This window comes from Bacillus rossius, chromosome 17 (assembly GCF_032445375.1).
Source record: "Bacillus rossius redtenbacheri isolate Brsri chromosome 17, Brsri_v3, whole genome shotgun sequence".
Taxonomy (NCBI): Eukaryota; Metazoa; Arthropoda; class Insecta; order Phasmatodea; family Bacillidae; genus Bacillus; species Bacillus rossius.
Window position 1 is genome coordinate 1,480,119 of NC_086344.1, and position 66,205 is coordinate 1,546,323.

The 66,205-nt window shown below is 35.6% G+C and overlaps 1 protein-coding gene and 1 long non-coding RNA gene across 2 annotated transcripts in view; both read left to right on the plus strand.

The window, feature by feature from the left end:
- Positions 1-173, plus strand: part of LOC134540751 (uncharacterized) — a 5,734-nt gene extending 5,561 nt beyond the window's left edge. Inside the window, exon 2 of the long non-coding RNA XR_010076498.1 lies at positions 1-173. This exon is cut by the window's left edge and continues 75 nt beyond it. This is a non-coding gene — a long non-coding RNA (uncharacterized LOC134540751).
- Positions 174-21,696: 21,523 nt separating this feature from the next.
- On the plus strand, positions 21,697-47,410 carry LOC134540750 (uncharacterized). Its single transcript, XM_063383650.1, has 10 exons — positions 21,697-21,766; positions 30,680-30,781; positions 36,762-37,017; positions 40,211-40,233; positions 40,526-40,561; positions 41,605-41,719; positions 42,840-42,925; positions 43,218-43,245; positions 45,311-45,476; positions 47,233-47,410. Exons 1-10 carry the CDS (start codon positions 21,728-21,730, stop codon positions 47,273-47,275), a joined length of 894 nt encoding a protein of 297 aa, XP_063239720.1. The 5' UTR covers positions 21,697-21,727; the 3' UTR covers positions 47,276-47,410.
- The last annotated feature ends 18,795 nt before the right edge of the window (positions 47,411-66,205 follow it).

A 66,205-nucleotide genomic window follows, 5' to 3' on the forward strand; every position in this document is an offset into this window, starting at 1 on the left:
TGCCTCCGAGTGCGGCCCGTGGGATAGAAACCACATGACAACCAACGCGCTCGATCCAAAATTCCTCATCAGTCCTGCGGGCATCACAACCACTGCTGTTTTTCCCAATATCTTCCTTCTAACATTTCGTATTTTTAAAACTGATTTTAAATAATATTTTTTACCAAATCATATTCGATTGTTTAAAAAAAGATTTTTTTTTTCATATTTAAAGTTTGTACTAACTTTAAGCCAAAATTTTTATGTCAGTCCTGGCATGAATTGAACGCGTGGAATCATGTGGTGTACAATTTTCGATAAACCATACGCATGTGCTAATCGTAATAAGACTATTTACTTTTATAAGTTTATATAATTAGTTAAATCAATAAAAATAAGGGTTTTCAAATAAAATTGAGAATATTTTTTTTTTGTTTTGTGAATACCTATTTTTTAATTTTTTTATGAAGAATAAATAAATAATAATCAGTTTCAAGACTAAGGTTACATAACAACTGTTAATCAAAAACTCTAAACCTATAAACATTTCATGCTTATTATTCATGTCAGTATTGACTTAAAATTTGCCTTTAAGTTCACCAAAACCATTAAATAACGCATAGTTTAGTAGTAAAAAAATGTATAAACAATTTACTTTGGCGTAACTATGAATTTATTAAAAATCATGTTCAAAAACACGAAACATAAAAATAAATTAATTTAGGATACTACTCCCTTAATTTGCAATGATTGTAACAGAGAAAATAACTATATTGCGTGAATTTCTACGACTCGTTCACATAACACACGCAGCGCTAGCTCAATAGCTTTTAAACTGCAGCCAAGTTAATGACGCGCGTGTATGTATGTATGTATGTATGTATGTAGGACGAATGTGTCAGCGCACCTGTCAGTCCCATCAGATATGCCACTCGCCGAAAGGATATGCGGCCAGAGACGACCGCCATTGTCTGGGCGACGGTAATTGCTGAAGGATAAGCTGAAGCGATAACGGCTTCAGCAAGATGTGCGCCAATTAAACCGGTTACGGAAACGGACAGTTCCACGAACCTTTCAGTTCGCGCCGCACACTCCGCCGACTTCAGGAAAAGCGCATGTCCAGTTTGCCCGATGCAGGAGTGGTCCTAGATTTTGCTAGGCCATGGGTGATTTATATTATTTTGGAGGCATTCCTCCCGGAAAATTTTTCGCAAAATTTACTCTTTCAAAAACTTTCAACCAAAACTACAACTTACATTTCGATGACGATCTTGCTAATTAATTTTATGATGTCTAGATATTCTTTCCTGGTGAATTATCTTCGGGTCTTGTTTTACTAACAAGAAAGTTCAAAATTTCCTGCATAATAACATCATTTAACGTGGCAATAATACATTTGAAAGCTTTCTTTAATACTAAATCATGAAATAAAATCAGCATGGTCAACCAAGATATTTAAAAAAAAGACTTTATAAGACAATTCTCTCTGTGAAGTCACAAAAACGTAACCAAGGAAATATTGAATGAATGTGTGTGTGTGTGAATAACATCACAACACTTTAAATTATATTTCAATTTTTTTTCTATTTAAAACCACTTGTAATATTTATTTGGTTATTCAATTTATATTTAATATATTATTAAAGTAGTATATAATAAACGGAGCTGGCTCAGGAGTAGGAGTGAGTTGCTGGTGCCGATGTACGCCATCTTGGATTGAGACTCAAGGTGGCCATCTTGGGTAACCATGACCTTGACCTTAGTCACATCTGGAATTCCGCCATCTTTAAATCGTGTGCCCTAATCCCAGAACATTGCACTTTTCGTTACATTCATTTACTGATTTATAATGTCACGTCCACCATTTTGGATCTGATGTCAAAACTACTTCTTTAAGATTCTGAAGACGCAGTCGCCACCTTGTTGTCGTCTGCTGGAGGCCACCATCTTGTATGACATCATGACCACCATTTTTCTGTTCTGCTGGAGGCCACAACCTTGGATACCGACATCTTTGTTTCTGCTATTGGTTCTTTGAGAGCGCCAGCATCGATCTGTCACAAGCAAGAAATGTCAGTGATCCATTACCTGCAAATGTTTTTGAGGTCCTTATCGACATTAAATTGAATCTTTAAATACTAAATAAATTGGAACCGAAGTGATTCTAATCATGACACCTAGGACCTCTAAGTTTAAAAACATACTCATTTGACCACATGGCCATCAAAACATTTACCAGACCGAGAATTAAATGAGGTAAACAAAAAAATAACACACATAGAGGGTGTTATCACGATCTTTATTTTCAATACACTATACCAGGTGCGCTAGTTAATTCACAACACCTTCTAGAGGGCATTGCCGCCATCTTTCTTTCAGTAATCGATACAAGGAGCACTAGTTTCAAATTAAACACACACCATCAGCTAATATGTGTTGCAGGCATTTTGATTAAATTTTTATCTGCTAGATAGCAGTAGTATTTATAACCTTGATATCCGCCATATTGATGGATGTATTGGCTGCCATATTAAAATTCTGTATTTATATTAAGCTATAAATTCGGGGAAAATTAAAAAAATCATACAATTATTATTTATTGATAACTTAGAGAAGTTTTGGATAACCCTGAGCCAGGTATGAACAAATCGAAGTAGAGACATGCGAAATATGTTGGTAGCACTGGCGCATTTAAATCCTGCATATACTTAAAAGAATAATATAAATATTTCAAGTTAAGTTATCAACAAGTAAAAACATAAATTGAAAAAAAATATAAAGAAATATACAATGAATATTCATAAAGTAAGGCCCTTTTGTTCGTAAAAATATAAACTCTTGAATAAAAGTTTTAACTGGCAGGTATATACTTAATTTTTCAACTTAATGTCCATTCAGTTCCAAGAACTTTTCGTAACGCTAGGCCAGTTTCTTTAACGCCTCTGCGTAGAATTTCGCAGCCTGAGAATTAAACCAGCTGACAATGGCAGTCTTGAGTTGTCTCGTCTTGAGCGTGACGAAGGACAGTTATTAGTCACCCGCAAAGCGGCCGCGGCGACATCTTCGAGGACGGTCCAGCAAACAGCAGCCAGTCTCTCAGTCTGCCGAGGAGTTGAGGCGAGTAACGCGCCGGTAAGCGCGGCTACCCGCAGTGCAGGTGAGTGAAGCGGAAAGCCCAGCACTCAGGGGCATTTATCGTAGCTTCCCAGACCCCGTTACGAACAAGCCGATGGCATTTTCTGCGAGTTATACGCCCGGCCAACGTGGCTACACGCCATGGACCCCTGGTGAAAAGGAGAACGATGTCAGACGTTTGACGACCCACGTTGTGATTCAAATTTGTCCGCAAAATAAATCTTCACCGGCCCCTGTGTAATGCCCCTGTGTGTGGGCTTCCCGCTTCACTAGTCGCAACTGTGGGTAGCCGCACTTCCTGGCGGTTTTATTTTCCCGGGCGGCGAACCAGTGCAGCGTTACGAAATGTGTTTGGCACTGAATGGCAATTATGTGAAAACTTTAAGTATATGTAGTAAACTGAAACTGTAAATAAAAAATTGGTTGCCTGTAAAGTCGGTTTACGGAGATAGTTTAACGTGACGTCACAACAAAACATTGATAAAATGATTGCATACATTTATGAATAAAATTGAACCATTTTTATTTTAATAATAAAAGAAAAAAATACTTGAAATTAAAACTAGTAAATAGATTTTTAAAATGCAAGAATAATTAACCTTTATTGTCGAAATTATTGTTGTAATAAGCAATTAAAACCACATTAACTTTTCACTTCACTGTATAAACAGTCGACGAAAGAGTTCACGTGAGGTTGACTTGTAATTAATTTTAAAATCTGGCCTTTAGCTATAAAGTTTAAATATAATTTTGAACAAGGTTTCATATAAATAAACTGTATTCAAACATCTATCAATTATATGAATCAACCATAATTTTTTAGTCCATTGTAACATAACCTATTTTTACTGCACTCACTGACAGATGCTACTTTTTTTAATAATAAAAGAATAATTACTTGAAATTATACCAGTAATCAGATTCATTTTCTTACGTACAATTGACGTAGAAATTATTTCATATTATACATTTATAAAAAAAGTTTTAAGTTTTCTCTTCTGTTGGTGCTGTGCAAACGTACAATGAGCGTAACGGGACACAGCGTAACGGAACAATGTGCGTAATAAGACACTGTTTCGTGCGTGCAGCCGGCGTTCATCGATTTATTAGACGTTGTCACGTCAAAAACATTTTTGCACAAGCTTTTATTTTTGACGTGACAACGTCTAATAAATCGATGAACGCCTGCTGCACGCACGAAAAAGGATGACTTTTTGTCCCGTTACGCACATTGTCCCGTTACGCTCATTGTACGCTTAAGCCGCATCTCTCTTCCACTCGATTGGAACAACCATCGATTTGACTTTTTCGAGGAACATTAAACTTGACACACTCCCATTCGTTTCCTACTTTTCCTATCATCGACCTATCCTTAACAGAAAACACAGATTGGAAGAAGTTAAAAAGCAAACATGTATAAAAGTTGTAGTTAAAATAATCTCTTCGTTAAAGTAATAAACATATTTGAATTAATGAGTGCAAATAAAAGTAAATTTATGAATTAAATTGTAGATTTCATTTCACTCCTTCTTTGTATAAAAGTTAGAGTCAAAATAATCTGTTCGTTAAAGTAATAAACATATTTGAATTAATGAGTGAAAATAAAAGTAAATATATCAATTTAATTGTAGATTTCATTTCACTCCTATGTATCCATACAAAATAGTGATAATTCAATAAAAATTATACAAATTTATTCATAAAAGTATGCAATCATTTCATTAATGTTTTGTTATGACGTCACGTTAAAATATCGTCTGTAAACCGACTTTACAGACAACCAATTTTTTTTAATGCAAACGTTTTTACTCTATTCAAATCCCTCGTACGATGAAAATAAATTTTAACAAGTATCAATATGATAAAAAAAAAGTTTTCATTTATGCGTTTTCTGACGAAATTATCGCCAAAGTAAACAACACCAAATGAACTGCAAGAGATTTTTGTATGCGAAGCTTATCTTCACAATCAAATGTTTGTTGTAAGTGACATGATTTCCGAACTCCCCTCCCCCAAAATCATATTCATTTGTTATTTACAAAATGGAGAAAGCTTGAAGGTCATTTAAATTACATTAATTGTTCAAATTCCCCTTCTATTTAATAAAAATCAAAAAGTTTAATAGTAGAAAAGAAAGTGTTCATTCCATGGAATTAATTATGTGATTCTGGAAACTAAAATTTGTTTCGCTCATACACATTACAGAGAAATTATATTCCAAAAAATATTTTAAACCAAAAAAAGTTTATTTTTAGAAGTTCATGTTTGTAGTATTAGCTTTTAACAATTCATGTCTTGTAAATTTTAATTTAAGGAAAATAATTGTAAATATTTATTCGTCTGTTTTTATCGTGAGGAATCACCCGCCATGGGTGGTGTAAGCCAGTATATTTTATTATTACCTCTATATATATCAAACATGTTTGAGAAACCTAGCTTACTCCTTTGTTTCAGGAATGTCCTGATGCCTACTGGGAACAAAGCAAGTTGTTATATGGAGTTAGAATAATTGAAAACTTTGTCTGTTAACGAACACAGAATTAAAGCTGTAGACGATAAAACTAAATCTGCCAAAAATTTAGGTCAATTAAATACGCGCTGAATAAAATATTAATTTATCAAGAACACTTATATGAATAATATTTGATAATTTTTGATCTGGGTTGAACAAAAACGCATTTAAACTTTTCTTAAGTTAAACTTGTAATTATAAAATACATTTCAACGTAAATTAAAATGTGTTTCTGTAAAAAGGGTAAGTAACCATAAATTAATTATATTAATATTTCCTATCAATAAAACTTTCTTCATATCGCGAGTCATTTGTTCACAAGCTATAATAAAATTATAGACTATAAACATGAAGTTTTAATTCTTTCGATAATTAATTGATGAACATATAATTTTAATTCTTTCGATAATTAATTGATGAACATATAATTTGGTTTTTTATGAACCATTCGAGGTATGATTAAATCATCGGTGACCATTTTTATTACGAATAAATTATTAATTTTACATAATTTTGAACTAATCTCCATCAAAGTAATTTTACTTGGCTAGCGATGCGCTTAAATCCCTATGTTAATTCCATGATTGGAAGCATTTCTGAAAAGATTTTCGGCAGATCCTTCAGCTGTTCCAACTCGTCCTACTCAGTGTAAGGATACGTCAAATCGTTTCCCTTTTATCCCCTTCCATTTTTCTGGTCTCCGTTTTGCAAACAAATATTAATGATAAAGAATTTTTTTTAACCCATTATTAGTAGAGACCGGAAAAATTCGCCGATTCTTTCAGAAATAGACTAAAATTCAAATAAATATACCTTTTAGATGATTTTGCTATTGGCTTACTGTTCATCTGGACATATCTCAACCAATTATAAACCCTCAACCAAAGAAGGATCGAAACACAGACAAACCAGCTGAGACGACTTACAAGTCAGCAGCCAATGAACTTGCGTTATTTGCCAGACCGTACAGGGGAATGTGCAGTCTATCCTGAAGGCCATTGAAGCCGCGAATTTTTCCGGTCCTTAATTATTATAGATACGGAAATGTCACAAGTTGGACTGTGTTCGTGATCGGCCCGCAGTTATCTGGACACGCCCCTCTCCGCCTGTGAACCAACGATGTCCAGCCGCCGCTGATTCATCACATTGCCATCCGGGGCAGTAAGCGTGGGCGAGGCCAGAAACCGAAGTTTCTACAACTCGCTAAGTGCATTGTAAATCAGGTGCACCCAACACTGGTGAAGAATCATTTGAATCGACGGCGGGGGTGCGTGTCTTGTGGGATATGTTTGGCACAAGGGCCTGTGTTGTGTGCGCTGGTAGGTTGTGTAATGCTTAAAGACCTGCAAAATTCGCGGTTTCGATGGCCTTCAGGATAGACTGCACATACCCCTGTACACTCGAGCAAATAACGCAAGTTCATTGGCTGCCGACTTGTAAGTCGTCTCAGCTGGTTCTTCTGTGATTCGATCCTTCTTTGGTTGAGGGTTTATAACTGATTGAGATTCGTCCAGATGAACAGTAAGCCAATAGAAAAATTATCTAAGAGGTATATGTGTTTGAATTCCAGCCTATCACCGAATTAATCCGCGAATTTTGCAGGTCTCTAGTAATGCTATAAAAGTTACGTGTACCTAATTGGGCGGGGGAGTGAAGCTTCCCACCAGTTAGATCGGCTAACTGGCGTGATGTAGTGGATGTCCAGCTAGGAGAGAAATAAGCGAATCAGCTAGTGCCTATTAACAAGGATAAAAATGTTCTCGCTAAGAAATCAACCATTGGGAAAGCAAAACATATGTTGAGCACTAATTATTACGACTTTGATTCATACTCTGAGGCCAGATGAATTTCCTGGTCTCTTTCCTTCATGCGCGACAGACACGGTAAACACGACCTCACTCTTTCTGCTCTGGAAGTCAAATGACAAGTCACAACGTGTTCAAACTTGACACTGACTATCTCAACGGTTCAGGCCATGGGGATTATTACTTAAAAAATATATAGCCGTGTCCTTGGCGAATAATTCACCGACGTTTCGGTCGACATTGCAGTCGCCATCATCAGGGAGCAGTTACCTACTGAGGTTCTTACGCCGATCAGAATTTTTCTGCTATAAAAATTCTATCACTCTATTTTTTATAACACCTCGTAGATGGCAGACGATCGATTATATTCAAACAGGATAATTTGTACCGTAAATTTCTAGTTATTTTCCTGAAATGTTTCTATTTTATACTTTTCATTCAAATGACTAGTTTTTTTTTCTCTTAGGAATTATATCACCAAATATAAATGCTACGTATATCAAGAATTAATTTGTTGAATTATTTTACACATTAACGAAAGCTTCTTATATTTCTTAATAACTTTATAGCCATTAAAAAGTACGTATGTTAGCTTCGTAAGATTACGGTAACAGTTATTTTTGTTTAATATTTTACAAACTAATTACCCGTGGCTTTGCTCACGCAATATCTGGGTACTGCTGATATCTTCCCATTTAAAGAACAGTATGCGATTTTTTCAAAACATTTTCACCAACGACATACGCGCAACAAATTTTAAGGCGCATAAAAGATTTAGTTCATAACAAAACCTTTTAATATGATAATTATAAAAATGGTCATGAGTAGACCTTTTAATTGTAGTTAAGATTAAGTATATTTTTTTATAATCTCTGTTCTGGTGTGTTCGAGTTTTTTTTATTTTGATAATGAAGAAAATTTAAAAAGAAAATTATTCTTCCACATATTTATTTTTATTCAAGTTTATGCCATCGTTTACAATTACAATTTAATTTATTTAGGTAAAAACTATGTTTAGAATAGTATCAACAAAACAACAAGTTTGCAAATACCATAATTATTTTAAGATAAGTATATAATACAACTGAGTCTTTATATGATATAATTAATGTGAAGTGAAAATGTAATGAGTAGGAACACATATCACTAATTATAATAAATATATTCGTTTTTCTTAACCAAGAAGTCTAAACATATCGGAAGACGCAAAGTAATTTCTTTAAGTGTTTAATATCCAAAATACAAAGCGGTATCAATTAATCCATGTAACCTAACCGAGGAAATTCAATAATTGTTTTTATTTGTAAATTCGCTTAATACCTTCACTGACATAAACTTACAAAAATACTTCTGCCAATGAGGTAGAAAAAATTAACAGCGGTATCTATTGGTTCTTTGGTGCACTAATACATGCCGAGACGATCGTATCGCTTAGGATAACACCCGAAAAATGATGTGAGCGTCTTTTCAAATTCAACTAATGAAACTTTTCTACGAACTTCTATGATGAAAAGACTCATAAATAGAGACCGGAGAAATTCGCGGATTCATTTCGTGATAGGCTGAAATTCAAACATGTGTACAATTCTGCTGGTTCTGCTATTGGCTCGCAGTTTAACTGGAGCTCTCTGGGCCAATGAGAGACTATCGACCAAAGAAGCGTCGAATCACAAGCTACCCAGTGGAGACGCCTCACAATTTAGTACCCAATGAACACGCGTGTTTACTTGAGAAATGCAGAGGATAATGGAGGCTATCCTAAAGGTCATTGAATCAGCGAATTTTTCCGTTCCCTGCTCATAAAGTTTTAAATTAAGATATATATTTTTCCTTTAACCGATTTTGAGAAAATAAAGCTTGTATATTGCCTTTTTTATTCCTAACATAACTACAACTGTGTGCGGGAGGAGTCTGGGTAGGGAAGACTAAGTGCGTTTCAGGCCGAAATGTGCTAGGAGGGGATTGGCCAGCCATGGCTGCGATTGGTGCCATGACTGGCGATTGGCGTTTACTGATTATTCCAGACTAAAACTATGTAAGTTGAGCACAAGTAAAACCTGCATAGACACAGGGAAAACCCTGGGCTCTTTCATGCGCAATGCAAAAATATCGTGCATTAATATGGAGCAGGTTGGTTACGGGAAACAGAAGGATGGATCTGGAAGAAGAGTTGGACAGAGTAGAAAAGAGTCTACCATGCGGGGGGGGGGGGGGGGCTTGGACATTGCTGTCCGCATTGGTTTGGGTGGCGCTGGTTCTTTCGGGGGCGACTTTTCGTCGTTTCCCGCCAGGCTGCCAGCCAGCCCAATTGTTTATTGCCAAGCTACGCTCAAGTTACAAGTAAAAACCCCATGAAAATTAGTCCAGTAGTTTTGAAGATAAGGGTGTTCAAACAGACGAAAAGACAAATTACAAAGTTTGAAAATAATATTCTTATTGTATTATTTTACACTCCCTACATCACATGCAATCAGTTTTTGCCAAATATTTCCAATGTGCAGACTAGACGGTTATGCAATATTATTGAAGTACAGAAGTTGTTCTTGTTACAAATATTTCGTCGTTGTCAGCTGGTCGTGATTTTTTTTGTTGAAATATTTTATGAACAAATTCATTTTATGGAATTCTGTGCTGTCCAGCCGTGTAACAGCTGACAAAAGTATAAACCAGCTGTGGCTTATTGCTAACATAAAACATCAAAACAACATCCCAATTGCATGAAACATTTAAAGAACGTATTTAAAAAAAAATTTAATGCTAGGTTTTAGAGTCCAAACTTATAATCAGCCAAAAGAAAGTTATATTTTTAGATACCACGTCCTAAATAAATTTAAAAAAAAACATTAAAAAATATTAACACTTTTCTTACGTGAGTACTATTTTTTTAAAGAGTGATTAAAACTTAAAAAGCCGTAATTAAAAACATAATTGTGAGTCTTACAGTTCTCGCCAGTAATGAGCAAATTCACGTGTTCTCATGATGTTAATGTTGCATATAAACTTATGATTGAAATTCGGACACGAAATTTTAAGCAGAATGCTTTAGAATAATGCCGAGCATGATAAATATACACATAAATAAAATATTATTTTTTCAACATACCAAAATTTCTAGAATCGAATCACCCTCTTTATTTTTGTGTCCGCTGCTCGGATTCTGTCCTGAATCGTAAGCGTTGCTTGCTACAATCACCCGCAGATGGCAGCATGAAACAACCGGAAATATTAAACTTTTAGAAACGACTCCCATAAAAGCGGATAAGAAATTTAAAAAAAAAATAAAAAAATTGTTCTGGACCTGATTTTCTACAAAAAAAATTCTTTCAAATATGGGTTATCTTGTTTAAAATCGTTTAACAGTTAATACTACAAGATTCCACACAAATTAGCAGTTTCGCCGAAAGCTGAGAGGTTTTCACATCAAACACTGAGTTTGGAATCCAACTCAAGTAAATTTCCGTTTATCTTTGCCTTTAGAGTGTATTTTTATATTGTACACGATAAATGGTAATATGTAGGCTCTGCAAATACGTAAAAAAAAAAAAAGATAACCACTCTTTATATTTGCTGAATCTTCACTTGCGATTATTCCACAAATAAAATAATTACTATCTTACGATACATGCGATAGAGCTCAAGTTCTTTTTTTTTGTGTTTAGTCTTGAGGCTTTGAGAAGCGGCGTTCTAGAAATTACGAGCCTCCGCCATGTCACAACGCAAACAAACAGGCATATCTCCAGAAAAAAAAATTGTGTGCGTGAAGTTCAGGCGCGACATAAGAGAAACTTCTTGCTCGTTAGGCATGGATAGAGGTAAATTAATAGTATTTTTTTTTCAAACATGAGAAAATAATTGAGGATCTTAAGGATGCGGTATGATCTCAAATGAAGGTAAAAATTGGTTGTCTGTAAAGTCGGTTTACGGACGAAAGTTTAACGTGACAACGTCATAACAAAACATTGATGGAATGATTGCATACTTTTATGAATAAAATTCAATCATTTTTCTTGAATTATCACTATTTTGTATGGATACAAAGAAGGAGTGAAATGAAATCTACAAATTAATTGATAAATTTACTCATATTTGCACTCATTAATTCAAATATGTTTATTACTTTAACGAAGAGATTATTTTAACTATAACTTTTATACATGTTTGCTATTTAACTTCTTCCAATCTGTGTTATTCTTTCAAGGATAGGACGATGATAGGAAAAGTAGGAAACTAATGGGAGTGTTTTAAGTTTAATGTTCCTCGAAAAAGTAAAATCGATAGTTGTTCCAATCGAGTGGAAGAGAGATAGATGCGGCGCAAACGTACAATGAGCGCAACGGGACACAGCGCAACGGGACAATGTGCGTAACGGGACACTTTTTCGTGCGTGCAGCCGGCGTTCATTGAATTATTAGACGTTGTCATGTCAAAAAAACCGAGTAGTAGATAAACAGAAGCAGCTTTAAGAGAATTCCGTAGCATCTCTGCTGCGTCATTTCTACCTCTCCCCTGCCGTCTCCTCTTCCGGCCGTTACAACTATAATATAGCATGCCATTCTATATGCACCTATACCCCCTTGCAGTCTTCCCATTCGACCGCTAGCGCATGCGTTGGAGTGGCGTCGCCGCTGACGCACTCTCCTCTACCGGTTCCCCCACCACGTACCTAACTATTCCCCTCGGGCGATCGGACATTTCGTAACACTCGAAAACTGTAGCACCCCTCAGCAAAGGAGTTTCACCACAAAAACTTGAGTTCCTTGTATTTTCCTACGCGGAGCGAAGTGACGCAGTGATAAAGCACTGCACTCGCATTCCAGAAGACTCGGGCTAGAACCACGGTCTGGGCATACTTATTTTGGTTTACTCAAGGGTTCCCGAATTACCTCCAGAATAATGCTACACTATGATTTTGAGGCGTAGCTCGAGGTACTCCGAGCACGAGTCAGGGCACGCAGTCGCCTATGATGTCTAAAAAGCGTGGAAGCTATGAAACCAAATCCGGACAGGATGATGCCAGAAATAAAATAATATATTACTGCCCTGAGCAGATTTGCGGAATGACATGGACTTGAAGTTAGTTGACAAAAACACAACTTTTCGGTTATTTACGGGCTGCAGCCTTCGCCAAAAACAGTGCAAAAAATATAATACTAATACAAAGAATATTTAAACAACTAATTTGCCACCAAACAAAAATTTTACAAAAGATGGGAATAAAATGTAAGAAAGCTATATTTAAATAAAAATATAAACAGAGTCCTAAATTTGTTATCCCGGACCAACTAAACCGTCCAGTCTATCTTTTTTTTGGGTTTCCTCCTTGATATTAAGAAAATTGCCGTGCACTAGGTCTGTTTGTCCAGTTTCAACGAGCATAATTAGTCAAATTGGGCTAAGCTCAGCGAGGCAGGTCTCAGCACCCACTGCCTTCGCACCATACTCTAGAATGATGACGTAGTTTAAGGTTTGAAGTCAACAAGCGTGCAGAACAATTACTGCCACAACTCTCCGAGTTTGTAGCTTCAACCGTTTATATTTTATTCTAATGAGTTTGCTTTACACGAAACTTCGTGAAAAACCCCACAGCATTTCACCGCGCCGCTAGTCCAATAACTAGAGACCGGAAAAATTCGCGGATTCATTTCGCGATATGCTAGAATATGCAAATAATTGTATTTTTATGCAATTTCTGCCATTGGTTAGCTGTTAACCTGGAGGACTGTGGGCCAATTATAGACCCTCAGTCAAAGCAGTATCGAATCACGAGTCTCCCAGTTGAGAAGCCTCACGAGTCAGCAGCCAATGAACAGGCGACGTTTGCCCGAGTGTGCACAGGATCGTGGAGTCTAGCCTGGAGGTCATTGAACCCGCGAATTTTTCCAGTCCCTACCAATAACACTCAACCCGGCGCTTGGTTGAGAATCAGGGTAGAAAAACACTTACTTGACAGAACGCAGCGTTGTATAGCAGACCCGGCATTGCTTCTATTCGTGACGTTAACAGAAGAACCAGGGTCCCCGCAGTCGAAGTCCAAACACCAGTCTTCCCACAGCAGGCAGGTGTGGCTTGCTCAGAGCTTCCACACGAGTCCCGGCGCTGGCTCGTACACGTCAGTCCGTGACGTCAGCAGACCAGCGCGCCGTGCGGTGATCGCGAGTTGAAACAAAAACAGCGAAGCGCTAGCGTTCGTTATGCTGCGGCGCATTGCAGGGCGTTTGAAAGCCCTGTTCTTTAGAACCGATGACCAAGAGAAATTTATCTAGAACTAGCTGCCCGACCCGGCTTCGCACGGTTGTATTAATGGGGGGGAAAATGAGACCAAATCTCTTATTTACAGTTATAATAAATGAAATAAAATTAAAATAAATTAATTTTGACAAAAACTTAATACAATGCTTTGTAATGTACCGAAGAAAAAACGAATAGCACCGATGGTTTCCCGACTCTCGAGCACGCAACGTTGTCATGGAGACGAAGAACCCACTGTTTCCTGGGCTTAAACACCAATCAGCATTGATAATCAGTTTATTATTAATTATAAATTATTAAGACTATTAATCGAAATAAAAACTACCCTATCTCTCAAGTTGAAAAAAATTACACATAAATGCCAATTTTCATCGAAATCGGTTGACTTGGTGAAGAGTTCACTGGAAACAAACATCAGGACACTGGATTTATATATATTAAGATGTAACACTTGACCTAGAGCAAAAACAATTAACAACATTTGTGTAATTTAATTTTTTTTATATAAAAAAACTAAAGCGAACGGAGGCGTGCAAAACGCCTCAATTTTTTGAAGTGAAAATTCTTTGCTGATGGCGCTACAACTATCGAGCATTACGAAAATTGATGCTGTAATTTACAGGAAATTAAAACGTGTTAAATCCCAACTTTTGTGTCATATTTTAGCTATCATGAGCCAATCGTCACACTGAAAGAAAGGTTTTGTTGGTGTGAACAAAATTTCCTAAGCACAACCAAATCATTTGTTTGAATATGAGCAGTTAAATAATTTTTTTGTGATCATAAAATTTGTTGAGCAGATTTGTTTGGTCCAAACGTTTCATGGTTGGTAGGCTCAACCAAATCTCTGCCCTCATGCTACCAAATATTTTGTCGGTTGAATCGAATGTTTGGTTGGTACAACCAAATTTCTTGTTATCATTATCAAATATTTTGTTGGTTTAAACAGGCATATTGTCATTTCAATCAAATGTTTGATTGGTATAACCATATTGCTTTATTGTTACCAAATATTTTGTTCGTTCAATCAAATATACTGTCAGTTCAACTAAAATTTTGTTTAGTACAACCATAGCGCTGTTTCTTTACCAAATATTTGTTTGGTTCAATTATATATTGACAGTTCAACTAAATGTTTGAATGAAACATGAACTTAAAAAAAAATTATGTGCGAATATTCGTAAGAAAAATACTATATTATTTCGAAATACGTATTTCACGTATGAAAAAAACAACATAGCCATGTGTTGTTCAGTATTACAACATCTTTCATGTAGTATTACAAACAATTTTTAACAAATGGTTTCCGAAGGATTCTTTGTGAAAGTACAGAAAATTTATTTTTGTTAAGGGCGTTTCTTTACTTGCGTTGTTGCGTGATACCGTCTTCTAGGAATCAACGAGGAATAAATCTCAGATGAATCAAAAGGGGTTTTTGATTTACTTATTTCCCTTGATAAATTATTAATAGTTCTTTTTTAAATATACATGTGCATGGAAATTTAAGCTTGAAAAGCAATTGCATGACAATTTAGTTGTTATCTTGAGAAAGTAACCAATGTCAGCAGTCCATGGGATAGTTAAACATTTATCTCTTCAAGAACAGGACAGCCTGAGACATGCTTGTTCAAGCCGGAAATGAGACGGCGGATGCGTATTTTTTTGAGTAGGAGTCACGCTTGAAGTTGGGTCGTCGTGGAGGCAGTTAGAGGTAGGTAAAGGTTTTTCTTTGTCACGGGCAGCCTTATTTTCACAGACGAGAGAGCCAGAACCCGATCGTTTATCTTTGTTTTGTTTTTTTTGGTTCATTGTAAATAAATATGGCGGTGTTGATAAAAGAATACTAATGGTCGATTAGGTTAGGTTAGCTACATTACTAATACTTTAAAACATTGTGGACGGTTGATTTGGTTAGGATAGCTACATTAAAGATACGGAAAAAAACATGAACTTCGGGTTTTGGCTCTCTCTTCTGTGAAAAGAAGGCTGCCAATATTCTTTGTTCGTGGAGATCATAGAGACATCACGAATGTATTATTCCTCAGCTGATGCACCCACTATTTTCTTAGGCAACCTACAGACAGAACACTGTTTTTTTTTTTGTCAATGGAACGTAAATATTCATGTAAATTTACCGATATTTTTAAATTTGTACACTTACATGAAACCAACTGTATCACTACAAAAAATGCGTTCGTCGTAATACATTATCAATCAGCTTACAGATGAAGTAATGACATATCAACTGTGGTTTGACTGCATAAATATGGGAAACCTTTTCTGTTCGAGGACAAAATGAAGAAGTGCGCATTCAAGACAGTGAATACTCCCACTTACAATTCCGACGACGTGATGCAGACTGTTGAACATTGTATCAAGAAACTCTGTAGAGAAGAGGAAAATGATCTGGCTGGTCTCTGTCTTGGGTAAACCTATTGTAGCTAAGAATTAGTCAGTTCAAGCCGATGTAGAACTAAATGTTTACTAGATTGGTAACTTTAGCAAGTTTTCCTGTGGTAGTGTAATATTTATGTAATAAATAATTTGTTCGTAATTTTGTTGTTCTGTTATTTGAACATGTAATTTTTTTGTTCATTTTAATTAATTGAAAGATTTTGCAGTGACCCACGATTGAAACTAGGAAAGTAATCGATTTATTCTAAAAATAAATTAGTAAGTAATTGTTTGATTATTTTTGGAATTTTTCAAGAATTTATAACTTAACAAATACAGATTTATAAAATGACGCCCAAGATGTCCGACAAATGTGGACACCCTGGCAACAAATGATTACTGCCTTCAAGTGGGTAAAAATTAAACTAACGTGGCTGTAGCGCCCTCTAGCATACGAAAACAAGATGGCGGATGTGACGTCCTACTAGTTGACGATATATATATGTATATATATAATATACCTTACCATTAGTGTCAGTCAGTGGCAGTTAGTCAGTCAGTTAGTAGCATTAGAGTTAGTCTGCCAGCGGCTTGCGTGGAGGAAGGATAGATAGGTAGCCATTTGTATTTTGCCCTCACAGGGTTCGAAACGAGGACTCCGAGCTCCATGATGTAAGTGCGTTTTTAAATTACATTTTATTTCAATTTGAAAAGTTAAATTTTTACAGAAATTAAAAAAAAAAAAAAAAACATTTTTTTGATAATAATTATGGATTTTCAAGATGGCAGCCGTGAAGCCTTAATCCAATACAGCGGAATGTTTTTATTTAAAATTAAATTAAACTTTTATTTAAATTTAAAATATTTCCCGATACTCTTGCATAAAAAAGGTTTTTCATAATGATGCCAATAACGAAAATTGCAACTTCCTAGAATCCAAGACGGCGGGCGTAACGAAACGTACAATAAGGAAGTCATAAACAACCAAGATGGCAAACGTAAAGAAAAGTGCCATTTTCTGGAATTCAGGATGTTGATCGTAATAAAATGTGCAACGGTGATGTCTTAGTTAAAGATTGTAGAATTTTTATTTAAATTTGGCTAACAAAATTTTTGATGATAATTACTAATATTCCAGATGGCAGCCGTAACAAAAATTGCAACGGTGATATCGTAATTCAAAACTGTGGTTGTGATGTAAGGAATTTTTATTGAATTTTTAAAAATGTTATTTAAGACGGGAAATTTTCCCTCAAAACGGGATGATAAGGACATTTCTAGGAATTTTGAGTAATTTTTGAGGCATTTTGAATTCAATATGGCCGCCGTAATGTCATAATCCAAAATGGCGGATATAGGCTCCGCCTCCACAGCCAGAAGCCAGGGCCAGTCGGTACAAAACTATAATACTAACGGGCTTTTCCCCTCTCGAAATAGGGAAATTATTGTTTTTATGATTTTTGCAAATTTTTTAATGAATTTTTTTTCTTAATACTGGAAATTTATTTCGAATTTTTGCGAATTTGTGTCAAATTTCGGAATTATATTGAGTAATCCTGGGCATAATTTTGGCAAAGTTTGAAGGTCCAATATGGCTGCAGTGACGTCACAATACAAGATGGCGGCCGGCAATCACAATACACACTTCAGTTCCTGGAAACGTACATACATTACTATACTACTAAAGTTGTTTCTGTGAAAACAATGGAAGTATCCTTAACATGAAAAATGATAAAAAAATTCATGACGAATTCAGGTAGATCCTCCGTACTTTATAAAAATGATAGATTCTTAAAAAGGAAGCTTGAAGACGATGACGAAGGTTTGTCGTCAACGATTTCGCATTCTCAGTAATCTGGGTGAAGACGTTGACTTATACCATGGTGGCGACAGTGACTCTGCAGCTGGTGACACTAGCAAAGACTGTGATGAAGCATGTAAAGCTGGAAAGATCGAAAGCTGTAATGAAGCCCCGAAACCGAAACGATGGAAATGGCGTGATAAAATAAATTATTCTGATCCAGCTTACGATGAATACTGGGACGATAGTGATCATAAAAAATATTCACCTGGGGAGATCCTAACACATATTGCTTGATCTCCTGAGGCTGTTGGTGGCATTGGTTCGTAGAGGAAACTACTCGTACATTGACGACGTTTCCTCTAAACTTAAAGAACTGAGTGAGGCTGGCTACATAATCACTTGTTTAACTTGCATGTGTATCATATTGAAAAATAAATAAATTATTTAGATTTCAAAAAATTAACGTTTAATTTCTTGTAATCTGATTTATAACTAAGACTGAGTACAAGTAAAAAAGGTTTTTTTTATTATGCTTCCAAATGTGCCCCTTTTTTTTACTTTGCTTCCTTTTCGTTTGTCGTGCTTCCATTTTCATTGATTGTTCTGACTCTTTATCAAATGTGCTTCCGATTGTGCTTCCTTTTCGTTAATTGTGCTTACTTTCTGCCGATTGTATTTCCTTTTCGTTGATTGTGCTTCCAATTGTGCTTCCTTTTCGATGATTGTGCTTCCAATATTGTTTCCTTTTCAATTATTGTGCTTCCTTTTCTTTGATTGTGCTTCTAATTATACTTACTTTTTGTCATTGGTACCAATAGTCATTGGCTCCATCAGTCATTTACTCCAACAGACTTTCGGCTACAAAATTCATTGGCTCCTACAGTCATTGGCTCCAACGACCTTTTGCTTCATCAGCTCCAATGATATTTGACCAGAATGCTACAAGTCTAAAAGGATCTAGCTTGTTACGAGTTATACATGGCTGCGAGACTGCATGGCTAAAAGACCGCACGGCTACGAAACTACATGTCTATGAAGCTACTAGGATACAAGTCTTCTCGGTTACAAATGCTCCAACAGCTCCAAATGCTCCAACTGCTCCAAAATGCTCCAAATGTTCCAAAAGCCAAATGCTCCAACAGCTCCAAAAGGCTCCAAAAGGCTCCAATTGCTCCAACAGACTTTTGTTTCAACAGCGCCAATGATATTTGGCTAGAATGCTACAAGTCTAAGAGACTATGAGGCCACAAGGCTACGAGTCTTAAAGTTTACGAAACTGCGAGGATACAGGTCTACAAGACTATATGAGTACTTGACCACGAGGCTACAAGTCTACATGGCTCCAATTGCGACATCTGTCTTCGGCTGAATTTTCTCTTTGGCTCCATCTGTTGGAATGTATTTCATGCATCGAGAAAAAAAAATAGACTTCCACGTTAGGCAGAGCGACAACATATTTAATTCGTCGGACAGGAATCTTGCCCAGAGTTATTTTTCTTAGAGTGAATATTAATAAACCCCACGTAAAGTAACGGGAATAGAAATTAAAATTTTATTTTAAGCTTTAGTTATACATATCACTGGCCGAGAATGAAAGCAAGGTCAGAAAATCCATCGATTCAATAAGTAAAAAATTGGTTGTCTGTAAAGTTGGTTTACGGACGATAGTTTAACGTGACAACGTCATAACAAAACATTTATGAAATTATTGCATACTTTTATGAATAAAATTGATTCATTTTTATTGAATTATCACTATTTTGTATTGATACAAAGAACGAGTGAAAAGAAATATACAATTTAATTGATAAATTTACTTTTATTTGCACTCATTAATTCAAATATGTTTATTACTTTAACGAAGCGATTATTTTAACTATAATTTAATATAATATATTTTGCTATTTAACTTCTTCCAATCTGTGTTATTCTGTTAAGGATAGGACGATGATAGGAAAAGTAGGAAACGAATGGGAGTGTTTCAAGGATGATGTGAAGGAAAATGGCTTGCCCAACACCAATATGCAATCAAAAATAATATATTTGCGCCACGGACTCTGCAGCAATGCTAGGGGGAACGGGTTAGCAAAGAGCAATGAAAATGTTACATTGAAATGCATAAAAACAGAATTATGCCACGGACTCGGTCGCAATGCTAGGAGGTTCAGGTTAGCAAAGAGCAATAAAAAATGAGCGTAACGGGACACAGCGAAACGGGACAATGTGCGTAACGGGACATTTTTTCGTGCGTGCAGCCGGCGTTCATCGATTTATTAGACGTCACGTCAAAATTAGTACATTTTTTTTTTTTTTTTGAATTTCTAGGTTAATTATTCCTATATGGCTCTTAATATGTCATCATCGGCTTACTGGAGCCTGGTAGGTAAAAACTTTTATCTGCTTTTCAGATTTTGAACATGATTTATAATTTTACTTTACCTAGAACAAATATTTTTGTATTGATCAAGGATCGAACCAATGTATGCGATCAAATCAATCATCATTTTAACAATGGGTTTTTTGATTAATTTTAGAATTTCATTTCATTTTATTTTGTCCAGTAAGTACAGTAAAGTACTTATATATTTTTTTCACATCACCGTATTGGACATGTGTATACAATTATTTTACAATTTATTTTCAAGAAGGAGGTCAAGTTGGCCATCAAGACTGCGGGTGCGCTGGCAATAAATAATTACTACACTCTAGCGGATAAAAATTAAATTAATATGGTGGCAGTGCCCTCTAGCAGAGACGGAAAACAACATTATGGGATCCAAAGTGGCGGCCTCCAGCAAACAAAAACAAGATGGCCGCCATGACGTCATACTGGCTGATGTAACATCGGACTTGGCATTAGTGGTGGGAGGTCAATCTTCAAGTGGCTTGAGTGGAGGAAAGATCCTTCCCCATTTTTAATTGATTGACCTCGCCAGGCTTAAATAGTAGACAATGGCATAGGTATATTTTTAAAGTTTTGTATTGAATAATTTTTTTATGAATTTAAATTTTTTTCCTAATCTAGCATAAAATATATGGTTTTATCAGGTGGCGAACGTGACTTCATCCAATATGGCAGCCTAGGTAAAGTTCGAGGTCTTATCTTCTCTTCAGAGGCCTTTGGAGGCTTGACGACGGAGAATTTAAGCTTCAACGGGAAATTTCCGATTTTTTTTTAAGAAAAAAATTCTCTTGACCTTTCGAATTCCAAATTTATCATTTTTTTATGAGTTTTCTCCTCTGGAAAATGGAATTTTTAAAGTTTTATATTTAACTTAGAAATTTTATCAGATTTCTTACCTGAAAAACGGGGAATTTTGCCTTAATTTTGTCAAATTTTGACAAATTTTGAGTAATATTTTTGCAAATTTTGAAGGTAATGTTCAAGGCCAACCAAGATGGCTGCCGCGACGTAACAATCCAATATGGCGTCGACAATCCACAATACACACCAGGAACCAGGCTCCGGACATACATTTATATACTACTCACCACCCTCTAATCATCAATGAATGTATCACACTACCTAAACTCCGACCAGGGCCATGACAAGGAAAGATATGTCCGAGGGACATCAAACAGCTCTTTGAAAAGTAACATCACGTGCCGCGCGTCGGCAACGGAAGTGAGTCAGGAACAATAAACAGCTGAAATCCCAGGAAATAATCATGTCCCACGCCTTTTGTCGCACGTGTTCACGAGGAGAGCGTGATTAATGACCAAGGGTGGGGGGAGGGGGGGGGGGCGTTCCTGCAAACGCGACAACGCCCGCTCCCAGCGGCTACGGCGCGAACCAACCAAACAGTATAAATACGGCGCGACCGCCAGGAGTTTTGTTATCGCACGAACATGAAGACCGCGGCGATAACGTGTTGCGCCGCTGCCCTGGTGAGTAGACGGAAACCATACGTTACATTTCAACTTGTGTCTGAACATTTACTGAATGCCTTGTCACACTGTCAAAAATTTTTGGTCACCAAATAAATTAGAACAAAAGTTTGACCGGTTATATATGTGCAAAAATATAATTTTTTTCCCCTTCATTATTTATAGTTAAACAGATAACCTAGATCATGTTATAAATCCTGTCACATCAACATTACCTATTACTAGGGACCGGAAAAATTCGCGTATTCAATGACCTACATGATAGACTCCAAGATCCTCTATGCACTCGGGCAAATTACATCTGCTCATTGGCTACTGGCTCGTGACAACTACTAACTAGAATACTTTTGATTCGATACTTCTTTCGTTGAGGATTATTCATTGGCTCTGATTCCTTCAGACAACCTGTGGTCCAATCACTGAAGCAGCAAAAGATTATACACATTTGGATTCTAGCCTATCACGAAACGAAAACCCAAATTTCTCCGGTCACTACCTATTACCATTCAGAGCTAGCTCAAAGATTTACTTTTAAGTTTTATTTTAAATTAAAGTAATTTATCAAGATGCTCAATGAGAAATTTAATATTCTTGTGATTTTTTTAAAACTTTTTAACGAAATTTTAAAACAAATTTAAATTTAAATCTTATCATTGATCGCTCCACATTAAAACAAATTGTATTCAATCTATAAAACTAAGACTTTTTTTCTTTACGTATTACGAATTTTACACACGAGGGTCGTGTTATAATTGTTTGAGATTTATTTTACATTTTATAACCTCCCAGGTAATTTTTACCCATTCAAAGATTCTTCGAAACGTAAATGGAAGCCATTATTGTTTTCACTGGGCACGATTTTCATTGTCTTGTTCTGTCAAAAATCCCTCATCCTTTAAAACCAGTCTTTTATACAACAATCCTCATGAAAACTCAAGTCATGAAACTTGTCAAAAAAACATGACTTCGATTATGACATTTTCGGTGTCGTTACAAATATATAATATTGTATGGCATATCTCATTGGGAAGATTTTGGAACTGGAAGATTAACAGCGTGAGAGTCACTTCTGTGAACTACTTCAGTCTCAAGTCTGGTCAAACTGATATTATGATTTCCGTGTCTCAGTTCAGAAAAAAAAGGGCTCTTTATCCCTCTGCTATCTTTCTCTGGCACACTCTGGTTAACTCTTGAATGAACTGACACTTTCATCTTTGCATACATTCTCAGAAAAATCTGTGTAAAAAAAACTAAGTATGTTACTGCTTTGGTCTTAAACTTAGTGGCCTTTTGTAAAGACATCTCTTAGGTGTAGTAAGTTTATTCGAAATTCGTATTTAATTGGGAAAACGTTCCTACAAAATTTTATTGCAAGCAATACGGACTTAAAATATATAACTTAAATCCATAGTTTGTGTTTGCGTATTTCACTTTTAAATAGCAACATATAATCTATTGATGTGTCACATCTTAGCCTCTCGGTTCACGGCATTTCGCGAATGAAACGGAAGTCGCATGGAACGGAAATGTGTAACCACGATGCTGCCATCTGTGGCAGATGACGCGAACAAAAGCTCACAAAGACAAAGGGAATCTTTATAATATTAACGGGTTGATGAATTTGAACAAGACGGGCAGTATTTTAATAAAATTACTTTTCGAAAAGCCGGGGTTTAGAATTTTTTTTCCCAAATATTTCGCGCTTTTACAGGAGCCGTTTCATTATGTAGTTTAAAATTTCGGTTGGCCAATGGAATGATTCGATAGTCAAAGCAGCTGCTCCGCCAGCGAATTCTAGCGGCTGGTGTGGAAACTACGTGTGATTCGTGTCCATAAATTCAGTTTAAAACCCAATTTGTTTTTATTCATTACGTTTGGCGTTTTTTTTTTTTACTTAATTCTGATCACTATTCATAAGGTTCCGGAGAATTTGTTTTATGGAAGAGTTTCACGCATGTTCTTAAGTGATATATATACTCTTTGTTCTATTGAAAGTGAAAATTATAGAGATTTGACAACGTTATTCCTTTTTCCGTGTCTATGGAATTCTGAAGGACCGGGTGTTTATATTGCCCAGTAGGTGATCCATGCCACTTACTGAAAAAATGTTTTTTTTTTTTGTTTTAATTAAGAATAAATACTTTGATTTTGACCGAATTGAGAGCTCTAAACTGTTTGGTAACTGTAGACGCCACACATCATTTCTTTGAATACTAAAAATAATGCTTTCAGAACACATAAAAATTTACACCATTACAAAACCATTGTTTTCTATTTGATATGTGTAAACATCTCAGTTCTCGGTATGCAGCATTTAGCTAGAGCAATCTCGAGAAAATGGAACGGAAGCTGATTAAATGAATTGTGTTACCAAGATGACGGGCCCAGGGGCAGCAACATAAACACGTGTATAGTCACTTTTGTAAACATTAGGCTACAAACCATACGTTTAGGTGTGCCAAATTAAACTTTATGATAGTGAAAATACCATGGAATATATTTGGTAAACTAAACCATTCATAGTAAAAAGTGAATAAACGTTTTAGAATACTTAAGAAAACAGGCTTTACGATGATGGTAATACATATTCTCTTCTAATCTCCCAAGGGTCTTAGCAGCACAGTGGTAGATTCCACGTTTGTTGACCTCAAGGTACGTGGTTGAAATCTTGTCATCGAAAAAAAAAATTATTTGTTTATTTTTGAATAATATATTATTATAGTTTTTATAATAATAATAATGTTAAATTAATGGAATAAGTTTGAGGTTTGTTTGTAGGAAGTAATTATGAACTGATTTTTTTTACATTTTTAATAACACTATAACATATATATAAATTTTAATCAGCTCTATAAATTAATGGATATTAGTAGAAAGTATTTAAAGCCTGATTTCAGTCGTTTAACCAAACACGTTTTTAAAAACATTTAATTAGTGTTATAATATGTGCTTTAAAAGGTTACAGTTTAATACGCAAGTGATGACACAGAAGCTTAACTTTTGACGTGCGCGGAAAATTTATAATGTTAAATTTTTAGTTCTTTTTGAACAAAATGGACATAATTTTAATAACATTTCTTGTCGAAAATCAGTTCAAAATTCGAAGTTTAGGATTTTTCAAAATTACTTTTAGCCTTTATTGAGTCCGTTTCCCAAAATTCAAAATTTCCGTTTCTTTCGTGCTGCAATCTGTGCATAAAAGTGGCAAGCAACGCTTCCGACTTAGGCAGCGATTTTAAACAGCGGGCGCCAAAAGTAAGTGTGTGATTCGCGTAAAGATATTTTTTTATGTACTGGAAAGATAATATTTTATTGATCAGTATATTTATCATGCACGGAATTATTTTAAAGAATTGTACTTTAAATTTCGTGTCAGAATTTATTATTATAAATTTATATGCAAGATTTTCGACATGAGAACTTATGAATTTGTTCGTTACCGAGGTTAGATATTTTACACATCACTGACGATTACTAAAAGACTCGCTCAGATTTTTTTAATTTTGCTTATTTTTCTACTGCTGTTATTTTTTTTCCTTTCCATATTATATGGTTGAATGTTGAAGGGGAAAATGTAACACAAAATTTTTTTATCCAGCTTTAGTGGTTCAGAATAGTTCTAATTGATACTAAAAAATTTTTTTCACCCTACCAGAATGTGTTTTGCTGATTAACAGCATGTGCGCATATAAGAATATGCGAAACAGTTAAAGAGACATCAGCTATGTATTTTCCCTAATGTACAACCGACAATAACTAGTTACAAATTCCTAAACTATCATTTTTATGTAGTATGTCAGTTGACATCGACCAAACTGACAGTATGTTGCAAGATCTTTCCATTATCTGTCACGACGTTATCTACCACTACGTCACCGTAAATGAGACTTCCAAAGTAAACATATGGTTTCACTGCCTTTATTATCAGACGTGAGTCACAATGTAAACTCAGGAGGATTGCCTTGTAAATCATTGATTCACATTTAAAGTTCTGGTCCACTATTCAGTACTACTATCTATTAGTAAGTCATCATTTCAGTTTTTAAGTTTTTTCAGGTATAAAATAAATAACAAAATATTTAAAAATAAACCTCGGGGTAAACAAGAATATTGATATTGTAAAGATAATTTAGTCTGCAGTTTATCAGTTATTTCGCAATAATATACGGGTATTTAGTATTATTTACAAATAGTAGAAGAAACATTTTTTTATTAAAATAAAATAATCATATTTTTATTACTCTTAATTTCAAGATAAAACTATTTTTAATAATCCTAATATATTAACACAGTAACTCGGGTACAGAACATTTTTTTTTCCTTTAATTTATATGAAAAAGTAATAAATAAATGTTCCTTCATGTTGCAGGCTGCAGTATGAGAATGGGGATAATCCAATATCTTAGATTTCATTGTCATTTATCTTTGACCTAAACCTCGAACGCGTTTTAGCCGTCGAACGATAACACGATATAATGTTGATTTCTTAACTGAAATATGATATCTTGATAAATCTTGAAGCTTTGTCGGTGTGTTCTCAAAAAAAATTACAACTTTAGCCAAAAAATTAAGAAAAATTTGGGTCAACGAGAGACGTAGGTTCTGCGGATGGTGACTGGGCAAGGTGTGAGGTATCGGTGTACATCATTGTGAATTTGTGACGTCATGGCGGTCATCTTGTATAACCTTGACCTTTGACCTTGACCCTGGCCGCTACCTTAGATCCGCCATCTTGAAATCGAGCGCCCCGATCACTAATGTTGCACTTTTCGTGATGAAGGACATCTTGGATATGTATGACGTCATCGTTGCAATTTTATTTACGGCCGCCATATTTGATTATAGAACGTTGCAATTTTCGTTACGGCCACCATCTTAGATCCTAATAGCATGTCCGCAATCTTTGTTCTGATGTCACAGACACTTTTTCCGATTCTGACATCAATTCCGTCATTTTTTTTTCGTCTGTTGGAGGTTGCCAACTTGGATGATGACAAGGCCAGCATAATGTTTTTTTAATGTTCTGTTGGTGGTCGCCATCTTGGAAACCGACATATTTGTTTCCACTGTTTACTCCTATAGAGCGCCATCTTTGCTCTGTCTCATCACATAAGGTCAATGTTCTATTACCTACCAGAGATGTTATGTTCCTTATCGACATATTACATTTAATTTTTCATGCAAAATACAGTGGATTAAATTGAAATTCAAGATGGAGGCCGTAAAGAAAATTGCAACGATGACATCATTCACATCCAAAATGGCGTCAATAATGAACAGTTTCTACATTAGTGAGTGGGGCGTTCGATTTCAAGATGACGGATTTAAGTCAGCGGCCAGGGTATAGGTCAGAGGTCAAGGTCAAGATCATTCGAGATGACCACCATGACATAAAAATTCAAGATGGCGACACCGATACCTCATACCTCTCCCAGACACCAGCCGTAGAACCTATGTTCATATACCACTATAATGATATAATTTTACAGTTAATGCTTCCATATAATTTGTGATATTATAAAGTTATTTTGGAAAAGTAAATATGTAAGGTGTCATCTGCGTAAATGTAAAACTTAGTTATTAATTAATGTAACGTAAATGAAAAACTGAAAATTATATCCACTGTTACTTTACCTGTTATATAAATTTGACGTTAATAATGTTTTCCCTTACTAAATTATCTTTTAATAAGTTTTTTTATATTCTACAACACACTGTATATTTTAAAAATATATATTTTAGTGTTAATTCTAACTTATTTCAACATTATATTATGAAATTGTAAAATAAATTCTTTTAAATATATTTATTTTAAGATTTTGTGACTACAGATGTTCTACAGATGTGATTTTAATAATATTAAACTTTAAACAGCTACTAGAAGTGTGGATATGAAAGTTTTATAGCCATAGCAATATAAGTCCCTGATTCATGCAACACGCGAATCATATCAATGCCACTCTACGGACGCTAAAAATGGCCTGAAAATAGCCCGCGCGATTCAACAGGAAGCTTCGACTGTGACAATAGACGTGTCACGTCACAATTAGCCCGCGCACTGACAGCGCCAGTCACGAATCCTATGCGTCAGGCTGTCGCAACGCTTCCGGGCGTCATTTGTCCGCTCAGCTGTCACGTCACGTCACCTCTCGTTACGTCACGTATTGTCACAACCACACTCGCGTCGCTGAATTACGACTGCCAATAAAACAAGCTCCGGAAGAGTTACGAAACTCTAATTTTACATTTGTTCATGCATGTTAGTCACTACACAGCTAAAAAAAAAATACTGGAAGTAAATTCCTGGAGAATAAGGATACATGGTCCTGAATTTAATTAATCTGACACATCATTTGATATTTTAATGCTGGTTTCAGTGATAATTTCTTGGTTTTTAACACTCTCCTGTTAGACAGAAATAAGTGTTTCTGTTTGAACCAGAGAACAGTCTTCTATTACATTACCTTAAGTTTTCTATGAAATGAAAATGTTGTATTCTGTACTAGGATTTTAAGTTGCTAAAGAATTTATGATGTAATAAAAATATGGCAGAAAAAAATATTACACTGGTTCGAAACTTGTTATTTACAAAAAAAAATGATATGACTTTAACGATTCCTTTGAAATAATAAATTTATTTCCAAATAATTTCATTTTAATTCATGTATAAATTTAAATTTCGGACTTCATATGTTTTTCAAATAAGGTACACTCCACACTAAAGAATCACTTCTGGCTCCGTGCACATCACTATTTATTTTTAAGTAAAATGTTGTTATAATAATTTTTACAAATTATTCATAAAAGTATGAACTCTTCGTTCATTTGCGGAAAGTGATGTGAATTACTACTCTGAAATTCTAGACACTTTAATTATTGTGAATCTTTAAGAAAAAATAAAATAAATAAAACTTGTCTACAAGTTTTCGCCAAACACAAAAGGCTGTTTCCGAATACCTATTAAAGTACTCTTCAGCCAAAACGATTCTTTGAAAAATTAATCTTTTGGAATCATCCGCCAATTTTGTCAATCTTCCAAATAGTTTCATGGATACTCACTCGCATCCTTTCAAGTTTCCCTGCAGGTTTTGAGGTGTGTTTGTGACGCTATCTTCAGTAAAAAAATGTGATGATAGTGTGTTTCCTATTCAGCTAGATATTATCTACACATGAAGTTACCTTTAAATAATTTACTTTAACGCGTAAAAATATTAAAAATTGGCCAAAAATTGAAGTGCAAAAATGTTGTTAACATAAATCAATGACTCCCCTAGAAAAAAAATAATTCGGGTATTAATTCTTGGAAACCAGCTTAGTTTCTACGAGGATCCAGTTGTCTAGAACTACGAACATACATATAATGTAATTTATAAAAGTGTGGTCTGACATTGACAAACTTTACTGGACTTAATGTTATAACTAGAGACCCGGAAAATTCGCGGGTTCATTTCGTGATATGCTACAATTCAAATAATTATACCTTAGTGCTGCTTCTGCCATTGGTTCACTGTTAATCTGGAGGACTGAGGGCCAATTAGAGACCCTCACTCATAGAAGTGTCGAATCACAGGCCACCCAGTCGAGACGACTCACAGTCAGCAGCCAATGAACAGTTGGTATTTTCCCGAGTGTGTAGAGGATATTGGAGTCTATCCTGGAGGTCATTCTGTAGATTTAAGTCATGGCAAGTGTATGAACTATGAACTTGCGCACTAAGCCCGTACGTGATCAATAAAAGAAAAAAAAGAATCGTGATTGAATATGAGAAATTTGGAAAATTATTTGTGGATTTATTCTGTAACAAACTGAAACGAAAACATGCCCTACAATCTAATCAAGGGCAAATCAATGAAATTTCACTGAAAACCATGGAAACTTCCCCATTTGGAATATCTATGGAAAAGTTTTTACAATTGTTAGTTGACTTACACAGTTTTATCGTAGTTTTAACACATTCGGTAATAAGCCCATGAATTTTATTCTTAAACCCAAACACACCCCTTGTACGCAAGTTAGAGGTGAACATTCGCAAAAATTGAATAAATAATTTAGTATTGCTTGGTCATATCTTCTTCGTTATAAACTTTGAATTAATTATTTTTATATTCTACAAAAAAATGTTTTCTTTTTAATATATTTATTTTAAAGTTAATTTTAAACATTATATTGAATAATATTTATTTTAAGATTTTGTCACTAAATATGTTCTACAGATGTGATTTTAATAATTTTACAGCCAATTGTTTTTCATTTATTTTTTTATTTTTGGTTTCTAAGCCTTATTTTATGAAAATCCTTTGCAATTGTTTTAAACTATTTACCATATTGACTATCTCTGTATATTACGATTTCTGTAATGAAAATATCTAGCCGACAAAACCAACCCCAAAGAAATCTGTCAAGTCTTCCAGATTCTAGAATTGTTTATATGTTCTCGTCATTCGTGCATGGGGCGACCTTCCCTATCCTCTCAAGGCCGCTCAATTATTCAAGATTGCTGCAGGAATGGTAAAAAAAATATTAATACTGTTAAATTCTACAGAATAACGTTAGCTTGTTATTTAGTTAGTTGTACAGTTTTATAGTACATTAAGTTAAATAATTTTGTATTTAAACATGTCTTGTCTAAAATACTTGTACACAGTTGTCCACACAAAACATATTCAATGTGTGCAGTGAACCGAACTTCATCGAACATATAACCTTTTAAAATATACTTTCAAAGTTTTTAATTTATAAAATACTTGTCTATATTAAAAAATAAAGTTCTACTAAAAACAAAAGAGGACAGATATTAACAATGTTCAAAAACTAAAAAAATAATAGCCATAATTTTTATGGGTTTATGTTAAAAAAACATAATATAGCCTTACGGGCCTTTAATATGACATCAATGCTCTCTCTATCCTACAGGTGGTGATAGTACAAGCTAATTATTTCGATGAAGATGAGGATTCACATGGAATTAGGAAAAGAGAGGTGAACTGCAATGACATGCACGATTTCGGAGGGCCTGTAAGTATATCGCCGCCATTAACAACGGTATCTTTAAAGTATTATGTAAGTTTTATAGTATGAGTAAGCTAATGTCCGGCATGCATTGAAATACCTCTTGTAATTATTTTGAAATAGGAACACATTTACAAATCATATTTCTTTCTCTATCTACCTCTATCTCTCTATTTCTCTATCACTCTATCTCTTTATAGCTCTCTCTCTCTCTATCTCTAGCCCTCTTTTGACTCGCGCGCCAACATTATTATTCGTACCATATAAAAGAGGAACTGTCAAAAAATATCTTGCCGATACTAATCGCGCACCACCTATAATACGTTATCTCACATAGACGTTATCTCACTTAACGCTTTTAGTATGTCAAAGGTAAAGTGTGCAGAATTTCATTAAGATCGGATGAAAAATACGCGAACGCATAGAAGACAAAAAAAATAGAAGACGAATACATCAATATTAATTTTAAGAGACATTTAAGAGACATATTTATTTTAAGAGACATATTTTTGTGCGAAAAAAAAGGTCCTGGTGTAAAATTTTATTGGTCCTCAATTATTTAAAATTTGATATATTATTTTGCTCAAGAATAAATTTTGATCTTTTGAAATTGCTACAACAAAACCACTTTACTTTACAACATAGACGAAAACAAAAGCATTCATTTATCCATTAATTTTAGGTTTTCACTTTTTAAATTGAAACTATAATCACTACAAAACAGCTTTTATTACTTTTTCAAACATTTTTATTTTTAACTCTACAAGACTTTAAATAAATTGAGAAAATCTTATAACTCCAGTATAAAAAAATTAACTTTTCCAAGGAAAATAAAATACTACTTATTTAGACATAATTATAAATTGTTTATATTTTAGTTTATAAACGTAAATTATAATTTATCATGTTACGAAAGAATAGTAAAAATTATTTAAAAATAAGTACCAGTTAGATTCCTTAGTAAACCGTAAAATAATTCACAGTCTACTGTGGAAGTGCATTGCGCCAAAGAAGTTGTTTTGTATTCGCCAGAAGATATATTTTAGGTAGAAAGACCGTCAAAATAATTTTGGTGCAAGAAACATTTTTAGTGACAGCAGACTGTTTAATGTGACTGTTTACTACTGATAAATTTTGTTTGTTTTTTGTTTTATTCAGAGGTTCGCCTGTATGAACAACACATATATCAGGATACAAAAGGCTGTGAATTTTTTTTTGCCACTCTTCAATTTTTTTTTAATTTTACGCCAAAATTCATTTTTGCCTAGTTACTTTTGGTGATTTCTTTTTCCATAGTTATTTATTTCCTAAAAACATTGTAATGATTATTTTTGCAATATGTTAATATCTATATCGTTGTGTTTTATATATTTATCAACATTTTATTAACGAATTTAGGACTACTTCGCTTTCTATTGTGTCGTTTGTCCATTAATTAACCTACATTGACCGTCTTTTGTTGAGCATTTTTATTTCCGGAAGTAAAAAAATGGTTAAAATGTAAATAATTTTTCAGAGAGATATGAAATAATAAAATAAAAATTAGTGTACCAGGAACGAAATAAATATCCTACATAGATCAGTGATTCGTGCAGGGTTTTCCACAAATATAAACAGTCTACGATGGCCAGATATCATAAACATAACGCATATAGTATCAGTATCCTAAGCCACAATTCCTACACTTATTCCTTGAAGGTGAAACAACCACAAAGGTGAGAACGAGTGTTTTAGAAATAAAAAATTATATATAGTTTAAAAAAACTAAAAAGAAATATACGCTTCTATCAAATAAGTACACGCTAAATAAGGAATAGGAAAACTATAGTTTTAAAGTACGCACTTTTATCAGTAACGGAGTTTATAAGACAAACCAAATGAGCCCAAACTCAAGGGGTTTACTAGTTGCCATTGAAGAGTCCCGCTATCTACCTTCTGGCATCATCGCCAGATCTGTTCGATGCTACCAAATTATTATACGTTGTCATCCGGATTACATATATTTGCAGAGATTCAAATCAATACAATTAGAAGTAGGTTGAAAATCGACTTTCAAGATTTGTTTACACAGCACGTTAGTTGTAAGTGAAGCTGATAAATGCGTGTTAGTAGACATGAAGCTGGATCACATGTGTCTACTCCGAAACCGACGCAGATTACGGAACAGTTATTTGCCAGAAGAAAGGCGGCTCCTTCTGAAGGAATTTGAAGGGTAGGAAGTTGCTCAATGACTGCTGACTAGAATTGCTGAAAGGTCTCGCTCATGTGAGAGGGATCCGTAATAACGCCCCAGCTAACATGGGAGACCTAAGATGCACATAAAGTTTTGACCCGGCCCGAACACGCGCGAATAATTCACCTTCGGACAACTTCGAGATTTGTTTTATTTTTGCGTGGGAAAAATAAATTAAAATATTAAGAGTGGTAGGTAAGCTACATTAAAAACTTTAAAACACTATGGACGGTTAGTGAGGTTAGTATAGCTACATTATAATGAAAATAAACCCGAGGTTGGACGAAGGTGAATTATTCGGGTAAGTTAGGGCAGGGTCCAAACTTTATGTGCATTTTAGGTCTCCTAGCAAACACTGATGTTTACGTGCAATAAGTAGAAATCAAGTGTTTCGGAGTCTTGCAGATCCCATCACCTCATTCCTCTGTTCATTACCGCGTGATGTAACACATTATCAAGCCAACAAAACTATGCCACTTTTAATACTGCACACTAAATATTTTAATCTTGAAAGTGTCATTCAGAAAACATATAAAGCCCTATTCACTGCCGCAAAATTAAAATTTATAAACTAAACTTAAGAAAACTCAAACGCGTTTAGGCGAGTAAATATATATATTTTCATTACGATTTGTCATTTAAATATATTATAAATCTCGAACGCTTTGTTATTAGCGAATTTATACATAAAGATCCTGACGGCATTCAGTGGCCTGACTGAACAGCCATTTTGTGTCTCAGTTCAATACAATGTGACGTAAAACGTAAAATTAACATATTTTAGAATTTCACATTGCTTAGGTGAACAACAAACGGTGCATCATTATTTTCAATATCACAACTTTTCACACCCTTTATATAACACTTTATATATCATTTGATAATGTTTGTGACACAAAAACATATTCAAGGGAAGTATCGGATTAAAATTTCAGAAATAAATTATAGCTATAAAGAGAAAATTATAATTCAGCTAGGCGTGGGGGCTGGAACCTTAAGACAAACTTTTTAATTCTTCCGCTACTATAACTTCTCTGCATTCCGTAGGCAACACGTACAAAATAAATAACGCTGTTTACAAACAACATAAATATACTGAAAAATATCTGATGTCCCGAGACGTCTTATGCCGGTACCCGACAGAAAAAAAAGTATAATAACCGACTGTTATAGTAATTTATATGGGGCAAGAATTTTTCGCGGAAAATTCTGGAAGCCGTTCAGATAAGCCCGCGCCTGCTGTTGCTTCCTCGTGATTGGCGGCCGTCTGCAAAAGAAGCCCCTTATTTGCCAGAACCACTCAGGATGAGTTTGCTTCCGCACCGACTAGGGATACGTGTGCCTGAAATAAAACTTACCAAAATCACGAAACACAGACGGTGCTAAAACCATCTCAAAAAACCGCGTTGCGCGGCGTTTATCACACGCCAGATAATTCCCATTGCGTGACAGGCATAAACACCATAAAAAGGGGGGGGGGGGTAGGATCGTCTCTGGCGTGGCCCCATTTGACGAGAGAAGTGGAGATACCACTTCAGCGCGGATCAGAGTTCTTGAGAGGAAGAGCTATGTCGAGAAGAGGCCATCCCAGAATCGACACCACCGCAACCCCTAAACCCGTTCAGCAACGACTTTTATAAATGTTGATGTGTTTGGGAAACTAGAGCAGACGATTCATAAGTAGGTAATTAAATTACGAATCAGAAAACAGGCTTTTGGTGAAGATGGTACTTACAATTTTTTTTGGGCTTCTGTAAACTCAGGTTGAATTAAAAATACGTAATTTGTTGTAGCATTTTGAATGTAAAGCCCACCGCACACGGTACAATATTTAATACTAGTTTGCTTACTAGAATGCTTACTGGTTTCTGTACTGTGTAGGCTACAAGCTGAAACACTAGGTGCGCTACAAGTTTCTGCTGCACACGATTCTAGCTGCTTACTAGTTTTTTTAAGAGAATATTATCCACAACAAATTTTCATTATGATAATTCACATTTTTTACTGCATACAAACAAGGCTCATCTTTGTTCTTTGTATGCATTTATAAAAACGAGGAGTTGGTCACTATTCCACTTCTTTCCGTCCATGTTTATCACGTCATGCGCGCTTAAAAGTGTAAACAACCCCTCATGCTGTTTTCGTGAGTTCTGATTGGCCACTCCTTAAATGTTGGAACACACCAAGCAACGAAAATAGGACGCAGTCTATTACGCAAAACCATTAGCCCAGCTCGTACAGCTACTAGTATCCAGTTTGAATTCGAGTGAAGAAACTAGTAGTAGAGCCAGTACGACTCCTAGCTTACAATATTGTAAGGAATATTGTACCGTGTGCGGCGGGCTTAAGTCAGTGCAGCGAACAGTTCTGAAAAGTCTCAGCAGCAAAATGATCGTCCTTCCATGTACCAAAGCACAGTCCGTAGTCAATAAGGTTGTAAACCTTGATCTGCTCACAAATATTCAAATTAATGAAGAAAAAACTGGACACAACTCCGGCTGGATTATAGAACCAGTAAATCCTGTGTTCTTGCGTAATATATTAAACACGTACTGGCTAAGAAACCCTTCAGAAAGCATGGAGGACGCCTATCCGAACGTTATCACATCTCTCGAACTCCTCACAGACGATAGTATAGTATAGTATAGTAGTTTTATTGTCCAAGTCAACTACAAAATATACAATTATATTGTACATGTAGTATAGGACTAGTCAAGAATATTAAACATTATGAATACACATTTAAGTACAATCATATACACATAAACAAAAATAATAGTAAAAAATAAATAATGTACATCATATCATAGTAATAATAATACATGTTTAGCATAGTTTTGCTTTCATTTAATAATTAATAGAATAAAAACTGAATTAAAACAGCTACAGTGGTTTGATTCTCAACTGGTCTCGAATATTTACACGGTGAAAAAAATATATGGAATGTGGCTGTGACATGGACACGGCCGTGTGTTGTACGTGAATACGTGTACGTAACAGGTAATATTTTCTATACGAAATATAAAATAGGCTTTTTTTATGTATGTCATAATCATGTTTTTTTAACACCATATACATATTTTACACTAATGTTTTATATAATATGCAATCGATAGATTTTGACGACAGATGACGATTGAAACCCAAACGAACGTCGTAGCTTCTCCGAGTCAAAGTTATACTAAATGGAGATCTCGAGACGCAGCAAAATGACCTCAAAATAGTGGCTCGTCACAGTCCTCACTTAGCGTAACGAATTCTTTGATCATTTAGCTGTCCAGTGGTAGTAATTAAAATTTTTGGATGGGAGATGATAGATATGTAGCTTCAACACCAAACTGTATCCCCCGATTTTGTTTATCATTAGTAGGGGCAGGTATTTTTCGCGAAAAAGATCTGAACGCCTATTAGACCGCAACTGTGGTTTCTTCCTTGTGATTGGCGTACGTCTGCGAGAGATTATATGACCGAGCCACTCAGGACGCTTTTGCTTCCGCACTGAATCACTGTGATTGGTGTTGTAACAATCGACATGTAACTGAAAGAAAAATCACCCAATAACGGAACGCAGACGATGCTACAGTGTTTTAACTTTCAGCTAGTCTCGAAATCTTTTCGCGAAATCTGCATTACCCCAAATCATTAGTTGTTTTTTTCTTTTGTATTGCCTACCGTTGTGGAGGCAGATTTAAAGACGTGTTCACGTGAAAACCTGGTCGTGATTTAGTTTTGTTCGTGGGTGTTGGACTTCAGCGCGCTCTGGAGACTTGCTGCAGCAAGGCCGTGCACATAGTGGACCCAAGGCCACCGCCACATCGAGGTCCCTGCCGCCACCACCATCGGGGCCCGCCGAGAGGCAGCCAGGAGGACAGGTCCGGGGAGTCCTCGGAGGAGGGTGGACCCGGTGGACCAGGAGGCCGCGGGAAGAAGCGCTGGGGTGGACCTCCACGGCGTGGACCACACGGGCGTGGACCACACGGGCGCGGACCGCCTCCTCACCAGAGACCAGGCGAGTATCGACACGCGCGCGCCTCTCTCTCTCTCTCTCGCTACACTCCGCATGTAATTGATGCATGAAAATTTTGCATCCCGCATGTAAGTGCCTAGGGTTTTTTTCCCCTGCGTCCATGCAGGTTCTTACCTGGGCCCAACTTATCTAGTTTTTAACGTAGGATAGTCAGTGAGGGGGAGTTAGTCATGGCTAAAACGTTGCCATGACTGCCCAATCCCCTTCCTAGCACATCCTCTCCTGCAAATTTCATAACCTGCATGCTTAGAGCGTATAGGCTTCGGCCTGAGACGCACTTAGAGTCTTCCCTACCGACACCCCTCCCCAATACACTTAGTAATTAGTTAGGTTAGGAAAAAAAAAACTCGTTCAGAACAAGAGTCCATCCGGACAACGATACCGCCGTCACCTCGAACACACGTGGATGTGACACCTCCGTGGGTATATTATGGTAGATATGATAGGTAGACAGTAGGTGAATGTTCCCTGATGATGGCGACTGCGTTGTCGACCGAAACGTCTGGTGAATTATTTGCCCAGGAAAGCGGCTACAACCCAGAAGCCAGGCTGCTGTTTGAGATATGTTTTGTTTCCTTGCCGGATTGGATGATTAAGTTATTGGCTATAGGATCTGCTGCCGGCCAATCACAGGACTGGCAAATGTCGACGCTTCTCTCGAAACGAAGTTTATTCAGATACGATACTTCTGTTTTTGATGTGACGTCTAATAAATCGATGAACGCCGGCTGAACGCACGAAAAAGGATGACTCATTGTCCCGTTACGCACATTGTTCCGTTATGCTCATTGTACGCTTGCGCCGCATCTATCTCTCTTCCACTCCATTGAAACAACCATCGATTTAACTTTTTCGAGGCACATTAAACTTGAAACACTCCCATTCGTTTCCTACTTTTCCTATCCTTAACAGAATAACACGGATTGTAAGAAGTTAAATAAGAAACATGTATAAAAGTTATAGTTAAAATAATCTCTTCGTTAAAGTAATAAACATATTTGAATTAATGAGTGCAATTAAAAGTAAAATTATCAATCAAATTGTAGATTTCATTTCACTCCTTCTTTGTATCCATACAAAATAGTGATAATTGAATAAAAATGATTCAATTTTATTCATAAAAGTATGCAATCATTTCATCAATGTTTTGTTATGACGTTGTCACGTTAAACTATCATCAGTAAACCAACTTTACAGGCAACCATTTTTTTTCTCTATGGTTCTATGTTAGTTATTTTTCTCTATTGGGTAGTTGCCCGGACTACAAATACCGAACTACGTGCCTGGAAAGTATCGACGTATACCTCGACACGCCTCTAAAGTCTTACTTATTCAAACAATATTTATTTGGATTTAATACTACGGGTTTTGCAGGAATTTATGTGAAGAATACCTCTATGGTTCTAAATGCTTTTTTTTTCTGGATTGGTGATTAAATTATTTGCACGGACTTCCTCTGTGGAATCATGCACCGTGCAAAATGCCTATGAAGTTTTAGCAATTCAAACAATTACGTTCAGTTTCCCATTCTATTCAGAGAAAAGAATAAAAGGATATGCCAATGGTAAAATAATTTTTTTTCCTAGATAGGTGTTTTTTTTTAAGTGGATCGCCACTGCTAAGCTATGGACATTGCACGTTTCAATGCTTTTCTCGACACGCCTTTAAGGATTAAGTAATAGTAAAAATAAGTTAATTGAGTTATTAATATTCTATTTTTTGGGAAAATTATACACCACCTATATGGCTCTATAAATTTTGTTCTTTGAATAGTGTTTTTTAAATAAAATTTGTTTAGTTTTTTCAAAAATTCATCAGCATTATAGTTACAATTAAATGATGCGCACACTAAAACACACTAATCTGTTAATAAAAATTACAGAATAATAGAGCTAATTTATGTGATTTCCTGTCTTTAATGTTGTGGTTGAATGACATATGGAACTTCTACTGACCCTATTGTGATTAGTGAGACAAATATTTTTTTTTATTAATACCTGCTCGACGTTTATCAAACATAGTATGGAAGCAAAAGTTTGCTAAAATATTTCGTTACAAAATTTAACATAAAGTTTTTTTAAATAATGAAATTTTAAAAATAAAATCATGCATATTAGGCAGAGTCCAGTCCAACTTATGACCAAGATTTTTACTGAAATTTATTTCACTATCTCATACTATTAGACGCGATGAAGTCACATTTAACATAGAGATTTCAAACAAAAATCATATTCAGCTTTGCGAAGAGGAGAATTATTTGTGTTGTGATGATTTTGAATATTACTGAGTACACTAGTATGCTTGGCAATTCGTACGGATGAGTTGATAACATTAAAATTTAGAAGCAAATCATACCACTTTTTTGAGATAGTAAAATCTGAATGTTCGTTGAATTGACTGTTCCAACGAAGAAGGTAACTGTATGAAACAAATTTCTACATACTCAATTACAAAGCATGTTGTATTTAAAATATAATAAATCCTTTTTTTTTGTATTTATGTTTATGTGGTTACTTCTACAAAAAGGAGTCGTTACCAGGTTATTACAATAAATTCGAAGCATTCTTACAAGCAACGTCTATTTCGTTTCACTGTCAGAAAGTTTTACTTAATTCGCAGTTATTAAGAGTCACATGAAATTTTTTGTGACAAAATATGTTGACGATATTGACTTCAAATATTTTTTACAATGCATGGCATTCATTTATTTAATTTTTATCTGCCAGTTTAACTTGGCGATAATAGACATTGTTAACTACGTTATAAAGAGTAAGAATATTAAAAGTATACTTATTTATGTTCAGTTTAGCCTAAGTGTACTACAAGAACGTTTCCTGTATGCATTTTACTACATTATAGACTACATGATAATATTTAGATGTACCTGTCAAAATTCCCTGACAATTCTGAACGTAATAAGAATACATCCTTCCCCTTAATATATTAAAATGGATCTTGAGTTATTATTTAATATTTTAAGGTTTTTTAAATGAAATTTGTTTATATATTATAAACTCATTTTTTTGTCTCAGTAATTAATTTGATTATCAGCTTAGCAATAATTATTTGGACTTTTTTTACTTAAAAAATTAGGTTTTATTTTAAGAGTTTTATTTTAATATATTTTTATGTAAATTCAGGAAAATAATTTAGAACATTTTTCTTCATTTTTCAGGTGGCATTGATGAATTCATCAGGGTAAGTTTTTAACTTATCTGAAGTAAAACGTTTTCAAGGGTTTTTAAATTATTTTTTTTTTAAATTCAGTTCACTGAACGTTAATTTAGTAATAACTTTTCTTGTTTGTTAATTTGGGACTTTTATGTGAATGGTTTCATCAAGAATAATTTTGCAGTTCAAGCAAAATTATTAAAAATATCAATAAAATAATGAAGGTTCTGACATTTAAACAATAAATATAACTTTCTTTTGCATGTCTATTCAGTTTCCGTTTTGTAATTTTTAACATTTGTGATTCTCGTGTTTGCAGTGTAAATTTCAAGAAGAATACGAAAACATGGCTCTCGTAAGTAACACACTTTTTTTCTCTAAAATATAGTTAGTTTTATTCAAGTTATTTTTTCTTTTAGTAAGAAATATAATGTTAATATACATTTTTTTCTTTTATTTCATATTTTGTCGTAATAATCAACTAATCCACCGTTTAATGTGATGATTCAAGTTCATGTTATTTAGTAGCCTATCTGATGTTGAACATGATTCCTATGGAATGTGAGACATAAAATTTACAGAAAAGTATTAAAAATAAACTAATGTGTATTATTTGTAAGAATAGTTTAATACAATAGTTCGTAATCCTCGAAAAATAATTTTACTTTTAGAAATATGAAAAATTCATACTTACATTTATCCTGGGAAACCATTTTTTATAGATTTATCAAAAAAAACTAATTTTTTTGGCGAAGGTTACATAATAACGGTTTATTCAAAACTATTAAAATCGGGAATGCATACTTGCTCTCTTACTTTGGTATCTAGTAATTGGTTTATTTAAGACGTATAGTTATGTAAAATCTTTGACAAATTTATTCTTGGTAATATATATACTTATATATATTACTTTTGTTAGCTAAGTAACATAACGTTGGTTTTGTTAACTTTCCATACTTTGTAAATATTTTTGTGATTAAGTGGTTGACAAATATAATTCAACAGTAGGTTGGCTTCTGGGTTGTAGCCGTGTACTTGGCGAATAATTCAGCGACGTTTCTGTTAACATTGCAGTCACCATCATCAGGGAGCAGTTACCTGCCTAATTCACCGACGTTTCGGTTAACATTGCAGTCAGCATCATTAGGGATCAGTTACCTACCTAGAAGGTAACTGCTCCCTGATGATGGTGACTGCAATGTTGGCCGAAACGTAGGTGAATTATTCGCCAAGGAACACGGGCTAGAACCCAGAAGCCAAGCTACTTCAGACAATGGCCGTGAAAGCCTGCGAACATTATAATTCAACACATTAAATATTGTGTTATAATATTTGAAATTATTTATAAGTGCCTGTTTTTTTTTTTTTTACTTCTATGACAGTTAAAATTTGTTAAAGATGTCAGGCGGTAAGCTCGACCAACCAGCTGTGGTTGCCTACGTAGTGGCTAACAAGACCGGCTGGACTTCTGAGATAATGACTGAAATCGTCAGCAACTGCTCAGCAACAGCAGGTAAGTTGGTTGACTTGGGTGCAAAAGTAGCGTGCATTAATATTTTAAAATAGTTCATCACCATTTTTTTTTAATCTGACTTCTTAAATTTGCGTATAGTATCTAAATTCGCAGGTTCAGATTTACTTATTACGAACATGAACTCAATAAAATTATATTATTGTGTTTGCAGAAGATGTTGAACGTCTTCTAAAGTCTGCTGAGAAAACACTCTATGTATTACTTACCTTGCTTTCAATAGAACACAGATTTTAGATTAAGGAGCCTGACTTGGTTTGAAAAAAATTTAAACCATAAATATGTTCCAGTTTATTTAAGTTTAATTAATCGTTATAAAGTCCATACATTTACGGATAAGGTATTCTGTGACGTATTTGAAGTTACATTTTATCCTGATAACATCTGGTAATGGTTAGTAAGTATGAATTAGAATATACGTAGTTAAAAATTGTTACGTTCATAAAAAAAAGTGTTTTAAAACTGTTTCCACACTGCAAACACTACACTTCAGCCAATGTTTTAGGCGTTTTACCAATATAGCGAAATAATAAGGGTTTTGGTGATATGGAATACTTCCTAATTAAATGAGCAGTATTTTTAAATGTAAACAGCACTTTTAAAAGTAATTTTCAACGTACACCAAAGTCTACAAAAACTACACACGTTACATATAAATACTAAAAATGTCTGCAAAGTAACACGATTAGAAGCGACGTATCAAATAACTGTACTCGCCACCAAACTTAGTTTCATAGATAAATACAAACCTACATTAATAACAATATCTTTTTTAAATTTTTCACTAGGAATTTTCTGAAAAAGAACAAACTAATTATTTGAAAACTAACAACCAAAATAATTTTTTTACGACTTTAAAAGGATTTGTGAGAGTATAATTTTTGTTAATATATGTTTTTACAGCCCTAATCAATTAAGTCACGATGCAGTATGAAGTTTACTATGTATAGGTACTAAGTGTTAACACATAAGTTTAGTTTTGTTTGTCACTTTAAAATAATGTATCGTAATTCGTTGGAAACCCATGATTCAAGAACTTTTCCATAAAATAGTGTTATTTTTATACTTGCATACAAACGAAAAACTATTTTTTTGTTTTCAGAACAAATGGTGGCCGAAGAAAAACTAACAAACTGCACTTCGGGGGCTTTTGAATTCGAAAAGTGTCTTCATCAGCGAACATTTGTGGTAAAGCCATGTTTTTCTTTGTTTACTCATTTAAAAGCTTTGCAAATTAAACTTTTGCCGTTTCTTACAGCGAAATAAAAATTGTTCATTATAAAATTAAGTTGTTACATTGTAAGTAGGAATTTAGTAGAAAATCTAATTTGAACATTTTTACTTTTTTAGAGAATATGAATAATTTTAAGTTATACTGCTAAATTACTGAGGTATATTTTGTATAAAAATGTTTTAGTAAAAGTACACAAATTTTTAAAGTTTTATTGCATGTTACAACTTTGCTTATTCTTTGTTTCAGAACTGCCCGGCTGATTCATGGACACAAAGTAAGTTGTTTTAAGTTATAGGTTGAATAATTCTGGAAGCTTGATCACAGGTAATTAAATTACCTTGAGAAAAAAATTAGCTTTCGAAGTAATTGGTTTATTTTATGAGTAAAATGTGCTGTCATTTGCCATTGTATTTACCTAACTTTTTTATATTCGTTTTGCTTAAACTACGAAAATATTGAATTTAGACTTAAAAAACATATTTTTGTGCCTGTCAGGTTCATTATAGCAAACTCTATCCTTCCTAAAAGGTAGTTGTTGGTTTAACTGTTGTAACTTCCTAGTTATCTGATGGTTTCTAAAATAATATTTGTTTGTGTATTTGCTCTTGTCTGGATTGTTTCTATGGTAGCACGACTATTTGATTCCTGCACAAGATGTCAGAGTCATAGTTTTAGAACTCCAACCAACTACAGAAATGAAATTGTAGCATACATATTTAAAATAGAATTTTTCTTCATAACTACTACAGGCAACGACTTTATACAACAAAACTACCCGACTGAATAAAATGTGTTTAACAACATCACTATGCCACAACTAATGATTACGCATAGTGCCAAAACAAGTATATATGGCAAGTGTCTCTGAACCATAAAGTACTCTTTGTCAATACCAAGTATGCAATACGTCAAAGTAAAAACTAATCAGAAGCATATAGGCCAAGCGTCTCCAAACCACGAAGCCTTATTTTTTTCAATAATTGTCTAACAATTATAAAAAGTCATGACCAGTGTCAGGATTTAATGTCCAAGCTAATCCGAAAACCACGAGACCATCTTTTTCGATACTTGGCATACCTTTCAAACCAATACGACTTAATTTAGGCAGAAAAGAAAAGATTCTCCGAACTGGTGGACCTACAGAATGGATAAAACCAAACAAAGGCATACAGAAAAACTAAGAAACTATTTAAGGTTACCAAGGACTAATAATTCCTTAAAATTGTTTTACGCTTACTACAAGACCAAGAGGCGCTGCACCATCAAATCTTCAGTCCTGACAAAAGACTTGACAACGCACATCCAATGAAATACATTAGGCTTGTATTCCCTATTTAACACTATTTGTATTAAACGTTAATTTTCCTTAAGGGCCCCACCTAGCTGAGCACAAACACACACAAACGGTGAGCAAAGCTTCAGAAAAAAACTCTACGTGACTTGAATGAAAACTGGTCAGGATATTTGGGTGGAGTCTGTTTAAAAAAACCTTTAAGAATGTTCTGACAGCGGATGGGTAGGCATAGATCTGTTTGCAGATTTTGTTTTTGAACTGTATTTTTAAAAGAGTGAAAATGATTAAAATGCATGTTTTCAGAATAGGTTTTAGAGCATGAGACACCTGGTACATATTCATGAAAGCACCCAAGGAACTCGTACTACTCATTTATCTTAAGGGACCCGCGTAGTCAGGTGTTTATCTGTGCTAGAGTGACGGCATGATAAGCGCGACGCTCGCTGGTACTTCTAGCATCCACTCTCCCGACCTTAGTGTCAACTTTTTTTTATATGGTTCTTCCTGCGCTCTCGTCTTCACGAGGCTCCAACACTTATGCCTTTTTTATCAATTCTCTGCTGTGATTGGTTGTTAAAGTAATATACTCTCTCACTTTACATCTTATCCAACCGTCCCAACATCATTCACATTCCTTTTTTCCTTCCCCTCCTTCACACCTCTTAACAAACATAGTTTTAAATTTCTCTACCAGGTATCGCTAGTGTGTTGTCGGCCATCTAGGCTGACGTCACAGATAGTTCACAAGTTGGAAGGTAGGTGTCGCTGGTGTGTGTTTTCGGCCATCTTGACTGACGTCACAGATAGTTCAGAAGTTATACAGTAGATGTCAATAGGTGTCTCTGGTGTGTGTTGTCGTACATCTTGGCTGACGTCACAGATAGTTCCGAAGTTAGACGGTAGATGTCAGTAGATGTCTCTGGTGTGTGTTGTCGGCCATCTTGGAAAACGTAGCATGAAATTGTAAATAGCGTGGGGAAAAAAAGGAAATAGAATCAAGACGCGCGCTGCTGAGTCCAGCCCCAAGTGCCACGTGTCGTTCCAGGCGAGGACTGCGAGAAGGCGAAGGCGTACATGAGCGCGTGTCCCGTGGACATGGGCCCGCCGCCGCCCCCACACGGGGGGCGGCACGGGGGGCGGCACGGGGGCGGCCGCGGGGGGCCTCCAGGCGGTGGCGAGCAGGGCACCTCCCAGCAGCAGCCCTCGTCCGAGTGAGTACACGCTGCCACTTTGTTAGTGAGTGGGGCAGAAGTGCTCGTGTTAAACTACTGATATTCGTACATTTGTTCATTTACATGGAACCAACTTTATTAGTAAGTGGAGCAGAAGTGCTAATGTTAAACTACTGATGTTTGTACATTTGTTCATTTACATGGAAGCCACTTTATTAGTAAGTGGAGCAGAAGTGCTAATGTTAAACTACTGATGTTTGTACATTTGTTCATTTACATGGAAGCCACTTTATTAGTATGTGGAGCAGAAGTGCTTATGTTAAACTACTGTTGTTTGTACATTTGTTCATTTACATGGAAGCCACTTTATTAGTAAGTGGAGCAGAAGTGCTAATGTTAAACTACTGTTGTTTGTACATTTGTTCATTTACATGGAAGCTTCTTTATTAGTAAGTGGAGCAGAAGTGTTAATGTTAAACTACTGATGTTTGTACATTTGTTCATTTACACGGAAACAACTGTATCGTTAAAAAAATAGTATTAGTAGTAAAACTGGTTTCGGATTCTTACCCAGGTATTTAAGTGTTGTTTTATCCCAGTACATCCATTCGTTAAAGATATTTATTACCCTTCCCCAAATAGCTTTCCAGTATGTTTACATCGTGGAAAAGATAATCAAATATTTAATAATGAACATATATTTATATATTTCACGAAATTCAACCACGGCCTTTAATTATTCTGGAATACACACGTTGCAATTGAAAAACCTAATGAAAGAAATGTTCAATCTAGTCAAGTAAATAGGTGTGTGAAAATTATGAACACGTGGAGTTGTAAAGCATTTTTCGGTCGCAGAGTATTGTCATTATTAAATTTTTGGTAGAGAATATCATCGATGCATATCTTTCTAACTGGAATAAAAATTTCAGAAGAGACTGTAGGAAAATCTTAAGTGTTCTACAAGAAGAATTTAACTTGGACCACAAGTTTCAACTGCCGGCTTAACACGAATAAAAAGTTAAAAAAACATATTAACGACATATGTTCAGAAGTGATTTCAGAGGGTGGTATACATACGCCTTTAAACGTGGAATTTTTTTTATTGAATACCAAACGCATGAAAAACGTTTTATTGGACAAATCATACAACTACATCAAATCTTACAGCTATGATAACATGATTTAACTTAAATAATGGGAGATAACACAATAATTCCCCGTTAACGTTTATGACGTGGAAGTAATGTTTTAAAAAGTCAGCTTCACGATTCACATGTAAAATCTTTTTATTTTATCTTTTACTAGATTTATTTTTACTTCTTTAATACGTTTGGCGTGTACACTCAACGATCAGTGCCCCTAATTTATATCAGTTATAGCATAATGAGTGTGTTGTGCCGTGTTGCATAGCTGATAGGCGTGACCTTTTTGTTTTCTACATCGAGTACGAGTATTCTTTAAAATATTACTTGGGGAGGGGGGGATCCCCAACACAATATTCTTGTTTCTTTTCAATGAAATATTACGAGAGCCCGTCTTATTCTATATTTAATATTATCTATATATTTTTTGCAATGAACCTTAAAATATAAAGTTCCAACTTCAAAGGCGTACATGAGTTTAGGAACCTATTCACACCTACTATAAGTCGTGTTCACACCTCCATTAGTCATGTTTACATTAACAACAATCTTTTTTTATCTACTTACTTAGTTTAAAAAAAATTATCTCTGTGATACAACTGCGGCAAAAGATACATGTTTTTTTTTAAAAATGCCGTGTCCTTTTGCAGATTCTCGCCTGAGGTCATCACATCAAGCGTACCAGCAGAATGAGTCAAGAATCACAGTGATTGACACTTCATAGTATTCGCTGAAATGAAGTGGAATGAGATGGAGTGAACCAGCTATTAGTTTGTGTAGAATATAGCATTTCGTTGGTGTAAATTAAAGCTGATTGAACTCTTCAAACATTATTGTGCCTTATTTAGACCCTGAACTAACATTTTAAAGTCTCATTTATATTATTATGAGAGCTCCTAAATATACATTGAGATTTTTGTGTAACATTATTATTATCCTTAAAACCAAATTATATTTATTAATGTGGTTAAAATTTAAGTAGAACTTAGCTACATTCATGATTAAAATTTTGATAAAAATAATTCCTTATTAATAGTTGTTACGTCAAAATACTTTACTGAAATTCTTTTGTTTATTAAATCAACATATTTTCAAATTTGAATTGGAAGTACGATATTCAGAGCCATATTGTATTTTATTATGTTTGGTAAATTTTTTAAGCGTAGTAACTGAAAACATAGAAAATAAAAATCATTCAAATAAAATAAAATGTCATTATTTATACTAAAAAAAATGGTCAAAATTAAAGAAATATTTTTACTTATTAAACTCAGACACTAACAGAAAATTGTTTAGTTTAACCATTTTTTCAGATGGATTATAATTTGAAATATGTTTTCATCTGGCTGAAATAGTTTTTGAATTAAACTCCGATTCGTACGAACATGATTTATTACTTGTATGTCGTATGAGCGTTACCAAATAATTGTTGTAACTTTATTTTACAGTAACGTTAGAAATCAATTTTTTTGACTTATTACAGTGATATAACTGGGTTAGCAAGTAAACTGCTCCTTGATGATGGTGACTGCAACGTCGACCGAAACGTTGGTGAATTATTCGCCAAGGACGCGGCAACAACCCAGAAGCCAAGCTACTTTTTAATTCAATAATTTAAAACTTAAAATGGAACTACTTTCCACCTTCCCCAATATTTCTCTCAGTACTTTTTCTATGCGGAGCAGACGAGTTTTAACTTTTGAAGATTTTTTTTTATCAAACTACGCCCAAGTATCGTTCTATATTTATTTTGTAGGTCAAACATAAAAAAAGAAATTTATTTGGCAGATGCCTCTTGCAAATTATAATTAAACGTTCACAAAGATTATATGAAAATGTTAAAGGTCACTTGAAAATATCCTATCAGAGCACATTTCTCTCTCTCTCTTTCGGTTTACATTTGCAAAGTTCAAATTCGTAATCACGAGCAAATATGGGACCATCATTTGGTGATGTTGTTGTTTGTGGTATTTGTTTTAATTGGGTTTCTGTCTTATTGCCATGGAAGCTGTATTACTTACAATTTTAAATTAAACATGGCTTTCTCTCTACAATCCGAGGTTCAAATCCCACATTCGGTAGAGGAGAAGGTGGTAATATGGAACCCCACTTTATTTTTTGGCTATTGTGGCTCTGTAATAGGGTTAAAAAAAGTAAATTATGGCTTTGATGGATCCCCAAACTATCAGCGCAAGTGTAATAGGTATAATTTCCCAATTATTAGATACACAATAATTACAATTGTTTAGTATGTCAAAAATGGTCAAAGTGGGTGGTAAACATTATGTGATGGTAATATGGAACCCTACCATCAGAATCAAAATAAAACAATTTATTTTTCACAAAAACACGAGAAAGTGACAGAAAACAAAAAAAATATCTTAAGAATAATTTTATATCAATACAATACATAACTTCTTGATTGAACGGTGTAGACATAACTGTTTATACACAATGATCAGTTCAAATATCTTCACTTGCAATAATCACAAACATATTGTCGGTCGTCTGCACCAGCACACTCACTGTGAGCCCAGTACCCGCAGACCATATACTGAACCCACAGCTCACCCGATCTGGAATCAGAGAACCGTTCATCGCAAAATATGCATATTGCATCCTTCTGTGCAGGATATTCTTCCCCTACAGGCACATCCAAATCTATGTCCCCCGATTTATCGCCTTTAAACTCTTCATCAGATGATGTTGAGATGTAAGGTGATGCTTTCCTTTTTGTAGTTTTTTAACTTAAAGTTTCTGGAGGTGTTTGGAATATCTGCTGATGTTGATGGAGTGGCATTTGTCTTGTCTGTGTTTGTGTCATCTTTCTTTCTGAAGAGTTAGTGGTGCTCGTCGTCTGCGCCCTCTTCCTTTTCCACACTGTCGTTCTGTGCCTTGTCTAAGCTCTCGACCCTGTGTTTGGTTCTGTTCAATCCGGCGCTAAGAGTCTTGTAGTTGTTGTTTGTAAGGTGAACTAGTCAAAACATAAAACTTCATAGGTTGTCTTCCCCGGCGTGAAGGGTACAGGGCATAGGGTGAATGTGAAGATGTGAAACGTGTGGTGCTTCAATGACATTTGCTGGAGTTATTTCTGTGTCACTTGTCTCATTGGCTGCTTCTGTAGAAAGTGCTACATGTTCTGCTTCATGTTCACCAGAAAGAAATTCAGCATCTGAAAATTTACTTCTACAGAAAGAGAATATACCTGTCACTTCGAATCTGCTTATAGCTGTCGCAGCTGTGCAGCATTGATTGTAAGCTCGACCAAACATTTCACAGATGTTTGGATTTGCCCAGGAATGTTGTCCTTGTGCATGATCCATTGCCTGACATTAGGTCTTGTGGCCATAGGTGGCATGGCCACTTGATTTTATATTTATTTTAATTAATGTTGAATTATGGCTGTGACGTAATTTTAGTTTTAGTATTTGCCCTTTTCCTTTTTTTTATAAGTATTGGTCTTTTATAAGTTTTGTTAATCTTATTTTTAAATATGTTTTTATATTATGTTTTTTTAAATGGTTTAGTTTCTTGATATATAATTATATCGTTTTGGACTTTGAATCATAATACGGTGTACGACGCTCCCCCCCCCCCCCCCGTGAAGATTGAAATGGACTGTTCCAAGGCAATAAGGTGGTGGGGGAAATACGTCAAGAGGGACGGAATGAGCTGTATGAAGGAGTCGTCAGCTGATCGCCGTGGTGGACGTGTATGCGCTTCGGGCGTGACGAGCGCGGTGATGGCTTGTGGTATTGGGCCGGCGGGGACTCGTGAATATTTTTTAACATAAATCAGCTGACGTATATTGAACTTCGGGAAATACTTAGATTGTGGCGGGTGCTGCCAAGAGGATGAAGAGTCCACGCTACATTTTTCGTTAATGAAGCATTTAGCATGTGTGCTAAAGTACAGCCGGCTAAACTCCGGGCCAGGATGTCCGGGGTGGGATGCGACGTACAATGTTCAATGCAAATAAGTGATTCCGGCTCCGAACTTTTGCCCCTGTAACCCCGGGGCGTTGATATAAACTTTGCCCACCATAACAGTGAACAATTTAAAAATAACTTTTGCCAAAAGACCCTAATTCTCACGTCGAGTGTATGTTGCGTCCTCGTACTCATTTGTATCGAACCTTCCATCAAGCTTGCCATGAAGCGTCGTAAAATAAAATCACCCGGGTGTTATCAAGATGTTTTAGAGTGACATTAATTTTCACTAACTTTTATTTGAATAGTATTATAATTTATTATTTATACATATATATTTTTTTAGAAGGGTTTTTGTATCAATGTCGGAATTTATTCATGCGTTTATTGCAGTATTTATTATTTATTGGTATTTATTAAAACGTGGCTATATTAAAAGCCTCTGTAACTTTATAGGGCAAAAGGTTTTAGATATAATTGTAATTTTTTTGATATTTGGTCTTAAATTAAATTCCTTACCATGCTCATGCGCAAATGGTCTCATTAAAGTTTTTGACATTTCAAGTAATTACGTTCTTTTCATTTTAATTGCTATTAATCTGTTCTCTTCCTTTTCTAAAAACTTTTTGAATAATTTATTTGTGAATTTTGGGGCACTCGTTTATCGGAGCAGCGTGCCAAATAATAATTTAAAAAAGATAAACATGATTGGAGTGTTGAAGGCTGTTCCCGGACGGGTGTCTAACTTGTGGTGGTGTGACACCGGGAGTGTCAACCGCGACAAAGTGCGCCACTCTGCTAGGAAGAGCAGATTTTTAACAGTATTTGCGACTATTTTGTGTTTGAGCATGGCGGTAAATTGGGTATATGAACTTGAGCGGGGCGGAATTATGGCTAATTTAGAAGCGGCAGGAGTAGTGGTCGAAGACGATGATGACGTAGAGATACTACGGCTCAAATTAATAGAAATGATAAAAGAAAATTTAGATGGGGGACGCGATAATATTCAGTCTGTTTGCACAAAAGAAAGGGTTGTGGTGAGTCAAGTAGAAGCTAACCAATTAATTAAAGAGATTGACTCGTTGCCTTTTTTGCAGAAGGGTGGTCCCGTGGAATTGCTAGAATTTTGTAAAGGCGTAGAGGAATTGTTGCAATTGCGCATTTTTACGAGCGCGACCAGCCTTTTTAAATGCATAGTTGGTAAATGCGCCGGTGTGGGGCGGACTATTATCGCGCGCGGACTCGCGGAAAATTTAGGTTGGAAAGAGGTTAAGGTTTTACTTTGGGATAACCTGTGTCTTAGACGGGTTAAATACGGGATAATCCATCAATATGTGAATCGGTTTCAAAGAAGAGATGAGTCAATGGGTAGTTACGTGCAGGAAATTTTGCAATATGCGAAAATTTTTGAAGATAATTTTTTGGAGGGAGAAGTAGTGAGTTTAATTTTGGAGAATATGAATCCCGAAGTTCGTAGGGAGTGTTCATTCCTAAAGAGACCTGAAAGGGTAGGTGAATTATTAGAGTGGGCCGCGAAAGTTGATAATTTAATGTTCGCGCGGGTAGAGTACGAAAGAACCGCGAGCGTCGATAATAAGAGAGAGGGTGTTGAGGGTATAAAAAATGATACTGCTGAGTGCGAGAGGGAGGATTTTCAGAAAAAGGTAATTACGCGAACATGTTACCGATGCCATGTTCCAGGGCATTATGTGCGGCAATGTAAACAAGAGAAGAGGGTTCCGGGTTACGAGTTAAGGCAAAGAAAAAATGATTTTATTAAATGTTGTATAATTAAAGATAATAAAAATGATGCAGATAATTTAAGGCCACGTAAGGGAGCGAAGGTTGAGCATAAGGTATGTTTTTCTTGTGAGAAATTTGAGCATTTAAGCCGGAATTGTAACCAAAGAGATGGAGGGCCGAGAATATGTGGCTATTGTGGGCAAGAGGGACATCTCGCGAATTGGTGTAGAATAAAATCGCGTGATAAGAAATATAGGTTTAAGGAAAAACACAGACTAATGGTAATGCGAAATATCAATAATTTTTGTATGAAGGTTGAAGTGGGTGATAGGAAGGTTACTATCCTAATCGATACGGGAGCCAGTCAAAGTTTTGTGAATCAAAACTTCGCGGATGAATGCATGAAAATAAAAAAAGGATTAGGGAAGAGAAAAGTGAACCCCTGTCACTTAAAAATTCAACTGGCGGACGGTAAAATATATGAAAGTAAATCAAGCATTATTTTGCACATAAAAGTTGAAAAATTTTCCTGGGACCGAAAATTTTACGTGATACCTAATTTGATATTTGATTTAATTTTAGGTATGGATTTCCTGAGCGACACAAAGGCTATTATTGATTTTAAACAGAGAAAATTGAATTTTGGTTTTGAACCTCGGCATCAAATAATGTTAGAAAAACCTAAGACAAAAAGGATGGTGTGTGGGGAGATAGAAGAGGCACGGGAAAGGTTAAGTGAAAGAGAGGCCGACAAGATACAGCAGGTAATAGAGGAATTTAAGGATGTTATTACTACTCGGATAGGGAAATGTGAGTTGGCCCCATATGTCATTAAAGTAAACGATGAAGTGCCAATAAAATGTGCCCCATACCAGTGTGCTCCCCCGAAAATGAAGGCTTTTAAGGGTATTATTCGAGATTTACTCGAACAGGACATTATTACGCATTCTGACTCACCGTATGCCTCTCCCGCATTTTTAGTAAAGAAGAAAAGGCCAGGGGAATATAGGCTTGTGCTGGACTATAGATTTTTGAACCAGAAGGTGCTATTAGATCCCCATCCCATGCCGAAAATAGAAGTTCTATTGCAATATTTGAGCAAGGCTAAATTTTTTACGGTTTTGGACCTGAATTCAGCTTTCCATCAGTGTATGTTGCACGAATCCAGTCGTAAGTACACGGGGTTTGTCACCCCCTGGGGTCATTACGAGTGGAAACGAGTCCCCTTTGGGGTAAATTTTGGTGCTCAATGCCTATCACGTATTCTGGGGAAAATTTTGAATGAAGAGCAGTTTAAATTTGTGCTTAGTTTTCTTGATGATATCTGTATCTATTCAGAGTCCTTAGAGGAGCATGTCGAACACGTGAGGGTAGTGTTGGAAAAATTACGATCTGTGGGATTTACCATTAATCCTGACAAAGTTTGTTGGACCAAAAACCAAATACATTTTCTCGGGTTTGTGGTAGGAAATGGGAAGTTAGAACTGGACCCCTTGAAAGTGGCACCGATCGTGCGTTTCCCCCCCCCCCCCTAAGAACGTAAAAGGGGTTATGCGTTTCTTGGGAATGGTAGGGTTTTTTAGTAGATTTATTCCGAATTATGCGGAAATTTGTGCATCCTTAAATCATCTCAAGAAAAAAGGTGTAGCTTTTATATGGGGAGAGGAGCAAGATAGAGCATTTAAGGAACTGAAGAAAGCCCTTTCGGAACCCCCAATACTCTCGTTGCCAGACTTTGACAAAAAATTTATTGTGCAGGTGGATGCGTCTAGTTTAGCATTGGGCGGGGTGTTATTACAGGAAGGACCTAAAGGCTTGCAGCCGGTGATGTACGTCAGTCGTACCCTTAATCGGCATGAACGTTAATATAGCGTGTATGAGAAAGAGGCCTTGGCCTGTATTTTCGCTGTAGAACGTTTTGAAAATTTTTTGGAACATGCCGAGTTCGAGCTTTGTACCGACAACCAGGCGCTTACATGGTTATTTTCCCACCCCCGCCAATTAGGGAAAATAGGGCGGTGGATAATGCGCCTAACCCGTTTTAAGTTCCAAATCAGACACGTAAAAGGTAGTGAAAATGTCGTTGCCGACGCGTTATCCAGAATGTATGATCCTCAAGATTTTCAGGCTGAGAAAGAATATAGTGAGGTGGATGAGTTAGATGGGAGTAGTGAAGCTGAGGATATGGTAGTTTGTAACGTGTTGGGAGAATTTCCCGAATGTTTTGTAGATTTGAAGGAATGGCAAAGTAAGGACCCGGAAATTAGTGAGATCCGAGCGGGTATTCATGAACCTAAATTTCAAGATTTTCAGGTTATTAAAGATAAAGTGTATTTCATAAAAAATGGAAAAAGGTTAGTTTATGTGCCGAGAGGATTAATTAATATGGTCATTGGATATTTTCATGACTTAGTAGTAGGGGCTCATGGGGGCATTGAAAAGACTTTTGAAAAAATTTCGGCCAAATTTTATTGGCCTGGGATGCGGTCTGACGTGGAGCAGTATGTGAGACAATGCGAACTTTGTCAGTTGGCCAAACAGCCACGTAACACTAAAGTGGGAAAATACTCCGTGGAGAAAATTACTCGACCATGGGAAAGGGCGTATATTGATGTTTTTGGTCCCTTACCCAGGTCTATGAAAGGGAATAATTGCTTACTTATACTGGTAGATTGTTTTAGTAAATTTTGCATATTTTTGGCTATGCGCGATATGAAAAGTGCTCAAGTGGTGAAGAATTTGGTAGAAAAAGTGTGGAGTTTATTCGGGGCCCCAGAGCAACTAATTTCGGATAATGCTAGTTATTTTAATAGTGAAACCTTTAATCGTATGTGTTTAAGCTAAGGCATAAAGCATATTAATACTAGTCCATATTTTCCAAACCCGAACTTGGTAGAAAGAGTAAACAAAAATGTTAAAGTTGCCCTAACCATTTTTCACCAACGCGATCAACGCAAGTGGGATGAATATTTACCTTTTTTAAACTTGGCTTTTTATACGACCAGGCATGGTGCCACAGGAGTAACCCCCGGGCATGTATTTATAGGACGTGAGTTATGCCATCCATTGTTAAATATTTGGGGGTTTGAATCCGATAATTTGCTTATACACAGCCCCCGAAAATTAGAGCAGCTATGGGAGCAAGTTGCTACAAATTTGGATAAAGTGAGGCTTAAAATGAAGTCTCAATATGATAAAGACCGGCTACCCAATCCTTTCACTGTGGGTCAAGAAGTAGTATGCCGTCAATTTTGGCAGAGCAACAAAGCCAAATTCCGTGCCGCTAAGTTGCAAAGTCCATATGGGGGGCCGTTTATTATTAAGAAATTTCTAGGCCCAGCAACAGTGTTGCTTGAAGAAGTAGGAAATAAGTTAAGAGTGCGAAAAGCTCATATTACGCATCTTAAGAAATTTTGTGGTAAAAGGTAATGAGTATGTAAGTTTAGGAAAAGTTTATTAAATTTTGTTTAGTTTACTGATTTAAGTTTACCATAGTTGCACCTGTTCCACGAGTGTGTTCTAATAACGTGTTGTTCTATCTTGTGAAGCATCTTAATTGTGCCTTGAGACTGTTGAGACTGTTTCTAATACTCTCCTTTCGAACTCTAATTTTCATACTTGCCTTATTATATGTTGCTTTAAGTGTTCTAGACTTACGTGGAACATAGGTAGTTGTAAGATTATGTATTTTAGTTACTATTTTTAGATTTTTTTTTTGGCCGGGGAGATTTGTGGCCATAGGTGGCATGGCCACTTGATTTTATATTTATTTTAATTAATGTTGAATTATGGCTGTGACGTAATTTTAGTTTTAGTATTTGCCCTTTTCCTTTTTTTTATAAGTATTGGTCTTTTATAAGTTTTGTTAATCTTATTTTTAAATATGTTTTTATATTATGTTTTTTTAAATGGTTTAGTTTCTTGATATTTAATTATATCGTTTTGGACTTTGAATCATAATACGGTGTACGACGCTCCCCCCCCCCCCCGTGAAGATTGAAATGGACTGTTCCAAGGCAATAAGGTGGTGGGGGAAATACGTCAAGAGGGACGGAATGAGCTGTATAAAGGAGTCGTCAGCTGATCGCCGTGGTGGACGTGTATGCGCTTCGGGCGTGACGAGCGCGGTGATGGCTTGTGGTATTGGGCCGGCGGGGACTCGTGAATATTTTTTAACATAAATCAGCTGACGTATATTGAACTTCGGGAAATACTTAGATTGTGGAGGGTGCTGCCAAGAGGATGAAGAGTCCACGCTACATTTTTCGTTAATGAAGCATTTAGCATGTGTGCTAAAGTACAGCCGGCTAAACTCCGGGCCAGGAGGTCCGGGGTGGGATGCGACGTACAACGTTCAATGCAAATAAGTGATTCCGGCTCCGAACTTTTGCCCCTGTAACCCCGGGGCGTTGATATAAACTTTGCCCACCATAACAGTGAACAATTTAAAAATAACTTTTGCCAAAAGACCCTAATTCTCACGTCGAGTGTATGTTGCGTCCTCGTACTCATTTGTATCGAACCTTCCATCAAGCTTGCCATGAAGCGTCGTAAAATAAAATCACCCGGGTGTTATCAAGATGTTTTAGAGTGACATTAATTTTCACTAACTTTTATTTGAATAGTATTATAATTTATTATTTATACATATATATTTTTTTAGAAGGGTTTTTGTATCAATGTCGGAATTTATTTATGCGTTTATTGCAGTATTTATTATTTATTGGTATTTATTAAAACGTGGCTATATTAAAAGCCTCTGTAACTTTATAGGGCAAAAGGTTTTAGATATAATTGTAATTTTTTTGATATTTGGTCTTAAATTAAATTCCTTACCATGCTCATGCGCAAATGGTCTCATTAAAGTTTTTGACATTTCAAGTATTTACGTTCTTTTCATTTTAAATGCTATTAATCTGTTCTCTTCCTTTTCTAAAAACTTTTTGAATAATTTATTTGTGAATTTTGGGGCACTCGTTTATCGGAGCAGCGTGCCAAATAATAATTTAAAAAAGATAAACAAGATTGGAGTGTTGAAGGCTGTTCCCGGACGGGTGTCTAACTTGTGGTGGTGTGACACCGGGAGTGTCAACCGCGACAGTCTTCAAAGGACCCATGAATGTGCGGTCAAGGGGCTGCATCTTATGACTCGTGTGGGATGGCAGGCACACAATCGTTGTGTGATTTCCCCTCGCCAAATCAATTACATCAACATTCCATGTGTGGGAGTAGTGGCCGTCGAGTATGAGGAGAGCTGGCTATTCCTCCGTTGGTTTCACATAATCAAGGAAATGTTTGAACCATTGTGTAAAGAAGTCCATTTGAATCCATCCGGAAGGGTGAGCGACATCAATGGTTCCGGGAGGTGCCCCTCTCAAGAGTGTGCCCCTCATATTCTTGCGGGGAAAGAACAGCATTGGGGTTACAAAGTTTCCTCCTGCACTTATACAACATACTAAAGTCACTAGGGATCCACGTTCTAATGCAGTTAATGCACTCACCTGTCGTTTACCTTTAAGAGCTATCACCTCGGCCATTTTCGATTGAACTATCGTCAAATCACTCTCATCCACATTATACACCATGTTAGCTTTAAAGTTTGTCTTTTCATATTCTGTGTATAGAACAACATAGAACCCATTAACTCTCTCTCTCTCTCGTGAAACCTGTCGCCCTGGCATATGATGTTCCGGTAGGTTTTCTCAAAGTCAATTGATTTTTGTGGCGTCTGAGAAAATGGTCCAGCCAAGCCCTTCCAGCTGATTGCTGTTTGAAAGGGTGACTAAGTTCGTTGCGCTTAGCAATTTGGAAGCCCATTCGACGAACATCCATTCGCGTGAAGCCGTAGAATTTCGCCTCCATGAAAAGAAGATAATGAACTAACTCTTTCTTCATTTTTTCACTAAGCACAGGTGGTCGCCCAAGTTTCTTGTTAACTGCCTCGCCAGCAGGTGTATCTTCATCGTAAGCAAGGCGTCTAAGTGTGTTTTTTTGGGTCGCTGTAACACTTGGCGGCCTTTTTGAGGCCCATTTTCTTTTCGCGGATGGCTCCTATCGCCAGCTCCATATTGTGTTTGTTCCATACTTTTCTCTTCTTCGCCTCCCTACCCCTTGCGAGCGCTTTCCTCGGCATTTTGCAACAAACAAATGAATAAATACTTAGCTATGAAGTCAAATAATGTACGCAGTTAAGTAAAGCCTGCATTTTATTTGACTCAGAATTATACTGAAAGACGTTGGTAATATGGAACCCTTTTGCATTTGGGGGTTCCATATTATCAACATAGCAATTTTGGAAAACATGTTGTCATGGATCTCAAGGAAGATTTTCAATAATGGAATACCATGGAAGCGGTAGGAAAACTAGTACACAACAACTACACACTACGAAAATTCAGTTGCCTACACAACACAGTCGACAATAACAGACTAAACATACCTCAAAAAACATTCGAATTCTCCGAAAACAAACTCGAGCGTCTTGTCTCTCAACAGATGCACGCAAGCGACTGAAACATGGCGGGGGTTCGTTTCTCGAGAAGAAGGACTAGTTCCACCACCCACCAATTGAGTGCAGCATTTCCCGGCCGGAATATCGAGGGGTTCCATATAATCATCCTCCTCTAATAATTTTATTTAGTATTAGCTACTTTGTGGATCATTTAGATATTATTTTCCAACATAGAGTGGGAAGAAATTCAAAATCCAATAAATATATTATTTTTTCCAATGGGGAAGATTTATTCAAGATATCAATTTGAACATAGATCATAACTGGTTTTGGCTGGTTGACAAACACCAAAATCCAGCAAACGTGCATGGCCAAGTTGTTAAAATTAAAACTGTTTAAGGTTTTTAATTAAATGTTCATTAAACAAAATTTTACTCATACTTATTATACAACATTTTATGTGATATAAGTAAAACCAATCGTTTGAGTACATTAAGGATAAAGGTGAAAATAATGTTCTATGTGCTCTGTTAGTGAAATAAAGTATCCGGTCAAGTTGTCACCTTTATGGAATCCATGTCGGAAGTTCTCCAATCACGATGTGCAACCAACTATATATATATATATAGTTTGTACTTATAAGTGTTTCCGTTTGTAAGTATTTTTACACGCTTTATATTAGCTTCACCTGTATGTTTGTTTGTTTGTATGTTTGTAACCGACTCCATTGGGTGCGATTTTGACCCACTTTAAACGGCTAGATTTCATTCAAACTTTGTATATTCATCGAGGACCGATGATAATACACAAATTTGATAAGATTATTCCATTATTCAATTTGCAAAATAAGATTTTTGTCAAAATATATAATTTCACAATATTTAGTAGGCTTTGTTTATATCGCGCCAAAGACAAACTTAAAGAAAAGAGTTCGCACATGAGCGAAATGGTTTTCTTTACAATGTGCGAACTCTTTTCTTTCAGTTTGTCTTTGGCGCGATATAAACAAAGCCTACTAAATATTGTGACATTTAATTAAATGAAAAGTGAGAGTGGGTTATGATTATTTTAACTAAGCTTGTGAATCTATCAGAATTGTACAAAACACTTTTTAAAAATAACACACTTTAACGTGTGTAAAATGTCTACATATAATGATTTTAAATTTTTTTCCAATTTGGCGGTGATTGAAACAACAGCGTGCCAGACTTTGCCTCGTCGACGAAGGCGCGGAAGTTTTTACACGCTTTATATTATCTTTACCTGTATGTTTGTTTGTATGTTTGTAACCGAATCCTTCGCACTCGATTTTGACCCACTTTAAACGGACAGATTTAATCTAAACATCGTACACTTATCGAGGACCGGTGACAATACACTAATTTAATAAGTTTATCTCATTATCCTCATTAGGATCGACAGGATTAAATAATTTCCTCACCCAGCCTCTGTGTGAGAGCAAGTGAGACAACCATGCAGTCGGCGCATGCGTACCGTCTACCTACTTTCCAACTCGAGCACTCGGGGTATTAGTATTATTATTACAATATACATTGACAGTTGGTTTGTTGGCCGAGCGAATTAAGGCGCGGGTCTTCGATTAAATTTACTTGCGGATTCACCGGTAGTGTGTTCTAATCCTGTCCACGGCTGGAAAAAAAATATTTTTTGTTTTCTTTTGAACAAATTTTGGGATTGGTGCCGTAAATCCAACTGTAATTCGTCTGGGACTTCGCCAATCCTTCTATTCAAACTAAAAAGTGAAAAATAAATATTGTTTAAAAAAAAGTAATAAACACGCTTTTAAAGCACATGGAACTAAAAAGTGAAGAATAATTTTTAAAATAAGTTTAAAACAATAATGAATTAAAAATACTAGTATTTTTGTGAAAAAAGCGTGGTGTGCTTTGTTCCATATCGAGCGCCCGATGGTAGAGCAGCCGACATGTCATTGGAAGGCTCTGGGTTCGAATCCCAGTCCGGGCTATCCGAATTTTTCTCACATATTCTATACACTCTCATTGAGAAGGTCCTTTCCTCATCCTTTCTCAATCCTCATCCTTCACAAAATTCCTGTTACGTAAATGTGGAACGCTTCACTGACTATCAATACAGCTGTGCACATTAATAATTTGGAAAATAATTATAGTTACTTATAGTTATCACGGAATTAATAGTAGATTAGAACAAATAACAGTTCAAAAAATAATAATACACGCTTTTATAAATAAACCAAACTAAAATCTAGAAAATAAATAATAGTTAAAAAAACTAAAAAAAACAGGCTTTTATAGAAAATCCAACTAAAAAATAGAAAACAAAATTTTAATAAATTTGAATTAAAATAGTGTAAAATAAAAAAAAATGTATGTTACTTAAAAAAAAGCTTGGGGTGCTTTTAAAAATATTATCAAAATGATAATCCTACTCATATCTGTCAATAAAATAATTAACTATTGAAACCATGCACCCCACGCTTTTTTTTTTAATAACATACATTTTTTTACACTATTTTTAATTCAAATTTATTGAAATTTATTTTCTCTTTTTTAGTTGGATTTTCTATAAAAGCGTGCTTTTTAGTTTTTTTAAACTATTATTTTTTCACTAGTCTATAGGTCTATATAATTATTGTACAGAGGGACTGTAAGTTTGTTTGACATAAAATCAACTCAAAAATTGCCAGATTAGTTATACAAATTATATTTCACTGTTATGAAATTACATAATTCATGCTGAACGAACAACATAAGAACACAAAAACTTTGTTCGTTACCGAGGTTAGATATGTTTGTTACTGCACGTACTGCACGTGTTGATGACACACGAAACTACAGTAAACTCGTGGAATAACATCATGTCAGTGTTAAGAAGACTGCCGATAGTCGCTCTACCACTCTGGTTCTGGGGTAAAGCGCCTGCCTTGTGACTTGTATGACCCGGGTTCGCGCCCCGGCTCCTCCAAGGCGGATTGCCCAGACAAAATGGTGACATTTCTCTGGTATGAATATAATCCCTGGTAACAAGTCAGGCTACCAAAGAAACGGTGGGTGGAACAGAAAAAAAACCTTCCAGGTGGCTTCCAAATGGGGAGCCCGTTTCTTTTCTTGGGCTCCCCATGCGGTGGCCATTCCGGGGGTTTCTCCGGGGGAACGGAGCTTTGCAAAAAAAAAATAGTTTTGTAGTGTTTTAGTTTTTAGTAACTGTAGCATTATCATTCCAACTTGTTATAAATAAAGCTCAAACATTTAAACAAATTTTGCTTTTGAACATAAAATATTTTAATCGTGTTTCAGTCAGTGAGTTGTGTGTTCAACCATTATTTGGTATATATTTTCTTGAAATATTATTGACTATTGACCAATATCTAACGGGACACAGCGTAACGGAACAATGAGCGTAATGGGACCCAGCGTAACGGAACAATGTGCGTAACGGGACACTTTTTCGTGCGTGCAGCCGGCGTTCATCGTTTTATTAGACGTTGTCACGTCAAAAAAATATATAAATATATTTCAAAAGTTTAAAGTAAAAATTTTTCACAGCCGTAAGAGTAACATCAATTTCACAGGGTAACGGAATGAATATGTAACGGGTTTAACACGTGTAACGTATGTAACGAATATTGTTCGAATGTTGTTTTTTTTTTTTTTCGTTGGCGTGGGGTTTAAAAAGAAGTTATAGGATGAATAACAAATAAAGCAGGAATATCGTCACCATGTTTGATACAAGTGTAAATATCATTTTGTACTTTACTGGTTATTTTGTCGTTTAAGTGAAATATTGATATTTTTTAAATGAAACTACATCACATCTGGTAACACAGAGGTTTTTCGTCACGTTTCTTTTTTTAGTTTTACCACCTTTAAGAAAATTATTGAATGTTTTGAAGTTATAACTTTTATAACTGGTAACACAGAGAACAGAAATTTTAATGCATGCCATAGAGCGGAATATCATCTATGGAGGTCACTATTAGCAACGAGCCACAACCGGAAAAATAATAAAATATAGCTGTGTGAGTGCTTCACATAGTGAGTACTTTTTAACCGAAATTTCCACACCCAGCAAATTTCATCAGGGTATGAGCCCAGTTAAATCGTTTGAGCGATTGGTTCGGTTATATTAGTTTCAAAAATTTTGTTTAAGTTACGTTGAACTAGCCTCGTTAAAATACGTTTGTTTTATGTTGACTTTTTTAGATTACGAAAGAAAGAAATTCATTTTACGGAGCAAATAGTAAAAAATTGAATTTCAGAATTTCGTTTTCACGGAAGAGCCCATACTCATTATTAAATCGATTAGTTTTCAAAACCAAATTAGATTTAAGTGAGTTTTCTTAAGATAATTTTTTTTAAACTGGTGGTGTAAATCGAGGCGGTCAAATCATCAGAACGTGACAAAAGTGTGTAACGGCACTACCAAATGTAATCTTTTACACTTGTGTAATTGCATACATGCGCAGTCTCATTCTTGCTCACTTGCCACATTATTATTCGTTCTCTTGCATAACTCTATCCTGGCTAGTTTGACTCATCAAGCTCGTAGTGTTCACGCACTTGTTTTTTTTAAAATCAAACTTAAGGCATTATTATTACGTTTCACAGCAAAAATTTCCTCCACGTGAATGAATTTTAAATTTTATTCGAGTCTTGGATTCCTGCCACCTCCCCACATAGGATTTTCAACCTTCCCTGCCAGGATAGCGTAAAGATCACAGGGATTTGAGCCACACTCAAAAAGTTTCGAAGTTCTTCGAAGGTTTCCGATTTTTCGTGAAAACAAAAATCCATACTGCAAAAATTTAAAAATAATGTAACCTAAACTAACAAAACTTTCATTTAATTTACGATAACCTAACTGAACCAAACCAACACACCCAGAAAAAAAAATAAAGCACTTTAATAAATTACAATGGCCAAACCTAACCTAAACTGATTTAATGCAGTTTTTTTTGGACATACGCCATTGAAGTTTTGCACTGTTTGTCATGGAAAAATTCTTAACATATGATGATACAAAGTTCACAGAAGACAAGACTGAATCGGCTGATGTCTGACAAATGGAACCAACTATGAAACCAAACAAGTATTATGGACAGTAGCTACAACGACGACAGCACGGACAAAAAAGTTTAACATATAAATATCATACACAATAATTCCTTTGAAGGAACGTAGTCATGGAGAAAAATAGTGCGTGGAGTCCCTCCGCGCGGAAGAAGTGAAACTTCACTGTTTACTTCGCTGCATAGCAAGAATACCACGCGCATGTGCTTGGGATCTACCGACTCACTCTCTTTCACTCTCCTACTTTATACCTTGGTGTATCTTTCTTTCTCTCTCCCTCTTGCGTTGGAATATTGGACGCTACTCGTTGCTAACACTCGCGCTGGCCTGTAACAGGTATACTACGCGCATGCGTTCGAGTGCCACGCATTCACTCTCGCTCTGTCTCTTTCTATTCCCCCTCCCCAGGAGCGTTGAACGTTTAACGCAGCAGTGCTTTCATACCCCCTCCATGGTAGCGTTAAACGTTTAACGCAACCTTGTTGGAACTCGCATTAGAAGTTTCACTTCAAAAAAGTAATATAACAACACAGACGAACACAGTGAGCTAACAACGACGAGACAGTTTAAATGCAGGCAGGCAACAAACCTGGACAATGCAGTAAACATACAAACACAGCGATGAAAATTAAACAAGAACAATGGGCAACACAATGACGATAGCGCTGACTAACATAGAAGATTTCCAATGAGAAACAGTTTCGACGTTCCGTAAACTGAGATTTGTTTCCGTCATCAGACACAATCAGAATATCCTTTAAGGCCTTCGCCTACTCGGGCACACATACGGTGAGCAGAGCTCCAGGTAAAACAGAACGATTTCAAAACTACTCAATTTATCCGAGTGGGGTCTGCTTACGAAAAGAATTTAAGATTTTGCTGAAGGCCTAAACGATTTTTTGATTTCGGATTAAGTTTGTAACTGTATTTTTATAAGAGTTAAAATGACTACAAACGCATGTTTTAAGAGTAATATTTAGGCGTAAAAGAACCAGTACAGATTCTTGAAAGCACTTAAGGGACTTGCATTACGCCTTTTATTTCCATTCCTCCACAATATAATTTTACGGTCGCCGTTCAAATTCCACAGTTGTCCTGTCACGACGAGAAGACTGCGCGCCAGTCCAGAGGAGACACCGCGCTAGAAGCACCAGCGAGCGTCGCGCTTATCATCCCGCCTCGCTAGCACACGTACACCCCTGACGAGGCGGGCCCCTTAAAGTCGGTTAACTTTGGAATGGTTCTTGTTGTTGTTGTTCTTGTTGTTGTTGTGGCTATCGTCGCTGTGCACTGTAGGTTATCCATTCTGAAAGGACCCTGCGTGGGTTCACATCTTGTTTCACGATTGTATTTTGGCGATGGGCGGCGTGGTCACAGGCTGATATCTTCTTGACCTGAGCCTGGAGGGTCAAAGGGAATTTGGATGGACCAAAGCGAGCTTTGCACGCGTGTTCAAATCTTCCCGCTATGATCTCTGACATTTTTTATTTTTGATCTTCGATGCCTATCACATGCTATAAAACTGATACGTTATTTTTACTGGAAACATCCCATGAGATGGAAACAATTTATAATTTCGACTACAACAATGTATTAAAAAAATTCAGTACATCCTAAACAGGCATGATTAATTCAGAAATTAAAATGTTTGAAAATATCTTGAAAATCGTCGTAACGTAATGGAAAGTACACAAATCTAACAGTTTTGGCTGATCCAAATTTTTTTAACAAAACAAATGATTATTTACATTGCATAACAAAACAATAAAATTGTTCAAGTCCAAAGATTGAAATCAAGCCAAGGACCTTTGTTATTTAAAGTTTTTTTTGATAAAATTGTATTATATAAATACGATATGTACCTATATATAAAAATTAAAAAAAATATATTTTACATTTTTTTAGATAATCTGTTTGATAAATTCCTGTTTATGTTATAGTTTTTTATGTATTTAAAAGTCTAAGGTCACGATATAGACCAGGAGACTTGACATTAAAGTGCTTATTTAGTTTAATCATACTTTCAGACTATTCAAGCACTAAAATTGATTTATAATAATCAAGTACTCCTTTAATTTTGGAAATAACTGATTGAAATTTGAAAAATATTAAAAATTTTGAAAAATTCTAAAGCTTTTTGAACACCAAATATATTTTCGGTTGGTGTACATCTAACAAAACAAATTATGTGTCATCTCTTAAAAAGGGTCTTAATGTTTCTTTCAACTACAACACCAAAAGTGAAAAGCCACAGATTGTTAAATAGTTTCTGGCATTAAAATTTTGGTTAAATAGGTAATTTTGAATTGTTATTTTTTTCCTGGCTTTCCGGAGTCGTACGGATAAAATTTCTTTCATTAAGGTGTTTAAAGAAAATAAATAGATGTCATGTAAACGCAGCCTATTTTGGTCTTTCCACTTTATTTTATAA

What these genes read in the sequence shown, in the direction of transcription:
- LOC134540750 (XM_063383650.1), top strand. Translation starts at nt 21,728, where the DNA reads ATGAAGACCGCGGCGATAACGTGTTGCGCCGCTGCCCTG. An exon ending in TTCATCAGCGAACATTTGTG is followed by an intron (nt 42,926 to 43,217) that starts GTAAAGCCATGT and finishes TCTTTGTTTCAG; the next exon opens with AACTGCCCGGCTGATTCATG. An exon ending in CAGCAGCAGCCCTCGTCCGA is followed by an intron (nt 45,477 to 47,232) that starts GTGAGTACACGC and finishes GTCCTTTTGCAG; the next exon opens with ATTCTCGCCTGAGGTCATCA.